Genomic DNA, 72,089 nt, shown 5'->3' with positions numbered 1-72,089 from the left:
TCCCCCTAGCCCTCCATCTCTCCTCGTTCCCCTCGCCCTTTCTCCGGCTCCAGCTCTTTCCGTCTCTCATCTCTCTCCCCGACCTTCCCTCTCGGTCGCTCTTCCTGCCCCTATCTCAATCCTCCGTCGTTCCTTTCTTCTCCTTTCATCCGCTCTCCTGCCACCCGATCAAGTTTCCCCGTTTAGCGTCTCTCTCCAATTTTCTCGTCCTCTCCTCATTCTCTTGCCCTTATCGCGGTCTCAACGGCGGAATCTGAGGTGTGAAATAAAGCTAATTCAAGTGCGACAAGGTACTAAATCCCGGCAAACTACAGATCCATCCCATTTCCTTCCGATGGAACGACCGGAATCTCGGAAACGAATGGAGAGAAGAATGAAAGCACAAAATGAAAAAGCTAAAAAGGAGATGGAGCCATTGAAGTGGAATTTAAGAGAGGCCTACGCTCTTCGACAAGGACGGGACTCGAACCCGCACCCACGTGGGTGGTTGGGAGTCAAACCCAACTAGAATCCCAGTAGGACTATTAATACCTGGACGCTTAGGAAAAAAATTATAAAAAAAAAACTGACAAAAATACATAGATAAAAGGTTGAACAAGGAACAAGGGACAAGGTCGGTGTAACTCCAGTATGTTTTGATTATTTCATTTGTCGTGGAAAAAAATGTAAATGTATATTTCCGCCTTTTCCCCCATGACTGATATCCATTAGTCAGCCTCTGTCGATAGACTGTAAAAAAAAAAAACGATACTGTGTAGTCACCAGAACAGCAACAACTCGCGCTTTCACTCACTGGAACACTAAATATTCAACCTTTTGACCTCCAGTTAAAAAGAAAAATTATTCCCTTAAGTCTTTTAAGGGGGGCATTAATTCTCTTAATAAGAGCGCGCACAGCTCCTCTGAGCATGCCACTCTGTCATCCACTGCCTTGTAATCCTCCTATCTCCACGGACCGGACCGAGGCTCTGGAGAATTAATCACGTCCCCCCCTCCCCCGAGGGAGCAACTACGCCTGGAACCTCTCGGCGAAATGGGCTCTGACAAAGTCTGCACCTCTTATTGTAGAAGCTTTGTCAGCAGCCGCCCTCCAACCCGTCCTCACCCGCCTCACCCCGCCCTCCCTCCCCCCAGGAGCATCAGCGTAAGTGAACCGCCCTCGGGGCCTTGACAGTGCCGCTGAATCTCCGAACCCCGGCCGCAACCCCCCTGGATGGACATCAAATCCACTTAATGGAGAGAGGAAACAGTGCATGTGTAATGGGAACCGGGCAGCTGATCAGCGTATCACCTATCACCGCGCTAACGCAAACAGCCGCACCGCTGTCAGGACCTCATAACTACACCTTTGCGCCTTTGTTTTTGCCTCTTTTTTCTTTTACATGAATTGGAGATCGACAAGCTCCATGGCATTATCAAAATTCCAAAATGATTCAAGTCTCCAAAATAGAACAATGTTTCATGGTTGGAGGGAATGAAACCAAATGCTACATTTTAGGTATTCTTCGGTATTCTTGTCAAAAGTTGATATTTTGAAAATGTCATTAACGAAGATTTAACTGTCCTTGCCCAACGCATTTGCCCATATATGGACATATGTGTGTGAGTCTATTGTATATTCTGTACTCACACACACACACAAACACAAACTAATGTGCATTCCTGCATTTTTATACATGCACACACACACACAAATTAATATGCATTCCTGCATTCTTATACACACAGACACACACACACACACAAACTAATATGCATTCCTGCATTTTTATACATGCACACATACACAAACTAATATGCATTCCTGCATTCTTATACACACACACACACATACACAAACTAATATGCATTCCTGCATTCTTATACACACACACACACACATACACAAACTAATATGCATTCCTGCATTCTTACACACACGCACACACACACACACACACACACACACACACACACACAAACTAATATGCATTCCTGCATTCTTATACACACACAAACTAATACATATTCCTGCATTCTTATACAAATATACACACAAATGAATATGCATTCCTGCATTTTTATACATACACAGACACAGACACACACACACACACACACACACACACACACACACACACACACACACACACACACACACACACACACACACACACACAATAATATGCATTCTTACACACACACACACACACACACACACACACACACACACACACACACACACACACACACACACACACACACACACACTCTCTCTCTCTCTCTCTCTTTCGCTCTCTCTATCCTCCTCTTCCTAGATGGGCGTAGATCCGATGGCAGCCCAAAAGGCACCTTGTGGCAGGATACAAGGTCTATCGTTGAGGGATAAAGTTCTCTCTGACTGAGGACAGAGCTCCTCGGCGAAGCTTGGCTCACCACAGTCCAGCTCCTGTTTCAGGGATAAGGAGCAGACACCACCTCATAGGGTGACGTTCAAGGTCGGAGGTCAAGAGCCAACACCAACAGGAAGCCTGATGGTGCGTCAGAATTACTGAAGCTGTGGCACTTCCACACACCTGACTCACTGCTGCTTTTTCCTGGTGTATACTCTGCATTCTCTCCTTGGCCCATGAACTCATTATCAATGTAGCATCAATTTTTGGAGGCTTCAGCCAATCAAATCTCTCCAATGCCGGTCAGTGTACCAGTGACCACAGGCATATATCCAATAATATTATTTTATAGATTTTGTAAAGATGTTTCTTTTTAACATTTTTTTCTTTGTGTCTTTGAAACTAGAAAATAATATTGACACGGCAGTTCTCTATTCAGCCCGTAGGCTGCCCTGGCTATGAAGCTATGAATCTGATTGGTCCAATGAGAGCACCTAAAACTTCCTGAATAAGTACCTGTGTTTGTAGGTGTTTGAGGTCTAAAATAGGTACAAAAATACTGGAGTATTATTAAAATGTATTCTGATGAGAGACAGAAAAGGGTATTGTCGGCCATAAAGCGTCATAGATGATATTAAATGAAACAAAAAAATTAATTCTATGATATGCCTTAATCTTAACAATGTATATAATATTTATAATACAGATTTTTACAACAAAAACAAGTTTCAAAGGTCAAACATCCTGTCACTTGAAACGCTTATCGTTCGAGCTCCATTCCTCCATTGCTGTGTTACAAGTGTGAAGTTGTCTCGCAGCGTCTCAATCAGCGCAGTGCGAGACCGCGTCGTGTCAATAGCCCTCACGCCTCATCACCGCTGCACATTAATACATTAACAATAAATAATGAGGAAATCCATTAGAGGGGGCTTTGCATATAGATAGCCTGCTTAAGCCGGAAGCGGCGATTAACATAACCTGCGAGGAGTGCCAGATAATTAAAGCCGCTATCCTCATATTACTTTTCCAAGGCCACGTCGGCGGCGGGGAGGCCACGTCGGCGGCGGGGAGGCCGCGGCGCTCGCAACAAGATCCAAATTCGTCTCTCACCTCATGACCAAACAACGTGTTGAAGCCGCTGGAAAAGACGTGCGAAGCAGACAGCCTGCCGTCCCCGCCCGTCTCCGCCCAAAAAGCCTATTAGTTGCACATTAATCAAGATGTCTCCGGTCCAGATTGGACCAGATGACACAGATGCATTCGATGCGTTCCAAAGGGAACCGCCGCCGGTGACAGAAAGCCCGGCATAACAGTTTGACTTTGGTAGCTTTGAGTTTTTTCAGAGCACAGATGTAGCCGCTGATTTAATGTCCTGTTTCATAACAAGGACCATTCATTAAGTAAGATAAGATGCCTGGGTTTATTATGTGATTTTTACATTTTAATTTTGTATCTATCCATCTATCTCTCTCTCTATCTATCTATCTATCTATCTATCTATCTATCTATCTATCTATCTATCTACCTATCTATTGTTAGTTATAGTTCCTCTCCAGGACTTTTCTTCGACAGGGTCTGAGGTTTATTGCCTTGTTTTGTTAAAGTTAGAGTCGGGAAGGGCTTCAGCGATCCGTTGTCGTGCACGTCTAACGTCAATCTGAGGAGTCTGACAAGTGCCCAACCTGCCGGAACCATAAAGGTGGGACACCACGGGTCCACGCGGGTCCACGCGGGTCCAGGCGGGTCCACGCGGGTCTGCATCGTCCACGGATTCTAACGCTGAGCCGTCTTATCTAGAAGACGGATGAGGTGCCGATCTCTGCCCAGATCCCTGCCGGCACTCGAGTAATTACACAAATCACTGAGGACGGGTCATTAAATATGGAAGGAATTAAACATTATTCGGATTTATAAGACATCCGTCAAGACTTCCATCCATCCGTCCCCGAGCTGCCACCACATCGCCAGATCAATCAGTGTGATGTGAGTCCAGGGAGGTGGGGGCCAATGAAACAAAGGGGGGCTGTGGGTGTGGAGGAAGGTTGAATTGAGGTCCATCGTAGTGGTGATGGAGGCTGAGGAATTTCCCGTTGACTAATTAAACTACGGTACCATAACAGTGTCTGTTGAAATATGCATGCATCTGTTTTGTTCCAATTTCTAAGTTGCTTGTTACAGAAACAATGGCTTGTGTCATAGCTTGTGGGCGTGTGTGTGTGTTTTATTAATGTTAAATTTGTGTTTAATTTTACCGCAAAGAAGATTTTTCTGTTTAAAAGGCAACGCATTGCGTAACAGCCAAACTATGATTTCATTGTTGAGAACACAGAAAATAATCTTAGTCAAAATGGAAACAGAGAAAAAATGTGTTAATGACATTAACAGCGGTAAAAAAAAATGACGTTCACTTTGAAAGCCCTAGTTGTAACAGAACAAGACATCAAAAGCACTTGAATTTCCATAAATTTGGAAAAATAAAAGTGTTTTAATCAATCATCTGGAACAAACCCAGAAGTCCAAGTAATGAAAGAATGCAACCAGCTTGATCAGTGAACGGCTGGAGCAAAAACATGGAACCATGGATCTTCTGGATCTGGAATTGTTCACCTCTGCTTAAACAATTGTTTTTTGAGAAGAAAAATAAATGATGAGTAAACTAAAAAAAAGAAAAATTGTTGATTTATGAGATGGTAAATATCACCAGTAAATATGACATGTTGTGATTGCTCAGGTATTAAAAATAGACCTTTTCATTTGTGCCCTTTTTTTCCCATAGAACCTGCCAAAGGTGGGTGCGTCTTCCTCCGGGTTTTCATCCTCCACAGCAGCAGCTAATTTTCCATGTCTGTCATATGAAAGTGCTTCATGTTTGGTGACTGGAAGATTAATTGGTGAACGTGCGCTGCCTCACGTGCACTGGCTGCTGCTGCTGCTGCTGCTGCTGCTGCTGCTGCTGCTGCTGCTGCTGCTGCTGCTGCTGCTGCTGCTGCGTTCAAGGCTGGTGAGAGTGAGATGTCAAAGTGTGGAAGTGACAGAATGAAAAACAGCGAGCTAATCTCCAACTACGCCTCAAAGCAGCGTATCGCCATGAGCCATGACATGACAGCCACGCCAAATTGTTCATATATCACCATGTACGTGCATGTGTGTGTGTGTGTGTGTGTGTGTGTGTGTGTGTGTGTGTGTGTGTGTGTGTGTGTGTGTGTGTGTGTGTGTGTGTGTGTGTGTTTGGCATGTCCTATTATTTATACTGTATGCTATACACTTAGACACATTTATTTCTGTGTATATCTGTCTTTGTGTGGACAGTATGTTCAGTATATGGTTTAGGTCAAACTTAAAAAAAAAAAACAGAAATAGAAAAAATGGCAATATACAATAAATAAAATATAAATGTACAAACAATGAACCTCAGTATCAACAATTCAAATTCTGACAAAATTAGGACATTGTTTGGGTTCATATTTACAGTAAATAAAATAAAGTCGGGTGAAGTAGATGGGGGCTGGAAGGATGGAGACCCTCTCTCCACCCTTTGCTGAGGAGAAGAAAATGGGAAGTGAGAGAAAGAGAGAGAGAGAGAGAGTGGGGGTGGTGGGGGGGAGGACAGATTGCCTGCAGTGTTTATTTCCTCCACCCTCCCTCCATAAAGGATGGCTGTCCTTGCCCCCCCCCCCCCCCCCCCCTCCCCCCTGTCGGCCCTGATAAGCAGCCTTTGTGCGGTGCGGTGCGGGGTGGAGGGCCTCTTAATAGAATCGCTCTGGTCCAGGTAGCGCCGCTCTATCGACTCCTCTCAGCGCTGAGGGAGGACCCCCCTGCGTGAACCCAATGAACTAGGAGATGGATGAGGGCCGGGGGACGATGCAAGGACGGCCCTGGGGTTTGAAAAGGGGGGGTGGGAGGGGTGTCTGTTTAGAGAGAGCATCATTCAAATAGATGTGAGTGGAAATGACTACTGAGGATTTGTTATATTGTTTAGTTTGCATGCTGCATTGACACAGACATGTCTTACTGATATATCCATGACAATACCGCACACTTTCTCTCTTACTCTCCGTCTTTCTCACACACACAATCCCGGCCGATTCACTGCGGCCTTATGTAAAAACACCCGCCATAGGTCGGCGCATCTGCAGAGAATACTCTGCAGATGCAATAAGCAGAAAACAAAATAAGCAGAAAACTGCGATGGATAACAAACTCCGACATTTTACATGTTTGCTAAACTGAAGACGTCACCTTTAATTCACTGAAACCTTAAACCCGAACAGGATGGGCAAACATGATAAAAATTCTTCTAAAGAGCGGTGCTCCGGGCGGTCTCAAGATTTATATGCCTTACCATAATTATGTTTGTCATGCCACCACCGCCGCCGCCACGTGGTAGCAGACGGCCAAATGTTGTAATAATCCATGAATGGTGCTGTCTTGCAAGTTTTTCATCAACACACTATTTACAACAAAAGCTGCTAATAAAGAACGTAAGACAGTGTTTTATTTTTTCTTCCGTCCACCGTGATTGGCTCAGAGACAGAGGGGGCGGAACATCTGGTGACGCCGTCGCCACCGCAACTGCCACTGCAACTGGCAATTCAGACAGCGCAGCTTCCGGTACCGCTGAAGCCAGTTAATATGAATATCTGAAGGAGTTGTATGAACAAATCAGTCGGCCCTACAGATTCCAAACGGACAAAAAAAATCTCACATTTCTATGCAAATTGTGCCAGCCGGGTCTGAAAATACAAGTCCACACATCTGCAATAGATTTGAAACAACGCATCGAGTTGAAGCATCGGACCAGTGTTGGGAAATATCTGTGAGTGAATGATGATCACAAGAAATCATTTTCCTTGCTTTTAAAGGTAATCTCTGTCTGTGATTCTATAGAGTAAATCAGTAATTCATTTAGTTTGGGAAGTGAGCAGTGGAAATGATGGGGGTCAGGGGATGGCTGAGTAGGAGGAGGTTCTACTGGAAAAAATGTATGGTGGAAGAAATGAATGTGAAGTAGTTGATTTTATTCATTTTAATTTTGTGAACTGAACTTTGAGCTAGCTCTTGTGAAGTGTGAACTTGCACAACACTGCCTATAGGAACATTATACATATCAACCACAACATTTAAACCACTGACAGGCAAAGTGAATTGCTCATCTTGTTCCAAGGGCATCTGTCAAGATTTTGACAAGGGCCAGATTGTGATGGCTAGACAACCGGGTCGGAGCACCTTCAAAACGACAGGTCTTGTGGTGTGTTCCTGGTATGCAGTGGTTAGTACCTACCAAAAGCGGTCCAAGGAAGGACAACCAGTGAACCGACAGGGTAATGGGCGTCCAAGGCTCATTGATGCATTTGGGGAGTAAAGTCTAGCCCGTCTGGTCTGATCCCACACAAGAGCCACTGTAGAACAAATTGCTGACAAAGTTAATGCTGCTATGATAGAAAGGTGTCAGAACACTCAGTGCATCACAGCTTGCTGCGTAGGGGGCTGCGTGGCCGCAGATCGGTCAGAGTGTCCATGCTGACCCCTGTCCACCGCCGAAAGCACCTACAATGGGCATGTGAGCATCAGAACTGGATCATGGAGCAATGGAAGAAAGTGGCCTGGTCTGATGAATTACATTTTCTTCTCCCTCACGTGGATGGCCGGGTGCGTGTGTGTTGTTTACCTGGGGAACAGATGGCACCAGGATGCACTGTGGCAAGAAGGGAAGCAGGCAGAGGCGTCCTGGCATTCATGTGGATGTTACATGTACCACCTACCTAAACATTGTTGAGGCATTCAGAGCAGTTTTGATGGCACAAGGGGGACCTACACAAATTAAGCGGGTGGTTTTAATGTTGTGGCTGATCGGTGTACATCCATTACCACAGCATCACAGAACGTTCTGTTTGTGAGAAACACACCTTGAGTTTACTGCCAGTCTTTAAAGATAATGTACAGTATTTTTTTTATTCTCAAGGGTTATGGCACAAAAAAACAAAAAAAAAAAGTCTCCCCATTTTATCTGCGAGTGGCAGTGGTTGTCAGACATTGTGTAGCACAACAGGTTTCCCTGTGGGAGTGCAGAAGGCAAACGACAGCAGAGATAAGATTCTTATCAGCGCTAAGGGTGTAGCGTCTTATCTCCCTCGTGGGGGCTCTTACCTTTTGGCTCCAAAACAGCACGACAACGATCCACTTTCAACTTAAACCAGGGTTTCCCTCTTATCTCACCGATTTTGGCTTGTTATAATTGGGTCATGGGATCTGTGTCACCTTTGCCGCTGATTTTGGTTTTTATTTCATTTTGATGATATGAAATCAGAGAAATCGAATAACATCCAAAGTCCGACAGACCGGAGAAAATCGCAAATCAGGATGTTAACATTATCTCATCCCCTGTGAGAACAATTTATGACTGAAATCCCCAAGACAAACAAAAAAAGTTAACATGGTAAAAATCTTCATTCCCTTGGCTTAATATAATGAATATTGAAACATGAATATTCATAATTCATTTGACTATGCATATGCCCATTTCATAAAATTATTGTTTATACATTATACATGTATAAACAATTATAATTTTTTTTCCCCCCAACTATACAGGAGATGCTCTTTCTTTTGAATGTTGCTTTTACTAGAGGATATTGTGGAATAATGCTGTTTTAAAAATTTGTAATTTATTAATTTCATCACTACTTTCACTTGTAATTAGCTGTAATACTTGGCACATATAATGTTTTTTTTTAAATTTGAGGACAAACGCCCAATACTATTTCCTCCTCTATGAGTAAGTCGAGAACATCTTTGCATAATTTGTTTAATTTTCAGCGGCATTAAAATCTGAGCTCTAATATCTAGTCCAGGAGCTCAAACACCGTATGAAAGAAAAATACAGTAAATGCCGTACAAGCATTCATGAATTTCAGTTAACAACACAGTCTATGCTTGTTTGCATTGGAAAGAGAATAAAAGGTTCGTCCACTTCCAAAGGTGTCCTTGTCCATTCCTTCCTGTGTGTGACTTGAGTCATTAAAAAGATAAAGGCACCACACAAATATTCAATTACAGATGAGCAGTGGAACTTTCATTTGACTATTGGTAAGAAGAGGAAGCCCAATGGTTTCATAAGATCTCACACCTTCAATGTGTTTGGTTAGACACAAAAATAAATAAACAAATAAATAATAGCCGAAATTCTGGCCCAAATTGCCCACAATTCTATTTACAAAATAAAATCTGAGCAAAAGCATGACGGATTAACTGAGGAGGGAGCACAATTTTTGGTTCTATAAAATCTTACACCTCCCATTGCTGGAGGTTAGATGAAAATGTGTTAAAGGCAAGAATAGAAGTTGAAGCCAAAGTAAAAGTTTTCAAGTGAAAAGAGGCCTGGTTGAATTACAATCTTTAATTATCACACAACACACGCACACACGCACATGCTTTTGATGGTGGCCGGTGAAATGAGGCCTCTGCATTTAACCCATCCTTGGCTTGTCCTTCCTCCAGGGGCGCAGCCAGGAGCAGTGGGCAGCATTCGACGACGCACACGGGAACCTGGTGACGAGTGTCCATCGCTGGTCAGACGATGATGTGTGCATGTTTTTGGTGGGGGTCCTTACTGACGTTGGGTGGAGGAAACCCCACGTGAGCACGGGGAGAACATGCAAACTCCACACAGAAAGGGAGAAACCCGCCCAGAGCACGGTGCCAACAGGCGGGAATCTAACCCAGGACCTTCTTGCTGTGAGGCAGCAATGCAATGCACTGCGCCACCAATTACTCAAATAGAGGTGGAATACACAGAAACTACTGAAATACATATTGAATCCCTCAGAGAATTGTTCTCTAACACATTGTCGGCGATAAGTAAAGATATAATGCGTAGCTTGCGGAGCTAGGTCTGTCGGACAACTCGACGGCGCCACACACTTCCACGCCCATATTCGGCCGGCCTATTCAAGCACCCAGTCCCACCTGCCCTACCTGCTTTTCTGCCTGCTTTGCTTGATGCGCTGCTGCCTCCCTCTACCTCTCCTGCATCCACCTGTCGGGCTCTACTCTCCTTTCCATCGAGGGGACTCAAGCTTGTCATGCCTATATTTCCAGCTCACTGAATGTGCCTACACCATGTTTTCTGTACACCTTGCCAGGAGTGATGAGCAGTAGAGGCCGGACACCCAAACTGAAATGATGCAAAATAAATAAAGATGATTTTAAACTAAATCTCAAAGCAAGATGTCTGTCAGAAATACTATAATACTATTATTGGGCAGTGCTCCACACCTCCAGGAACCCAGATTGTCTATGTTCAGGATAAATAACCCGGTTTTTCTGTGAGCATTATTTCAGAAGACGCAACATATTTCAAAGCAATATGCATTAACTCCTGGCAACACGCCCAAAGCCCTGTTAACACAATTGTCCCAGCATGATGGAGGACCCCTTCCCCTTCTCCCCTTTCTTCTTTTCCTTTAACCCTCTTCTCTCTCTTCCATCCAGCGCTGCCACAGGAGGAGCTTTAGCCAATCCTAACCCCCCCCCTCCAAAAAAAAACCCTCCACATGAGCTCTCCATGGAGTCCTATCACCTGAAACGTCTCTTCTGCTGCCTCCCCAAACCTCAAATCTCATCATAGGAGGAGGGTGGAGATAAGGAGGAGGAGGGGGGGGGGCAGTTTAGCTGAGTCGCAAGATGTCTATCGCTCCTCCATCCTTCCTACTAAACTCCTTCTGTCCTCCCTTCCCCAATCGCTCCATTGATCCCCCGCCCACTGCATCACCACCCGATGGGAAGCCATTAGGAACGCCGTCCGTCACGGAAAGTAGACACACACCAACACAATATTTGAGCTTTTCCGAAGAGAGCTCCCCTCCTTCAGCACGTGGCTTAAATTCAATTCACAAGATTCTTTTCCTCTTTTTAACTTTTTTTGACAGAGGGTATTGTACAGTACGTCATCCTGTGATTTGCTGTCATAAGGATGTTAAATAGATCAACGTCTTATTTGTTGCTTTGGTCTACGATCAACAGGTTACACCTTCAGCTATTAAACTTTGTAGTGTTAAATCAGATATTTTCAACCTTTTTCACTCCACGGACCCTTTATTTGGTAGGCAATTAGACCACGGACCCCATTTAATAACTTTTTGTCTCTGGGACCCCAATCTGAGAAGATTTTTATTGTTAGATATAATTTAGTCCAAAATGTCATAGCTGTCTATACTATAATTAGGGATGTAGCAGTGGAACGATGACCAAAACAGTCATAATTGCACACTATTTCTCTAAGATCTAAGGTGGACCCCTGTGTTTAAACAACTCACAAACTCTCTTTGAATGCCCGCTTCGGTCTCCGGACACAGATTATCATAGTAGAAGAAGGGGTTTGATTTATCAGGCGGTTCCAAATCAATGCTGAAACGATAATTCGGTTCCAGCTCTCTGGCCCTGCGGTTCGGCGCATTAGGGATCGGAGAGCGACAGGAAGTCCATTTCACTCGGCTTGGCGTATCGAGCGTGTAAGGTCCAAACGGGGGACAGTGAAAAGTTAGTCAGCAGCAGAGAGTGAAATGATTTTCTAAAACTTTTTTTTTTTCATTTTCAAATTAGCGGTTAACAGCGTACTGGTCTAAAGTCTTATGGTTGTAGCCCCCAAAAAACTGGAAAAAAAACAAAACTGGTCGTAGAAATCGAATAACTCCAAAAATACCCTTCGGGAGATTATTTTTCACCGTGATTATGCGTGCGATGGTAATAGAGACGCGGGGCAGCGTTCTGGGTAATATTTTAATAATAGACCTTACGTTGCATGGATCCCCGTCTGATCAGGAGCGTGCTTGGTTCCCTTGTCCCCCTTTTGGGTTCTTCGTACGGGGAGACGTTCTGCTACAGAGCGCACACAGTATTGAGTAAGCATCTGGAATGAATCATAGCCGCTCTAATGGAAATCCATTTAGCCGGGTCTGAAGCAGAGGCCTGTGCACGGAGGCATGTCTGCTCTGAACCTCTGGCTCCTTACAATTTGTTTTTAGGTTGTTTTTTTTAGTATAGAAAGAAAAGGCATTGCATCTCACAAGGTGAACAAGACCTTACATAGATAAATAAAATGATGTCGACATTTTGTTCAAAAGTAATTACCGCTTTTACACGGTGATGGGGGGGGGATGGTTAAAAATGGAAATATGTTGTGTTGTGTGTAATTGCAAAAATAATATTTACAATATTCTATCTATTCCAAAATTCTATTTTCAAAATGAAACCGTCGTAAAATGACCTAAGAGCGTCGAACTGCCTCCATAGTATGTACCATTCTAATATTGTAATACCGTAAAAGTCAGCATCCGCCTTGGACGTGCGAACCAGACGGACCAAAATATGGACCGAAAGAATCAGAATATGGAACAAAAGACGATGCAGAGGGATAGATGCATCATTAATATTTACACACAGTATGCATATCAAGCCAAAGAGAATTGGATTTCCAGCAGCGGCCATTCCCTCTAATATATTCCTGATTGTGATGCTGGCGTTTACTAAACGCAGAAGAAGAAAAAATGAGCCGCTTGAAGTGATTTCCTTGAAACGCTTCGTCTGAAGGTCAGTCGCTCAACGGTGCAACAAACAACTCAGCATCCCTCCCTCCATCCCTCCCTCCATCCGTCCCTCCATCCGTCCCTCCATCCCTGCATCCTGATGGGTTCAAACGTGATAGAATGAGACGCTTATATTCCAGAGTGGAGGTTGAGCAACGCTCGGAAACAACTGGAGTATCAACAAGCCTTAATATGCTAGCGTAGTGTTCTGGAATTGGGTTTTACGTTTTTATGATGGATTAAAAAATACTGTGTATGCACTCGACACAATACTCTCTCCAGGGATTTATTTCATTTCCATTAAGTCCTTGCGGGATCTTCTCTCAATATATTTATTGAGACATTGCTTTTGCAAAGGAAGGACATTGCTGGCAGCTATAATTTCAGAAAGCACACATTCCATCCCGTCGAGTCTTTGAGGAAAAAAAACGAAATATTGTATGATCGTTTGTAATATTATATGAAATACTGTCAGGTGAATTTTAAAATAAGATACCTGTATCAAATATAAGTTATTTTTGGTATATAACAGAGGTGCTCTCCCAAATTCCTCCAGTGGGAGCTCTCACTGAAATATTAAAAAGATAAACACAGAGTTCACATACAACATATTTTATTCAGTAGCTATTGAGTCCTATGCCTGGAGAGGAAAAAAATATATAATAATATATATATATATATATATATATATATATATATATACACACACACACACACACACACAACATATTCAGTATTACATTGGACCACCAAATAAAAAATGATATACTGTTATTTTATGCATAAGGGATGTTTGAATTGTTTCTGTTACAGAGAAAGCTTTGAATTCAATTTCAATATCTTCCTTATTTACTTATGTATTTATTTACTTATTTATTATTTACTATTTATTTACCTTCTTATGTACTTATTCAATAAATATGATTTACTTCATAATGTACATATTTATTATTTACATGCCCTCTTTAATCTCAATGAAATCCTTCCTGAATTCTTGGAAAAAACCTTTAGGAAATCCTTTACAATAAAAAAGCTTTAAAGATATGAAATCCACTGCAGGTGCTTCCCTGCAGCCACTTGCTGTGTGATTTACTCCTCTTTTTTTTTTTTGTTTTGGAACCAGGCATCATCCCTGCAGCTCCAAAATATATATATAATATTCGGTATTGCATTGTACCACCGACAAAAATAACTTAATAAATATATGCTGTTATTTTATGTACGTGGAATGTGTGAATTGAAAAACCTTTTCGATGTCCACGTCGTCCTTATTTTACCTCCTTATAGATTATATTTATTCACTTCAGTGTCCCATGGCCCCTACAGGCCGGCAGAACACTAGTGCTTGTCTTGTCTTGCTCTTGCTGCTTGTTAAAAGCCATTGGTTCTGCTCCCTGGTTTTTAAAGCAACATTTACGGTGAATTTACAAGTAAGGGAACGGATTATGCAGAATGGGATAATGCTAATCTTAAAAAAAAAAATATATATATATATATATATATATACACATCAAGCTTTTTTTTTTTTTTTTTTTTCTTTTAAATACAAACAATACGTGTCTTGCTTCCATGGCATGCCTGGCTGCATTTAAAATTATGTGCTCAACAAGGGAAGTTATCACAGAATTAAATTTTTGTTGACGGACAGACCCACATGTCTTATGGCGATCTACTGTAGAGCAGTGTTTCCCCAAACCTTCTTCTCTGCCACTGTACTCACACACTCAACTGTCCTGTAAACCACTAAAAATGTCACCAACACGTCAAACTACAGTATGCTTATTATTATCGCCTAATAGTACAACTGATATTATTCACTGTCAAAGCCGGTATCCTGGCTAGAACTGCTCAGTTAAATCCATTAGTGCAGCCTTGCAATTTTGATCTTGCAAACCAACAGCGATTTTCTATTATTACATTTGGAATTTGTGGGAAAGGGGAATTCGATTATTATATATTTTGTTACAGGCTATATGCTGTGCTTCAACATATGAAATCTGGAAATCGTCAAACTCTCCATCGCCGTGGTTTTCAAGCCGCAGCATCGTTGACGGAAAGCAGCGACGGCCGAGACGTGACGGATGCTGCCGCTGTGGTCTTGGGTCTGCGGGGTTTCAATCAGATGAATGGGTTTACATGCAGAGGGGGATGGAGGGAGCACTCTACTCCGGCCCAGGGAGGTTGCAGGAAAGCTCCTCTGTTCTCCTCTGTCCCGCTGTTGACAAGCGTCAAGTCAATAACAGGGACGGATGGTGTCTTTTGGGGATGGCAGCTCAGGCGCTAGAGCTGGTGGTCTAGTGATCTAAAGGTTGCTGGTTCGATCCCAGGCTCCTCCTGCTAGCATGCTGTAGTGTCCTTGAGCAAGACACTTAACCCTTATTGCTCCTGATGGCTGCGTCCGTCGGTGTTTGAACAATTGTAAGTCGCTTTGGATAAAAGCGTCTGCTAAATGTAATGTAATGTCTTTCTCCACACTCTACAAAGTGGATCTCTCCCAGCCCGTGGATCCGTCCAACCTCTGGATCTCCCCCAGCCCCTGGCTTCTCTCCCAGGCCGTGGATCTGTCCAGGCTGTGTATCTCCCCCAGCCTGTGGATCCGTCTAACCTCTGGATCTCCCCCAGCCCCTGGCTTCTCTCCCAGCCTGTGGATCCGTCTAACCTCTGGATCTCCGCCAGCCAAACCCGTGGATCTCCCCCAGCCTGCGGATCTATCCTCACAGACAGATCCACTGGATAATGAGGCCTGTTGCTCTCCAGCCAAGAGTCCTTCAAGCAAAAATGGCATAAATAAAAATTAACCGGGGTAATAGGCAATTACCCTTGGTGTGACTGTGGACTTCCTCTGTCTGCTTCAAATACAGAATTGTCATGAATGTTTTCTTTTTACGATGGCAAAACGTGGTTTCGGCTGCAGACTGTCCAGGGACCCGTTTTGAGATTGCCTCCAGTTAAAGATGTACCCTTTGCTCTTGTTTTTCCAGCATTTAGTGGTTTGTGGGGTCCGTGTGGGGTCCTTCAAAAGGTTCCAGCAGGTCCCCAGCTAAAATGAGTTCTCATCTAACGTCAATATCATTTCATGCACAAGACGTTACAGAATGTACAATAATGACGGTTTCCATCCTAGTTTCACTGATATCTCCCTAAATAGACTGTAGACAGGGAGGGGAAGTTTGGAGTGAATCATATCAAACAAGAAAAATAGTCTCACATTGGGGTCCCAGAGACAAAACCTTATCAAATGGGGTCCGTGGCCTAATGCATATCAAATTCAGGGTCCCCGATATGAAAATGACATCAATATTTTCTTTTTGATACTGTAGCTTGAAAAAGATCCATCCTTCGGTTGAAATGATTGACGGCTGTACATTATATTGCAAACTAAAGACTGTATTTTACCCACCCGCTCATTAGTTTGACCATAACTGCCCAAGATGCAATAAAACAATCCCAGTACACAACAGAATGGAGATTACGCCTGGGGGAGGTCCGACTGATAAGGAGGAAGAAGTTTTGTGTTGCGGCCTTCCTGCCTCTCCCGATAACTGATGGGGATTAATTTGCCTCTTTATCGTGGACCTCAGATATGGGAGAGTGCACCGCCTGCCAGCACAACAATCAGCGGCTCAAATACATCGGGGGGAGCTGTCAATATCAAACTGTATATTCCCATCAGTGATCCCCCTCTCTTCGGGTAAATGGCCTCGTTGACATCTGACCTTGAAGGCATTGAATGACAGTGAGGAAGACCACATATAGATGTATAAACAGAGTGCTGCTGCATGACGTCACAACAATTAAAGATAATGGCTTCTCTCATTGTTGCTGCTGCATTTGAAAACACACACACACGCATGCACAGACAGACACAGACACAAACACACACACACACACGCAATGCTGCAATACCATCTAGTGGCGATCCCTGGTCTCTACATAGACTGGGTCTGCAGGTGTCGGAGTTAAATTTAACACTTTTTAGAGACTTTTAAGACTCCCCCCCCCCCCCCCTCCCTGAATGAATAATCTCTCTCTCATTCAATAATGTATTGCAGGCGGAGGTGGGAAGTTCCAGGTGCAGAAAGTAAAAGTCCTGCCTTGTTTTTTGCTTCAGCCCATGCACTGATCCATTAGTTGGGCCTCGGGGCCGGTGATAATTGGCCGAATCCGAACGAGTCTCACCTTCTAAACCCGGATTTCAGGTAAGTATTGTATATTTGTTACAGAGAGGTAAGTATTAGTAGAAACACATGTTATGAACTAGATTCTTCTAAGAACTGTTACCGTAAGTTTCCTTTCGGTAATATAGCAACGGGACGTTACCTGTATAAATAAAGGAAATCGCTCTGAAATTGGTTAACAGCTTGAGATGAACAGAAATAAGAACCTCTCGAGAAACGTTCAACCACGCTGTTGAATTTGTGACGCACTCTCATCCTCGCACCAAAAGGAACATTCATTATTGCGAAAACCACTTGGATGACGGACAAGTGATTAGACAAACCAAGCAGAGCGTGGCCGAAGCTTTACGACTTTTTAGGGATCTGCAGACGCCCTGATAGAGGGCGTCTGCAGATAAAGAAGTCTGTAGATGTCTTCATCTTGGTTCAGTGCACTTTAATGACTCAGAGGTAAACAAACTTCTAGGCCGCAGGGGCCGAAACAAAGGTTTTGCAGAGAACACCATGAGCTGGACGGGAGAATAAATGACCAGTCTTGAGTTTACACCAAGAAGAACAATACAGATTGAACCCGATATTAGAGCCTAGATTTGACTTTTTAGGCTTGGCATATTTGTCTGGCAGCCAGAGGGGGAAGGGGGAAATTAGTACATGAGAATATGTTGTGATTCTGAGCTTGTGGGGACTGTCTGCTTCACCAGACTCTTATTAAAAAAGGAAAAAAAAAAAAAAAAAAAAGATGATTGTTTTTTTTTTTTTTTTTTTTTTTAATCATTAAAATCTCATTCCATTAGAAAGCAGACAGCTCGTTTCCCTGTGGGATATAGAGCTTAGATGGAAGAATATCAGTCCCCAAAAAGGAAATTAAGACAAATGATAAAAAAAACAAAAAAATAACAACCCTTTATCCAAGCAGACTTTAAGAACCGCCACTTGAGATATTTCATAAAATTCTTTATTCATAAACTTGATGCAAGTTTACAAATTACTGTACATGGTCAGGATCACCCTTGCAACGAAACAGAAAAACATAAAATTTAAATTAAATTAAACCCAAAAGCATGCTGACAGTGCATAAGTGTATGAGCCGGCCACCGCGGAAGGAAGCGCGCAAAGGAGCTCGTTCTCGGATCTCGAAACGAGGCGCTGTTCGCCCCCGACCTGAGGGGTGCGCTCTTAAAGACAACCTGGGGTGGCAAAAAATAAAAATAAAAAAAAATGTAAAACTAAAAAAATAACCTGATATTCAAATGCACCCGATTATCCAGACCCACCAACACAAAAAATCTCCCGATGGCGTCGGGAGATTTTGGGAGTCGGGTTCTGCAATCGAAGGTTTCTTTACTCTTTTTTTGGAACACCTCGGTCAACGTGGATGTATATGTTGTGGTCGAGACGCTGTTTGACCGAACCGACTTGGCAATGACCCAACGTGGAAACAACGAGAACAAAATGGGTGAGGTGGAAAGATTACAAAAAAAAAACAAAAAAAAAACAACAAAAAAACAGACACCTATAGCGGAGTCAGCCTCGTCCAAACCCTCTTTCGCTCGAGACAAACCAGTTATTGTTCGACCAAAAGGGCCGAAAACGGGGACATTGGGTACATATTCACACATAATTTGGATTATCCTAAACACGAGGTGGACACCCTCTGCTTTCCTCGGAGACGACCGGACGTCTACGGAATGGGACCGCTTCGAAGCGAGCCCCTCGCCCAGCCACGCGTCGCCGCGTTTGCCCGCCGGGCTTTGCTTCTCCTTTAGCACAGAGGGGAGGACAAAGACCGAAATGCAGCCAATAATGTAAAGCAAATGGCACCACAACAACAACGTGATAATCGAACAGGTTTTGACACGCACGTGTCAGGGAGAGGGCAAGAGGCTCGTCTCCCGCCCGAGAACGACGGGGGTCTGAAAGGAATGGCTTGTATAGAAACTTCATTATTTGGATTAAGTCGCTGTAAATGTTATTTCCCATTGCTACTGTTCCCCCCCCGTGAGGATACTTGTGCTGTCATTGAGGTTACCGTTAGTGCCAAAAACCAACATTCCCAAGAAAAACGAACGAGGAATGGTGTGAATTTGCTTCTAACTCGGCTTTCTATGCTGGTAGGTTAAAACACACACACACACACACAAAAAAACAACCATGTGAAATGACCCCCTGATAAAAGAACAAAAACACCCACATTAAATGTATGATACGACATTAGCTGGAATGCTTCAGAGAGTGCTCCTGCATAGTCACATTTAAATCTACGACTCAGCATGCTGAGGGGTTATGGCAGCGATGAGTGTGGCTACGGATACGAGAGAGGTAGCGACAGGGGGAAGGGAGACAAATCAACAAGTATTTATTAAAACCCAAAAGATCATCCTTGGTGGTGCCAGGAGGTGTACTGTACTGTGTGTGTGTGTGTGTGTGTGTGTGTGTGTGTGTGTGTGTGTGTGTGTGTGTGTGTGTGTGTGTGTGCGTGCGTATGTATAAAAGCTGGATTTTAGTGGATAAAATGAAGGGTGAAAAACAAAATCCCAAGAATCAAAGATTAACTTTTTAAGTTTCCGCTGATACATCACTAAGTAATTTTTCTTCCATGTTCACCACATTAACGCCGCCGCACGACTCTGTTCAGAGCAAAAAACAAAAAATTCACACCCGTTGGGAGAACTCTAAAACCGGGTGTGAAAAAAGCCCAAATCTGGATGTGGAACGGAACAACGTGCATGGCTTCCCCTCTGCTCTTGTTACAGTCAGCCAGCTGCCATTGAATCAGAGGAAATGTTCTGTCCGGCTGTTTATAATATCAGAGCATAACAAAACAAAAACAAATCGATTGCAAGGCCGTGGCGTCGTACGTGTCTCCGTCGTTCTTTTACGTCCGCAAAAGGATCCATGGAGCTTTGTGGAGTTTTGGTGGCTGTTTTTTGTTGTTTTTTTTTCCTTGTTCTTTTCTTCTTGGCGTTGCAGTTGCAGTGACCCTGCCTGTGAAGGGTCCGGGGTGGATATATATATAGCGGCTGTGAGCCAAAGGACCCCCGGACGAGATCAAAGGTTACATTAAAAACAATTAAATCCATTTGCCAGAAATACAAATTTACATGTTTACACGTGGAGTTAAAATCAACTAACATTACAGTGTTATCACATTCCAACGCGCCGCTGCTCGCTCCGTGGACTCCTGCGAGGAGCGGACGACCCCGCGGCTTTTAACGGGGACTGTTCCGCCGCGGGAGCCCCCAAAGATGACGCTAATCGCCGCTAAAAAGCCCCGCCCTCCTCCTCCCCCGCCACGGAGCGTGGAAACGTACAGTTTGTTGGAGAGGACATGGTCCCCGGGGCCTAATATCCCAGAGGTGGCGGCGTTACACAGATAGTAAATGATCACAGATATTGCAGAAGTCATCCACAGAGAGCGATACAGTGGCATTTTCCCAAAAACTAGTCTTTTATTTTGCTTGGTCCAGCACTCTAACCCCACCCCTCCCCCTCCCACTGCCCCCACCGCCACCCCACTGCACAATAAGAGAGAGAGAAGACCTCCCCCTCCCCGCTCCACTGTCCCTCCAACCCCCTACCTCCCAGCATTCCTCAGTTTTGGGTCTGAAGGTGGAGGTGGTGGGGTCTGCTTCAGCCCTGCCTCACCCCTCGACGTTTGACTCCTTAAAGGCGCCAAATTGGGGAAGAAAAAAAAAAAAAAAAAAAAAAAAAAAAAGTTGGGGAAGCACGGTACGGAATTCACTGTTTTCTTTGCCGAAAAAAAAAAAACAAACAACAAAAAAAACAGGCTGCATGAGAATAAAGACTGAAAAAGACATAAAAAAAACAAAACCCCCCCCCCCCCCCCCAAAAAAACCCGAGTGGCTCCCTTACAGAGCGCCCCCCACCCGCCCCGCCCCGTGAGGTGGCCCACCAGACGGTTTAAAGAGAAACTGATTGATAGGTGGTCCCGTGAAATCCAAATCCCGTGAAAATGACTCCACTTTGAGAGAGGAGGGGGAAGAAGAAAAAAAAAAAAAAAAAAAAAAGAAAGAGGGAAAAAAAAAAGGTTGGTCACTAAAAACGGGCGGTGTGGTCCTGCGTGGTGCGGCCCGACGCTCCGTGTCCTAGCCGTCCTCTTTGGGTGGAGTGTACCAACCTGTCGACAGACCGTTGATTTGAAATTCGTTCACACAAGCAGGTCGAGAAGATAAGATTAGATAGTAGCGTATTGACCGCCGCGAGGGGAAGTTTAGGACTCAATTTAAACCGGAATTAATTCTAGCGCTCTCTGGGAAAAAAACGGCAGTAAATCAAATCTAAAAAGGTTGTTAACGACCGGTTTGGCGGTAAATCGTTGCCCTAACAGTTTTGGATGGCGACGCAAAATGCCCACGGCTCAAGCTCAGGATTTCAACACAGAGGATTCACGATTCAACCCGATATCGATTCCATCCAATTCAGTATTTAATTTGCGGTGGCTCACACCAAGACTCTATATAGATATAGCGACATTTTTTATCCATAAAGACAATTGCTTCAGCGCGTCACAAAAATATTTCATAGGACAAATTGAGTCTGATCAAAGCAGGATAGTTTCAACCCACTCGGCATGGTGACATCAAATTGAAGTGGGAAATGGTTGCATAACTTCCAAACAAAGCATCGATAGTGCAATTTTCAAATGATTCAAAAATGGAAACAATAGAGTTGAATTGTATCGGAGTATCAACTTCTAAGTTATTACTCAGCTCTATGAGCTATAATTCCATAAAAATAAATTATGAAAAAAAAAAAAACCCAAAACAAAACAAAAACTACCTGTTTGGTTTTAATCGACCCTTTTAACGTGTTTGAATCAATCTCTGGTGGCTGCGTTGAGTTTCTCAAGTCACGTGTTCAGACGGCGTCGCCTGACGGACCGTTCCATCTGTTTGCAGCATGGACGACACCGAGTATTATTTAGGTTTCTATGACGTCCTTTCTGCAGATATTTCAGCCGCTTGCGATGGTATTTTCATGTCGACAGAACATCATGCAGCTTGATTCAAAAACGGCATTTAAAAATAAAGGACGAGTTTAAAAAAAAAAAAAGCGGGACTACAGCCTCCATTCTAGATTTCATTGTCGTCATGATCCTTTCCCTGGGGAAAAGTGTCTGTGGTTAATTGTGCATGAAACACTTCAGTGGTAAACATCAGCGTGTTGATGTTTCCAGCCACAGAAGCTACTTTGCACTTTTTCTGTTTACATCCTGCATATCAGTATTTACATTGTGATACCGCTCTCCACAGAGCGCGATGGGAATAAAATGGTTTGAGAGCAGAAGCGGACGGCTGGCGAAAGAAAAATGGCGCCGTTCGACCAATCTGTAGCCAAGGCAACGTATTCATACCAGTGTGATGACTGTCGAATTATGATTGAGCCATTTGCTGTGAATCTGTGATAGCGGTTTGTGGACAACAAAAGAAAACGCATTTAAGGCACACACACACACACACACACACACACACACACACACACACACACACACACACACACACACACACACACACACACACACACACACACACACACACACACACACACACACACACACACACCTACTGTACTACTTTTAAATGACTAATGGCATTAAAATTGGTTTCTTGTATTTTTGGCAATTTCATCAGAAGATATAATGATTAGTGTCAGAGCATTTCCAATAATGATGTCAGTGTGTGTGTTTTTCCCCCCGAGGCGTTGACGCACGGCAGGGAGGGATAAGCTTTCCGCAGCGCTGTGGCTATGAAACCTGAGACGATCCCACTCACCGTTCTTTTCGTGGATCTGAACCAGGGATTTGTAGGACTGCTGTGCTCTTGCAAGATTATACTGGTTCTGAATGAAAGAAAGGAAAGAAAAAATTCAATCGTGGAAAGTGTCTGCTGGTGGCAGCGAAACAGACGAACGAGAAGCTTTATTTTTTATTTTTTTTTTTACAAATTGAAATGTATTTTCTTTCCTGGGGAGAGGGGGATAAAAAAGGAAAGAATTGTTTTGTGGGAAACAGCAGTTATGCACCGTCACCATTGACTGCATGTTGCTTATAAAGCATGGCCAGTTTCTTGTGTTCTCGGGGAGTCGTACGGTTTGCACCTTTTGTTATAAATGTTTTTTTCTCCAGTAGGTGGGTTACTGCACTTAACATGTGAAAATAAGAGCGTGGTTTTCGGGTGCGGACTCTCGAGAAAAGTTTATCTAAATAGGAATCGTTACGCTGTAAGTTCAAGGATTTGAAACGTGGAAAAATACTGTATGCATATTCTTGAAATTGGAAATAGTTAAGATGCAATCATTGGTCAAAAATGAAAGCTTCCAATATCTAAAAATATAAAATATGACCAACTAATGTCAATGTTTGCGTTTCCTCGTGCAAACAAACAGTGAGAGAGCACGCTTTGCTTGGCTGGCAGTGAGAGTATGATTATCTACTGTGAGACTATTTATTAATACTTATAATACTTAGTATGCCCACAGTATGCTCAAATAGTATGTGAAAAGTACCAGGATGACTGACCACATCTTGTGAAAGAGACAACCGTGCAAGACACCGGTAAAAGTTTCTCTGCGGTATTGTCACCGAACTACAAACGTGCCGAGAGGAAGTGGAACGGCTCAGTGACGGTGTGATGAGGCGTCCAGATAATTAAACCTGTTTTCCCCCCCTTTCGGCCCACGCACCTTATTGGCTCCAAATTGCACTCTGGCTTTTCCTTTGACTAAAGTGGCATTGATCTGCATGATAACAGACTCTATGGAATAGGCACTGCTCCAGCCCTGCCATGAAGAAAAACCACAAGGTGAGAAACACTCCAATATATCCTATTACAAAGTATTAGCAGCGGCGGGATTAGTTTAATTCCAGTTTCGAGAGCGGAGCGAGACGTGCCTGCTTTGTGAGAAGTTCCATGCACAGGGCGCCTCCTCCAAGAACGTAACTAGTACGAGAAGAAAACAAACAGAAGTGTTACCAAAACACCAATTTCTTCCCTTTCAAAATGGTAGAATGAACAATTTATTTCCCCTGTTGCTCCCTCCCCGTTGTTAAGTCAGACACGCATGCTGAGCGACCTTACCCTCCAGAAAGCACGGGGGACACCACCCGCACGAAGGGCGGATCAAAAGGGAAATTATCCTGTTGAGAAGACAAGCCGGAAAGAAGGGGTGCATAAAAACAAAAAAAGTTCCCCCACACCCCCCAACATTTTCTGTCAACATTTTTGTGCCGACGGTTTGTTTTCGTTTCTTACTTTATATGAAAAGTTTAAAAGAATGTAATCCATTCCCTCCTTTTCCTTCAGGACCTGCAGGTCGCTGTGCAGCGGACTGTCCGGGTCGACTCTGTCGGGGGTCAAATAACGAACACACGAGGGGGTTGAGAAGTCGTGGGGTTATGCTCACGAGCGCCAGACGACGGGAACGTTACTCAACATCGGGACGTTTAAAAGAAAGCGAGAGCCACGTACGTCCTCAGCTTGACGTGCCACTCGTACAGGCTGTCGTTGACCAGCTCCACAGAGTAGATGCCTGCGCGGGAGAAGGACGCAGGCGTTAAAACCCACGACCACCGCAGACGGGATAGTCCAAAGTTATGACTCCACACAGTATCAGCTCATCATCAGTCGAGTCTTACAATTGATAGTCGGGTCAATGTTGCTCAAGATTGGACTTGATACTAAATTTAGTTTCGGCTCTTCTGCACATTTTGGGGACTTCCCTGAATCTTTGGCATTTGTATTCACTTGGTAACGTGCTTCCGTATACCTCAAAAGGCCTAAATCACAAACCCTTATACCTCAACTTACCCATCGCTACCGTGGCCTAAACCACCTCTATCAAAAAGGCCCAAACTTAACACTTAAAACACCTCAACAAATACCTAAATGACCTAATACCTAAACTTAACCATTTCTAAAATTTCCCTACAAGTGAGAAACTAAGGAAACAAAATAAAATCTCGAGATCGAAAGATTATATTAACATATTGCTATGTTATTATCACAAGATTTGCATATTGAGCGGACGGCATGTGCGGGGGGTCCGAGAAGCTACCCTTTGGACTCCAAGGTTCCGTTCTTATCAGGTGCGCTTGTCTTTTTATTTTAAATTAATGGGTATCAAGGTAGCAGATTGTCTGGGCAAGATATATTCATGAGGAACACCTCATGAACCTCGGCGCACCTGCCATGTGGGCGCAGCGGCTCCACCGTCCCGCTCCGTTTGACCAGAGCGGCAAAATGCCCAGAACCAGAGCTGGGGGTCCATGTGCCTTTTCGAGCACCTGCCCCTCAAAGTCTCTGAACGGGACTGTAGAGGTGAAGTGAGACCCCATCTCCAGTGGTAACTGGACAGCTCTGAGTGGAGACGGGGAGAGAGTCTCTCTCTCTCTCCCTCTCCCTCCCTCCCTCCAGTTTCAGAACATGGTAAACTGCACTTACACCATTTCAATTGTCAGGTTTTTCCCGCCGGATTAAAATAAAAACATTAAAAAATAAAGTCTGTCATCAATGTCAATCAATGATCGAAAGAGTCGAAAGAAAGAAAAGAAAAAAACGAAAAAAACGAAGGAAACAAAATAAATTTCATATGAAAGAAATTCCATTTCTGTGTACAATACACTTCACAATGAGGGTTAGAAGAACACAAAGTCACAACAGCGACAGGGTTAACAATCCCCCCCCCCCCCCCACACACACACACAATAACACTTTTACACAATGAACATTACAAATAATCAGTGATAAATCCAAAACAGCTCCGCCCCCGTTCTGAGGGATCAGTTTCAGAACACCGTACACTGCGCTAATAATGTTTCACTGCTTGGATTTTTCCTGGCAGATAAAAATAAATAAATAAATAAATTAATTAATTAATTAATTAAAAACTCACAAAATCGTCGCGAGCGACTCTATTTTTTGCAAGCCCAGCTCAGCCTAAACCTAACGATATCTTACCTTATACCTAAACATAATGCCTACACAACCTCTAACCAAAGGCCAAAACTTAACCTTTCCTAACCTAATACCTTAACTAAACCATTTGTAACTTCATACAGGAATTTAACAGACTGCCCACATTTCGGGTGATCTGATTAAATTTGACCCAATAAAAACTGTCCTAATAAACCCAATCATTGGGAAAAAACAAACTGATGGGAGTGTCATTTTCAGAGTGTTTACCTGTCTTGTAGCTCTGGGATCTGTAGATCTCTCGGAGCTCCTTCATCAGCCGGTCGGAGGCTTGCACCGAACCAGACACGGCGCCCTGCGATTGCGCACACACACACACACACACACACACACACACACACACACACACACACACACACACACACACACACACACACACACACACACACACACACACACACACACACACACACACACACACACACAAAATAGATAGATCACGCAGCAGACAGCACTGGCGGCGCAACTCAGGACGTCACCTGCACCGAGCGTGGGCATTAGAAGACATCAAAAACAATCTGGAACCCCTGCAAGACTTAGTTATTTCTCAGTGCTTTGGCAATTTCCACACTCATTATAGAGCTTTAACTGATTTTAAGAGAGAAAAACAGTGTCATGGCTGAGACATTAAATTGGGCGTAGCTGGAAAATGTGCCTGAAATAAATAAATAAGTTGGGGGGAAAAATGATAAGCCTTGAACTGCCTTGAAGGACAGTCACCTGGAGGGAATGAGCCGGCAATAAAGACAAATTTCCCTCCGTTGAACAAAACAAAATAAAACTCCCATCGTCTCGGTCTCATAACGGCTCATTTTAAAAATGCATCTCACGAAAGCTCCCCTCGTCTTTTACTTTAAAATAAACAACACAATAAGCAGTCGAATCGAGGGAATGAAAAAGTTAACTTCATTTGAGCACCATGTTTATTTTTAAACACAAATATCTCGAAATGCAAGAAGACCTTTGTCGTTAAGTGCAGGGACTAAATTATTCCAGCAAAAAATATATTAATTATTGATCTTCACAAACTACAGTAGAAACCGCAGGCTCCCACCACACACACTCACACTCACTCCAAAAAAGGATGAAAGGTCACCTTACCGAATGAGCACTTACGTTCAAGTGGTCCTGCCTCTGGTTCTTGCGGATCTTCTCCAGGATGGCCAGGTTCTCCTTCTCGATGCCATCGTCCTCCGACTTCTTCCCGTCCACGGGCTCTTCCTCTTTCATCTCGTAGTGGTCGAGGTCCTCGATGTCCTGGTGGGATCGGGTGACATTTATTTTTATTTATTCCCATACTTGGACACGCCAAGCGATTCCATTGACAAAAGAAAAATAAAAAATACATCATATCTAAAAAATGAGCTTCACTTCGAGGTTTGCCTGCATCACGCCCGATCGATAGCAGGTCACTGGGTTCCTACACATTTTCCACTTCAAATTTCATTTGGAATCCTTTGTTAAGCAAGTCTTTACAAACAACAATTTTAGGTTTATTTTTTTAGATTTTAGAATACAGAACAGAATTTGCCCTACTGTGTTTTAAAATAGGTGGAAGATAAAGAAAAACGCTGTCGTCCCACGACGGCAACACATCAAACGATCCCCATGGAGACATCGTTTTTAGATACAATCGTCTCAGCGGTCTAATCATGAGGAGTGCAGCGAGGTACAAACACTCACCTCTCCCATCTCTTCCTCCTCCTCTTCTTCAGATGTGACCTCATCCGTGTTTCCATGCTAGAGACACAGCAGGACAAATTAGTGAGCCAGAGTAAAGTCGCTAAAAGCAGCCACTTTGCACCGACTGGTCAATACCACCGGCGCAGGGGGAGCAGGGGGAGCGGAGTGCTTCTGAATAATCTTGACCACAGGAAGAGCCCATCGATCTGCGCAGAGAACGCATCAGTCACCCTGCTCCTCTGTGATGAAGAGCGAGCAGCTCGGGGAGGTAGCTGCTGCCTCCATCACGGTCTTAGGAACCCAGTTGGCTATATTCCCGCCACATCCATGACATGCATGGCCTCAAGCATTCAAACCCCAGGCCTTTTTTAAATGTTTTATTTATTTATTTATTTATTTTAAACGCCACAGAATGTATGCATTGGGCGGCCTTGCCTTTCGGTCTTGTCCTACTGGGCCGGCGGGCAGCGGCTGGTCCAGCATCTCCACGTCAGGGTGCTGCGGTAGGTTGTACAACCGGCAAAGATCACAGATAAGCTTCTTTAGCTGCTGTAAAAGCTGGGAGGAGGAAAAAAATAAAAGCAAGAATTTGATCCTCAAGATATCAGGGGCAGTCACACAGCAAGGACACATGGCGGACATGTGAGGCCGTCGCAAACACAAACAAAAACAAAAACGTTTAACCTTATTTAAATGGACTGTGGGGGATCATTTACTGTTATATGTGAGCAGCACTGATGCAACCTTTGTCATCTCCGTCAACTTGTCATCTCCGGGTGCCGGGAAGAAGAAGACGAAGACGACAAAGAGCCCCTAATGTGCCCCAGGCGGGAATCAAACCCAAGAGCTTCTTGCTGTGAGGCAGCAGTGCACGTACTGTGCCACCATGCGAGCCACAGCAAGCTATGAGAGCAAAGAACGAGGTTGATCTTATCTGCACAAAGGAATGGAGCCATCCCGCCGCCTCCCTTCAAGCCAAGACGCTCTCACTTTGTCCCAGCAGAGACGTTCTGAAATTAGTTGCGGTGCAAAAGAAGTGTAGAAACTGTCCCCCAGCACAGACAATAAGTGACGACCTTCTAAGATAAGCGCACAAGCAGGGCTCCAAAATGAACAAGTAGGCTGACTGAACTGAATGATGCCGCCACAGAGTCGCGCGAGAAGCAGCTTTACTGTAAGAGTTGTTTTGACCCCATGAGATGTTTTCATAATGATGGCACGGCCCCCTGCTGCATTGCTGGTGATCTGACGCCAAGCGTGGGCTAAGTGACAAACATTCCAAATATATACCAAACATGGAAGCTGTGGGTTGATGTTCCATGACTGGGTGTGAATGCTGGGAACAGCACTGAAAGGCGGTCGTGTTTTTATTGTGAAATACTCAACTATGCATTCAAAGATGATTCCGCAAAACACCGATTTTCTTCCATTTTGTGTTTTCTACCCCAAAATCCAAAATTGTGCCACTACAATGCACATAAAAACATTTCTTTTGTTTGGGTTTGACGTTTTAAAGCTGGATAGGAGAACACTAATTGTGAGATGCGCAACTGGTGGGAATTACCAGTGTGAAATTCCCACACAAATTTGCCGAAAAAGCAACACATATTGCAGACTGTCCCCGTTATGCACGGGCACCAATTACGCATGGAAGTGACGCATAAGGGGAGACAGGTCCCGATGTAGACCTGATCTAAGGTCTTCCATAGCCTTCTCTCCTCTCCTCTCCTCCCGTGATGAATGAAATCTGACTGTGCTGTGCTGTGCTGCAACGAAACAGCCACTTTCACTTTTGTAGCATCCGACTAGGTATTGATAACACACTTGGTATTTTACAAATCAAGCGGGGTTTTGTTGACTAACGTCAGCACTGATTAACAAAAAAATAATAAATGGATTTTATTTCTATTAAAAAAAAATAAAAATAAAAGCAAAACGGCAGTGGTCAAGTAATGTAACACCAGTAACACCGATAACCGCAGCAACAGTAGCACAGACCATTACCAGTGTGTTTGAAAGCCACTCGTGATTGGGTTGTTTTTACCCATTTGACTTTCACCACAACTCATTTTCTCTCTCATTTTGGTATTTGTAATTGATCAACCATATCGTTTTCCCTAAGGCAGTAATAGTATTACTTCTTGCCAATACAGTATGTACCACCCAGTACAGACATTCAAGTCTCATTGGTGCTTGGTAAGCCCAATTCCAAAAAAGATCAAACGTTCATATCAAACCGTAAAAAAACAATAACATGAAGCAATACGTTTGTAACGTATTAAGAAATCCAGGACCCCGGAGCAGCTTAAAGATAACTCTTTGCATTTACCTTCTTTCGACCTGAATGCACACTTCACACTACGTGCTTATCACACAGTATGTGTGATGAGTATGTCGACTCAAATACCTACCAAGGTGCTGCCTTTTCTCACATCTTCCAGGCGCTCCAAAACCTGCGCCAGGCTCGGGTCATCAGAATCCACAAACCATATTGGCGATGTTGAAGGATATGACTCCTAAAGAAATACAACATACACAAAACATACATTACTCCGGTGAACCTCATCGACGCCTGTTTTGGTCCAGTCACACTGCAGTGTTCATGATCTTGACTGAAAATATTGCCGGTCAAATAAAAAACATGTCTATCATCCAACAATTGACACGATCCACCAGTCGCTGAGGTGGTTTATATGCCAAACTCTCTGAAACAACCCAGAGCCTTATTAGAGACGTGGCTCTCAACATGGGGTCCGGGGACCCCCAGGGTTCCTTCAAGAGGTTCCAAAGGGTCCCCAGAAAAGTGAACAATAGTTACATTTCACCATTATTTCACGTAAGCACCGTTAGATAATATATACCGTAATGACTGTTTGGATCCAAGTTTCTCTGCTATCTCCCGAACTTAAGTTTGGACTAAATCATATCTAATATTGAAAAAAGATTCTCTGTGATCAGGGTCCCAGAGACAAAATCTTGTCAAATTGGGCCCGTGACCCAATGCTTACCAATGTGAAGGACCATGATATGAAAAAAAGCTTGACAACCACTGTGTTAGACAATGCAGTTGGGGCCATAGCTTGATGTATTCAGTGAGATGAACCAGATCAGGGCTTCCAAAACGCATGTTTTATACAAACTACTGTGTAGTCTTGCATTTTGTGAAAATTAGGCTTCACAGATAAAACATTTAACCTTGCAGAAGAAGACTGGAAATCTCACAACAGAAAGGGTAGTTGTAATTTGGGATTATATATTTACAATTCTCCAAATCCACATGTCAATTTCACTTTCAATATTAAGGTCACAATTCGATTTTCAATTTAAGCATATGTTGTTGTTTTTTCAGCACTGACAGCTATGCCATTGTTAAGACCCTTTCACAGATAGTTCTTGGTAAATTACAGTTAACCTTTCTGGCACTGCGAGTGAGTTTCACTATTCACACAGGCAGCTACATTCAGGAAAATTTCCGAAACTCCTGCAACCACACCGCGGGTCCACGTTGGCGGTGCAGGTGCACACGCGCTCCCATTTGGAAAACAGTACAGTTTGGTTTTTTTTTTTTTTTTTTTTTAACATTTTAAATAGGCTATTCTGGAAAACAGCGAAACTTTTAGTTTGTGAATGTTTTACGAATACGCAATTACAAAAAAAAAAAAAAAGGGAGTTATTATTTTTCGACATGGCGCAGTGGACAGGGGCATGCATGGGCACTCTTTCCAGGTCTGCCGCTACACAGCAAGCTGCGATGCACTGTGTTCTGACACATTTCTATCATGGCAGCATTAACATTTTCACTAATTTATCCATCAGTAGCTCTTCTGTGGGATCGGACCAGATGGGCTAGACTTCGCTCCCCACTTGCATCATGACCCTGTCTCCGGTTCACCGGCTGTCCTTCCTTGGACCACTTTTGGTAGGTACTAACCACTGCATCCTGGGAACACTCCACAAGACCTGCGGTTTTGGAGATGCTCTGACCCAGTCGTCTAGCCATCACAATTTGGCCCTCGTCAGTCTCTCAGATCCTTACGCTTTCCCATTTTTCCTGCTTCCATGACATCAACTTCAAGAACTGACTGTTCACTTGCTGCCTAATATATCCCACCCCTTGACAGGTGCCATTGGAAAGAGATGAGCAATGTTATTCACTTCACCTGTCAATAGTTTTAATGTTGTGGCTGACCAGTGTATACATAGACCAAATTGGATGATGACGTCACAAAGTTCACTGCTGCACTACTTCCGGTGAAAAATGTCATGTTTTTTCCCAACTCCTCCTACAGATATGGTCCAACAGCATGTCTGGGCTGCCCTTACACCTTCAGCAGATAATTATAGTAATAATAGAAATAATAATTCATATAGCTGCAGGTAGTAATACACAGGATCCAGTTTAGTCACGTTAGGTAGGTATTACAGGTTTCGGAGGTTCCTGAATCTGCGCTCTGTGATTATATGCGGGGACGTTTGGGGCAGACCAAGGGACTCTCTCCTACTGCAAATCTTTCTTCAATCCCTCTCCTTATGCAGGGACAGGAGCCACGTCGGCTCGGGTTGGGAGGAGTGCGAGTTCAAATTGCTGTCAGCTCCGGGGGGCCTCATCCCTGCTGCACGGCTAGAGAGCGGAGGAAGCACCGGCGCTACTGCTGTAGGACTGGCTGTTTGTGTCACATGTTTGAAGTGACATGTTTACGAAGGTTTACAAAGGTAATCGAGCTTACGTCATTTTAGTGGTCACTTCTTTCCTTGAATCAAATTTGATCGGTTACGTTTGCACGAAATACGAAAAAACGTTGGCGTATTTCAGTGACTTGTAATTTCACAGGTTATATTTTTCCAAAACGTTTGTGGTACATGAATGCATCACAGCCGAGTGGACTCGACATTGTGACAAGTTTCTGTGGATTAACGTTTTTTCGTGTTTTTTCATGAATCCGGCACCAGACAGACAGACCGCCAAACAGATAAAATATCAATCGCACAGATCCATACACATCTACCAGGTAAGAAGGTACAGAAACACAGACATACACACCTAGCTTGTAATCAATAACCGCTACAGAGCGACGGAATCGACACCATGTGCTGAACATGGTGCGAATGAACATTGTGAACCATAACCTGCACATTCATACTACATAGTATGATGACGCCACAAGGCGTGGTACTCTTAAACACATCTCGTTCCATTAGTGTTGGAACGTTGGCGTGACTGTCCGGTTACTTATTGGGTCAGATTTAGTCATTTTTTCACAAATTTCTTCTCCATATGTTGATCGATTTGGAAAAAACTTGAACCATGAGATGTTTGTGAAATCCCGGTTCTAACGAGATGTAAACCCTGTTCATAGCTTCTCCCTTTGTTCCCTACCAGATAGTTTTATCCCGAAAAAATTATGAAAAAATTATTAATAAAGCTCCAGGCAGCAATACACAGGGTCCAGGTTAGTCATGTTAGAAACTAATTACAGTTTTCCGAGTTCCCTCTAACGCACCATCACTTCCTATCGACACCAATTACAAACTTCCGAGTTCCCATGGAACGTAGGATCAATTTGTGCTGTCTTTTTAATGAAATATAACGCTTGTTGTGGACTACCAATACTTTGGAATTTGACTTAATATGGAAGGACTAACACAAATTAATGTAACCAGACTTACAGACTTGCGTTTTACCACGTTATTCTCTCCCCTGCTGAAAATCTTAAATGCTCCTTTTTCCAACAAAGCCGTCTGCGTTTGGCAATAAACCAGGGCTTATCATTGCCATAACTCACCATGGCGCATGTTACTCTCACAGGCTGATATATGACGTCTCTGTGTCGTGACCCAGACTGTGATACAAGTTGTGGACGGTGGTGTAGTGGTGATCCACTGTGTTCTCGGCTCTGCTCAGACAGTTAATAAACTGCTTGTATTTCAGGGGTTTGTGTCTTATAGTCCCTTGTTTGCCGTGTCATGCAATGATGAAGCGAAAGCACTACAGATAGTGCTTTGTCAAAATTTTCCCACCGACAATCATCAGGGCCATGCGCCCAGTCTCCATCTCCCTCTGCCATTCTATATAGGATTATTTTGTTTATAACTTGGACGCAACAGGCAAGCCGAAGGCCGTCAAATAAGTAATTTGTAAAAAAAAAAAAAGAATGTGAAAGAAGTTATTTGCCGTCTTTGCAAACTCGGCCGCGACGGAGCGCCGGAGGTTCGGCTAAAACAATCGCTTAATTAGGTGATATAAAAGGACAGCAAAATAAAAAAATAAAAGGATCAAATTTTGTAATTATCCCGGAGAAAGCTTGTCCCTGTCTGGGTCCCTGCTCCCCGGAGGAGGAGGTGGAGGCTACGGCTCCTGCCCCCCGGTAACAGGTGCGTTTGTCTGAGTGCGCTCTGCACCGCCGCGTTTTTCCTCCAATAGCTGAACCGAACCGAACCAAAGGAAAAAAGGAAAGAGAGAGAGCCTGTTTCAGATTGATGGTTTACAGTGACTTATTTATACTTTTTGAGGATATCTCCAGATGGGGGGAAAAGCACCGGGCGGGGTTAAAGTGGCGATCCGGAATACCAGTTTCGATCCGCGTCACGCTTTGGATTGTGCTTTACAGGTCATTAAATTTTCAAAAGGATAAAAGGTCAAAGATCATCCAAAAAAAAGAAAAATCGCCTTTAATAAACAACTGCAATCGCCGCATGTGGATAAATTAGTCCAATTGCCCAAGCCTAATCTGTGACCCATCGGTACTCTCTGGAGTTTTCACGTGGCCATTTGGTGCCGGGTTGGGCAATGATGACGAAGTGAAGGAAAGACGCGGTTACAACTATGTGGCTAATTCTTTTCAGGGTTCTGTGAAGCGCAGCATCACTAATCACAGAAGTTACAATTTTAAATTTTTCCACTGAAGGCAGCATGGGCTCCTTGCTGTCTGTTGTCTCGAACCAGCCGAAATCCTGCAAGAAGCAACCACTACACACCAATGGAGTCAGCATGGCGCGCCTCGCCCGACGCCAATGTACCCCCCTCCCCAAAACGCCCCGCTCCACAACTTTATCAAGGGTACGCCAACATTCTGCGACTTACGGTAAATTTGCAACGTTTTTTTTTGTTTTTTTTTACTGATTCCCTGCTCCAAATGCAGATTGATGAGGATCCACCACAAGCTATCTGAAAGGCCCCGGTTCCAACGAGACCTCAACCATGTCCGCGGGTTCGGTGGCTGCCGCGTACCGGACATTTTCAGCCCCAAAAATCCCAAGTAAAAGAATAATAATGGACCCCTAATAGTCGGAACAAAAACAACAGGGTTTCTGCACTTCGAGCCCTAATATTAAAGTGTATATCTATTATCAAATCTAAATATATCAACATGGGGCATGCACACACTCGCCCACTGTACATAGAAATATTAAGATAGCAAACATACATTTTTATAGATATTTTAATTGTATTATAATTGTGTTTATATATCTATTAATTATACTATAAATTTGCTTAGATATTTTAATTTGATTTGTAGTGTTGTTTTTCCACTTACATACATATTTTTTTCCTGATTTAGATGAGGTTAGATATTGCTTCTTGTTGTTCCTCTTGATACTTTGTTTGGCACAGCATTTGGCCCTTCCATAACTCTACGGCACCGTTCTTTACGCGTGCGACGCGTGTGACAAATAAGAGAATCACGATCCATGTTTTGCTGCGGACCTTCACGGGCCCGGAGGGGGGCCGCGGACCACAGCCTAGGACCCTCACCCAAAAGGCCCCTCGTATGTGTTGGGTGAAATAACACGGTCGCGTCCTCACCGTTATGTTACAGTGGATGATCAGAAGCTTTTCCCCTGTGACGTTGAACTGGCAGCTCAGCTCGTCCGGTTTCCAGTCGATGATCCTGAATCGCTCGTGGTTCGGGTCGAAGATGGACTCCAGGAACTTGAGCTCGGCCTTCAGCCCCGACACCGACATCTTCCCCGCATCTCCGGCCGCGGCGCTGGGGGGAGGGAGAGGCCGGGACCGAGACGCTTAGCTAGCCGGAGCCAGACGGCACGGATCCGGTCCCGCGAAAGAGGGAGGCTGGGGGGTGGGGGAGAGGGGAGTGGGGTGGGGGGGAGAGGGGACAACCGAGAAACCGGGAACCAGCGGGCGGGATTCGCGACCCCTGCTTAGCGGCGGCGGGTTATCGGGCTTCGCGTCAAACGAAGCTGCCCGGTCGAATTCCGGCGGAGGGTGACAATTCTTTCGGGCGAATCAGTTCGCCGCCGCGGCTGAACAGCCACCGATTAGCATCTGCACTGGAGAGCGGCGCTACATGCTACATGCTAGCCCGCTAGCCGCTCCGCTGCTGTTGTCTCTCGGTCTATTGTTATTAGTGATGCAAGACTCGCGGACGACCTGCTCGTATCGAACGAATCGTTGAAACGACTCGGGAGTCGGGGCTGGGCGGGAGTGAATCGCTCTCACTCACATCGAGAAGAATGACCGAACGTGAGCGAGTTACGCTTGCACATACACCAAAATGAATACTATTGAGATAAGTCAATATTTCTCTCTCTCTGCCAAAACAACTAAGTCCACCCAACTTGACACTGAATCCGAGAAATGGCAACGACGCGCTGGACTTATTACTACTATTATTATTATTATATGATTATTATTTTTACTATTGTTATGACGGTTACTTTGATAATAATTATTATTATTACTATTACTGTTTTTATTATTATATTATTGTTGTTGTTTATATAATATTATTAGCGTTGTTATTATTATTATTAAGTCCTCCCTCGCTCACAGCGCGTTACACCAACCCAGTCAAACCTACGTAGGTTCAGAAAATCGAACGACTCTTTTTTGGGGTTTTTTTTCTTCCCTTTAACCAAGTGACTCGTCGAGAACCGATCCCGAAAAAAGTCGTCCAACCTTCCACCGCCCGTCTCATTGTGGGGTTTAAAGATGGCGCAGTGTGAGCTGCTCCCGCAGGATCCCAGCATGCACCGCGGCTGCAACTCACTCTATTTGGGTGTTGGAAACGACGTTTTATTATGCGGCGTGCGTCATTGTCTTTTTATTACGATCATCATTTTCTTTCTATTATTATTATTATTATTATTAGTAGTAGTAGTAGTAGTTGTAGAAGTAGTATTTTTTTGTGTTATTATTTGTATTATAATAACTGCATGACATGAATTTATCTGCAGCGTGAAAAGGTGCAGACGGTGCATCAGTTTGAGACAAAAGGGGAAATGTACTAGTCTGGGGCCTTTCTGTTGCTGTGGTGAGGTATTAAAATACAATGGGGAAAGATTATTTCCAGAATATTGTGGAAAACCCGGTTAAAAAAATAAATAAAATCATTGTAAATACACTACATAAGATGCACTTGAAATAAAGTATCTTGAAGTATATTTCATAGAACTATATAGCGTATGATCTTTTTTGGCCAAATATTTTGGTCTATGTTACATACTGAATATCGTGACAGAGGAATCCGTTGTTTTATCCTCACGGCTCCCGCTCTTGGGTGAACTAAAAGTGGCTCGGGCCTTCTTCCGAGGCTCGGTTATGGTTGCGGACGGAGAAATGTAATCACGTTTTTTTGGGGGGGGCCAGGTGTCACTTTTGAGAACGAGAACGGATCCGCGGAACGTACGGTCCCTCGGCCCATTTCGGACCGGTATTCATTGCACGCCCCGCCTCACCGTGTCGACAGGGGAGAACCTCCCTTCTCCATGACGCCTCCACGTCCCTGCCCGAGCTTGTATCGGCGACCCGAAGTCCCCGTGTCACGTGATTGTGACGTCGCCGACCCACCGGAACCGGAAAGGGCTCGCGCCGTCCCCTGGACAGGTCCGACCGGTCGTTTTGTTTTTGTTGTTGTTGTTGTTTTTTTATCGAAGCGGATTGTCGTATTTTCCACGGCGCTTTGATAATTTAACGCGGACACCGGGGGGTCGCGGGTGAAGGCGCCAACATTTTTTTTTTTTATTGCGCACGTAACGCGATTGAAACGGTGGCGCCGGGAGCCGCCCGGTCCGCGCTCTCCGGATTGAAGTGGCTGCTGTAACTCCTGCGGGCCGCCAGGTGTCGCTGCGGTCTCGGTTTTCATTGGCAGTCACTATGAGTCATGGCCATTGAAAATAAAGACTAGAACCTTTCAACAATGCACAAACTGGAATGTAAAACAAACAAAAAAAAAAAAAAGTTTGGGATTAAATAAAAATATATATATTTTAAGCTGTGCTGTCAGCAATGCTGGGCATACAACACAAAGAGTATTTTTTTTGCCATCGCATCTAAGGCATTCAGGAGGATTTGAATATATATTTAAAACAGCACAAGCAATTAATTATATCATTATAGAAGCCAGAATCGCGATTGTGGCGCCGCCCCTTGCGGCCGCCCGCACGAGCACCTCATGTCGATTACGCAAATTTTAGTATTTTTTAGTATTTTTACAGCTTATAGAGCTTATTGTGCGTAATCACGGGGTGTCGCGACATTTCACTGCATGTATGCATGACCGTATGTATATGTATGTGACAAATAATCTCTTGAACTTGACTGCAAGTGTTCAAACTTCTCAACCTGCAAAGCAGCTCTTTATTAATTCTTAAATCATCAAGAACTGCTGCATTAACTCTGTCCTGTGGATGACCTGTGGGATGACAAGAGCACAGCTTTTTTTTTTCTTTCATACAATATGTAATTATAATGGCAACATTGCTCAGATGCAATATAGCACCTTAAACAGCTCACACCCTACCTGTGTAGGAAATTGGTGGATCAGTGGGCCTATTTTCAATTAATTTATGAAAACACCTATTCCCTCAATCGGTGCATTTCCCACAAACCAAAAGGAAGACAAAAGACCATTCATAATAACATGGTTATAGGGAAGCCAAGGCATTGCACACCCAGGCCCTCACTGCCTTCTCTTGCAATTTGATTTCCGGAACTCTTCTCTTGAGGACTTTTCTCTAATTTTCCTTTTCCTGTCCATCCTGTCCACTTACTTCAGGAGCTTTAACTGTTGGTTATGTCAGGCCTTTACTACTTTAAAACATATGTAGTTCTCCTATGTGAATAGACCCAACCATTGCATCTCGACATAGACATTAGTAGTTTGTGGCGGTGTATCTCTGGATAGCATCAAAATCTAGTTTCTTGAGAAATTACTCCAAATCAAATGCAAAATCATTTTCAAAACGGATTTAGATGCGCGTATGTGTAGGTAGAGCAGGGGAACACAATTAGGTTTACAGCTATCAAGTTGACTTCCTTAATAAGAGTTTTATATGGGGAATCAGAAATTGAAGAACAGTCCAAGTCACTAAGAAAATCCAGTGCCCATAACCTAGTGTTTATCTAGTAGCATTTTGTGGCCAGCAGGTGTCAGTGTTGACCATTTATTTGCGCAATAAGCAAAGGGCAATTTAAATGCAGTGAAATGCACACACGTACACGCACGCACACACACACACACACACACACACTGTTTATTAATTCCTCTGATTTATTTTTTAAATGTATCTTTTGTTGTCTTTATTTGTTGATAGCAGATAGGCTGAAGTATAGTACGACTTATTCGCCGCCCATGCTGTAGAGATATACGTAAGCCCTTAAATTAAACCGAACAGGCAGGAGAGTATTTTTGGAGCATGTCCAAAAAGCAGAAGTGAACTTTAAAGGCCATGCATGCCACATGCAAGCAGTGGGGGCTTTTTGTGACTTGTCCCCAATAATGTCACGCTGTCACCTCCGATCATCCCGTCATGAATCCTGCTTCTTCACTGGAATAACCTTTTTCTCGGGTGTTTCGCTTTATTTCCAATACTTGAGTCTTTCACTAACCATGATACTCAAGATAGTGTTCCTCCTCCTTTATACTACACTAATTCGGATATAAGATAATTTGTTTTCAATATTACCAAGTAGAATTATGTAATGAATGGCTTGTTTTATTTCACTTGATTCACCTCAAACCTTTTAAACTGAGTTTTCAAAAGTGTTGCACAGACATGGGTTGTATATCATTTTATATATATATATATATAATCTTTTCATAGGAAAAAATCTATAAAGCCTTAAGCCTATAATGAACTGAAACAAATTACTTTATAATTACCATTGCCACTAGATGTCAGTAGAGATTAACTGCTCTCCATAATCTAACATTATCAGTGCTTGCAAGGCTCACAGTAATATTAAAGGGGACCTGTTATGAAAAACTCGATCACATACATTTTGGTCTCTGATGGAACTACTAACACACAAACTATGAAACGAGACAACCTTGTCAGTTTTTTGTGGGCTACCTTATTCCGAAAACTTGATTCAACAAGTCGTTAACATTTGCCTCCCCTTCCTACATCAAGTGGGGACTCACTAGAATTAGAACCGCCCCCAATCTGCGTTACTCCACCCACGGCTTGAGAATTACTGGACCCGCTAGCATTATGTCGAAGCTTAGAGTTAAGTATGGGGACTGCTCTGTTGGCTGCATAGACCAGCACAAATCTTTTAAAAGAAAGAGGAATCAAAACCAACTGTCCGTGACAAAACTGCAGACGAGGATAACGTAAGTATTTAAAAATTTGTTTTGCGCAATCCGCTGTACGTTTCTCCAAACAAAACCAATATTAAATGTATTTTATTGTAGATGTATTTATGTTATTTTATTTTATTTTATTTTCCGACATTTCCTAATTTAATCAAACAAAAAAGCCCTGTGCTCTTTGCCCCACAAGCTTGAAGCATGGAGAAGAAAGCAGCGGCAACCAGCACTGGAGCGGTGCCCTCACCTTACGAAAGTCGGAACAAACTTTTAAATGAGGCCTTGTAGATCTAATATGAGTGAAGATTCAGCAACTGGATTGTTTATCTTTTCCTTAAGTGTGTTCAGTGTTTGGCTCACAGAACTAGAGTCTCAGGAGGGAAACAGGAGGCATTTTGAGGCATGTTAGAATGGCTGGAATGCATAATCTGAGTAGTGTTTTCAGCAAAAAAAAACAACTCCCAAGACATGATTTGGCGACCTCAGAGACAATGAGACAATTCAGTAACATTCATTTCTCTACTTAAACACAGATTGAGATGTTGAAAGACTTGAGAGAATTGAGAGGACCATGTGTACTTCTTAGTGTTTAAACAATTGTGCTACATATCCCACCACTTTTATCTGCAAAATTGTCAGTGTTTTTTCTTGTTGTTGCAAAATCTCCAGTGTCAACTTGTCTGTTTATTCACTTTACCCTTGTTGATTAATATGAGATCATGTTCCCCTCTGTGACACCATTATCCTCAGAAATTCATGTTTTGTGATGTGATTTGCCGCTCAAATGGCCTCAATGCAATTAATTTATTTAGATCCACTGTACTGTGGCGTGTAACCAGTTCTGACCTCTTAATTATTAATATTCCAACGCTCGCCTGTTGTTTCCAAAACCGATCTCTATATCATACAGCAGAGTTAATTAGATTTTACTCTGAAAATAAATGCTACCACATTGGCATGATTTATGTAAAAGTCGGTAACCTTTCACCCTTTCTGACGTAAAACTGCTCTATTGTTCTGCTGGTGCAAAAAAGCAGCTATTTCTAAATTGATATTCAGCCTTTTGTGTTGATAGACTTTCACTTAGAAAACTGGTAGAAACTGGGAGGTATAAAAGTAAAGGGTGGTCAAAATTGACGTCTTGAGTCTAATTCATGAGAAAAGAGGTAACACAAAACTCACAATCACAATTTCACTAATTAATATTCACTCATAACACCAGGCATTTTATTCTATTGACTCGTCCGCTGCCTAGCAAAATCATTCTGTAATTAAAATGCCAGAATAGAAATAGTGTTTCCATCTGAGTCACAAGCAGACTCGCTCAACCCGACCAGACAAGAACAAATTGGCCAGCTCACACTGCCCCCTTTCCCCCTTTTTTCAAAATACGGCATAAATGTCTCAAATACAATGCACTTTCATAAATCTCACTGGTCTGCGTGTATATGGCATTCGTTTGCTATAAATTGTGTAAAATTCCACCTGAAGTTATTGAGGGTGCCGTCGGGTCGGGAGCTGGGCTCGTGTATCAGCCATTCTGGAAAGGTTAAGGTTCCGGTCCGCTACACAAGGGAATTCGGTTTTTGTGGCTTTGGGGAGCGAGCTTGAAAATGCCATCTTTCTTTATCATATATTACATTTAATAAACATGTGAATGCATAATGTAATGTCCATCTACCTCAATGTAAAGCAACCTTTTTTGTCTCCAAAGTTCTTTTTTTCTTCTTTTTTTTTCCTATTCTTTTCCTTATTTATGTTTGTGTGTATGAGGGGCATCATGATATCAGAAATATAAATGTAGTATGTAGTGTTTTTGTATCTGTTCATGTCAGTGTATTTGTGTATATGTGGGGTAACTCACATTCCTTTGAAGCGTCACTGGGCGCGTCGACGCATGTTCAAAATTGGCAGAAAATGGCCGCATTATCGGCCATATCAGCAACAATATAATAACAAAAGTGTATTTTAAAGCGGCTCTATGGAATGGTTTGTAAATGCCACAAAAAAAGTGTTTCACAGTCGTCAATTTGTCATATTTTTTATATTTAAACAAAAATAGAGCAAAACACATCTAGCTTTTATCATTGGCTCCTATTCAAATAAGAATAAGGACAAAACAAACTAACTTAGTTCCTGATAAAATTTGTATTGATCCTTCAGTCCAATAAATATCATTGCAATTGACTTGTTATGACAACAAGTGTTATTACTTATAGTGTCGGATCCTCTTTTACTTGGCTAACTTGTATTTGTGTGCCCGCTCAGTCACTACCTTACCTATTTTTACTTTACTTTGATTGGAAGTTAGTTTTGACCTTTTTTGACAATGACACATGCATATTCTTACCTGAAGCACAAGGAGAACAGGTTGACTTCCTGCCAGCGAGTTGGAGCAATACCTTGTAGCTGCTATTGCTGTAACGAGTCCATATCGATTTAAGATTACGGGTCTGCATTATTCAACAGCTCTCTGCTTGTTATTTCCGCTCAGATTGTGTTTTTACAAAGAGGGCGTCAGTTTGTTAGGTCGCACTAAATGCATTTTGATCTTGGTGCATGTTTAAACAGCACATCGAAGCAGCCGTTTGTTATTGCAATGCCCCTAGGCGCGGATATTACGTCAAATTCAACATAGTGACATAAAATATTTCAGCCTGTAAATTTCAGCATGTAAGTTTTTGGTATGTAAGTTACAGCCAGTCTGTAAGTTTCACTCTGTAAGTTTTAGTCTGAAAGTTTCAGTCTGTAAGGTTCAGTCGAAGTGTCAGCTTGTAAGTTTCGGTACCTAAGTTTCAGCCTGTAAGTTTTGGTATGTAAGTTTCAGCCTGTAAGTTTTCGTCTAAGTTTCGGTATGTACGTTTCAGCCTGTAAGTTTCAGCCTGTAAGTTTCAGCCTGTAAGTTTCGGTAGGTAAGATTCAGTCTGTAAGTTTCAGTCTGGAAGTTTCAGTTTGTAAGTTTCACCCTGTATGTTTCAGTATGTAAGTTTTACCTTTCGGTAAGTGTCAGTCTCTAAGTTTCAATCTGGAAGATTCAGCCTATAAATTTCGGTCTGTAGGTTTCAGCCTGTACACCGAATTGGAGTCTTTGGATCAACTTTAAAAAAGCTTTGATTGCCAAACCCATATATATATATATATATTTAGTTTTTCTCAACTTAAAATGTGCATCTTAATTTCTTAATTTCAAACTGAGAACACAAAGACATCTTTAATTTATTTCAGTTTAAGCTTCATCCATTAAGTTTCAGGATGCCCTGGAAGGTTCCCAGGGGCCGAGTTGAGGTTTGGGAGCTCAGCAATGTAAGATTGGGCCAATTCAACATTTTGAATGGTATAAATTTTGGGGGGATGTCGGAGAGGCCTTTGTAAAGAACGTCAAAGGTTTTCGGAGAAAAACGAAAGAAGCAAATGCCTCGGCCCGAGCTGTGATTGTCTTCTCAGCCTGGTTTTATGATGGAGGGGCTGACGTGTCGTCCATCTCAGCTGGCGCGTGCGCGCCCTAATAAAGAGGCAGATCGCCGTTTGTCCTCCGTGATTTACACTTTCCCTCCGTCCTCCATCTGCGGCGGTGGAGGAGTTAATTAAAGCCCTGGCCTCGTCTCCTCATTCCATCCCAGACAGGACGAGCAAATCATCTGGCTGCGTTTACGGCCTTTATTATTTCTTTATGACAGAGATCCCGGTCGGAATCTCAGCCTCCTCCTGCCTTCAAACACGTAAACATCCAAGCATATGTGTGACTCGTCTTTGGAAAATGGAATTGACTTTTCTGATATCATTGTAATATTTCATAGGATGTTAATGGTGTAGTTGAGGGAAAAACTCCCCCTTCCCCCCTCTTTGTTTAACAGCTTTGCAGAGTGATGCATTGAAAAACAAGAAGAGTGTATCGACGACCTCTTCAGCTCAATAATATACCAGAACGGATTTCTTCAACAGTGTTGCCTCATCTAAATGTCATTATTTTTTTAATTTTTAATTTTTTTCTCAATGGACAGCGATCAATCTCAATAATATTCTATTGAACAGTGTTGCGCAGAAGAGATTTCATGAAGATAATTCTTATCACAGTCCCAGTCCTGAGGTCAGGTCCGGTCGACTATGTTCCTCGGCGTCTCTAGAAATTGCCAAATTGATCAGAGTGACGTGCAGGAGGAAGGGTAAGTCAAAGATAAAGATTAGATATCGGGTGCACTGCCAATATCAAACAGGTCGACCACTGCACTTTCCATATTATGCAGCCCGAGAAACAATTGAGGACTTTGCCCTTTGTGTCTATTTAAAGGGTTTTTAAAGCTTTCACTTTGGTCTCTCTGAGCCCTCGCTCTAAATTTCGGCGTCCTCCTCTGCCGACTCACCGCATCTACCAGCTAGATAAGATAAGATAACACTTTATTAATCCCCAGACGGAAATTCAGGCGCTGTACAGCGGCAATAAATTAGCGCAAGTCAAGAAAGACATACAAATTAAAAACGAGATAAGAAATAACAGATGTGTTTTATAATATATGGCAAAAAGTAAAACAAAGCTTTCAGTCCCAGTGAGCGTCAACGGGCACGATCGGCTGCATCCGTGTTGCTCTCCTCACACACCGTGCAGGTCATAAACAGAGCATGTTCAGAACCTCCGGTGTGCACGGAAGGACCGCTGGCTGTCACGCGCACTATTTAGGACCTTCACCAGCGCGAGCCGTGGTGCATGACAATTGACGAGCGATTGAGATAAGAGTGGAACGGCCCCTGACCGCCTCAACGAGAGCGCCGACCTTCAGAACAACAATTAAGCAAAGCATATCGGCTCCATAACGCCTTTAGGCTTTAGTCTTTACCCTTTAGCGTTCAGCGTTCAGCCGCCGGGAAGGGTAATCCATGTCGGGTCGTTCCATCCTATAGCTGCAATTGAAGCAATATTCTTACTGTTCTGCTCCACGACCCACATCGACACACATTTTTCAAAAATTGGAACAGATTTTCCATTAGTGCATTTTTTTGGTCTCCCTTTACACTGTTTATTTAATGACAGAAATTAAATAGAAATGCATTTATGTTATTCTAAATATTTGCAAAAGCATACATTTTTTCCTCAAATACAATTGCATGAAATGTGAAATCGTCATCAATTACAAATGATTTACTGCGCAGTACAAATTGCGTATTGTCTACTTATTCGTAATTAACTAAGAGTATGTTATGAATCATTAGTAAACATATTGTTAAAATATCACGCTGTAAATCGTCAACGAAAGACAGACTTTTTCCAATTAGAAGATGACCACAAGGCCACAAGAAGTCATATATCAGTATTATTTTGAATTTATTCTTTTATTTTTTTCCACTTTTTCCGACTAACACAATTACATTAAAACGGCACTTAGTGATTCCAGAAGTCTCACTCTCTCTAAGTGTTTCTCCAACAGCCCCATGGAGAGCCGTTACTCCCGAACACAGAGAGAGAGAAAGTCACCTTGAACTGGAATTATTTTACTACGTATCCTTCCTTCCTTTCATAATTTTACTTCCATATTCCATCCACAACATCAAAGTTACAAAGTTAAATGTTATATAAAAGTCTGGAATGAGGTAAGCGACATTGTAAAGAGTCAATATGACGATAGACGGACGTATTGATCTCCGACGGAAGTACGTTCTGTTTATTTATGTGGCCAGATGTGGACATAGGACAGTGCCCCGAAAATCCATAATCAATAATCACTTCAGCTATTACTCGACTAATGTCACAATAGAACAAATATTTAAAAGTGTGTTTGTATGCATATTTATTCATCCTGTACTGAATGTCCACCTACAGTATATTTATATTTTATACAGACAGTCATACAATTGCTTTTACCTTATATAATATATCATGTCCGTTTAATTGGAATTTGTATGTTCTATATATTTTTGTATATTTGTTCCCTTTTTGTTTTTCTTTTCCAGACTGGCAATGCACCAATCCTCGCCACAATGAATTCCTTGTATATGGAAATGTACTTGGCCGAATAAAACGGATAATTCATATTCTGATGATATTTTTCAAAGAAGTGATTTTTTTTCTGTGTAATGGATCTATGGACCCTCTCCCCCCGCCCCTCTCTCTTTCTCACTCTCTCTCTTACTCTCTCTCTCTCTCTCTCCCTTTCTCTCTCTCTCACTCTCTCTCTCGCTCACCCTCTCTTTCTCTTTCTCTCTCTCTCTCTCTCTCTCGCTCACCCTCTCTTTCTCTCTCTCTCTCTCTCTCTCTCTCTCTCTCTCTCGCTCCCCTCCTCTCTCTCTCTCTCCCCATCCCTCTCTCTCTCTCCCTCTCTCTCTCTCTCTCTCTCTCTCTCTCTCTCTCTCTCTGTCTCCCCATCCCTCTCTCTCTCTCTCTCTCTCTCGCTCCCCTCCTCTCTCTCTCTCCCCATCCCTCTCTCTCTCTCTCCCTCTCTCTCTCTCTCTCTCTCTCTCTCTCTCTCTGTCTCCCCATCCCTCTCTCTCTTTCTCTCTCTCTCCCTCACTGTTGCTCTAATTGGATAAGGCTTATCTGTGGACCATCACTGTTCACCAGGATCTGCTGCTCCTCAGGCCTAACCAAGTAAAAACAGACGCCTAATCACATTCCAGCCCAAAGTCCATTTACTGCTGCTCTGGCAAAGGGACGAAAAAAAAGAAAATGAATTAAAAAAAAGAGTGCACCATTGCCGGTTTATGAGTTATAATGCAAACAGAGTTTGCAAGGCCGGGAATGAAGCCTGACAGACTTACAATGGAGGAAGGAGACCTTGCCTAAATCAATTAGCTAAGAGGATAAATATCGTCTAAATCAACGTTTGAAAATGGGAAACAGAAACGAGGACACAGGCAACGAGTGTAGAGCTTACTCAGGATCTGCACCGAGAGTTATGACTGTAGCACAATCAAAACACACACCCGCCCAGACACACACATACACACACACACACACACACACACACACACACACACACACACACACACACACACACACACACACACACACACACACACACACACTGCATCCACCAGCTCAGGGCAGAGCAATCGCCACAATCAAAGCAAGAGTCCCTTTAGAAACATTTTAAAGTCCTTAATTCTTTATTCTTTCAGTATTATTTCATTACTAGCGCAGAATTTGAGACTTTCTAAGACATTTGAATGGCAGTTTAACAAAATGTCAATGATTGGGGAAAGACACTCTTTGTGACTGGCTCACTGTTCGCTTTTTATTCAAAGTTTATTAATATGACGTGTGGAACGTTTCCAAATTGCACCAAATTCGACAGTGCACGGCCTTGGGTCCCCAGCAACACACCCATCAAGTGTGAAGTAGATCGGATTAACGGTTGTCGAGATAATCGAAGGACACGATAATTAAAGGACAGGCAGACAGACAGACAGACAGACAGAGATTCCTGTCTTTAAAGTTAGATACTGTTCATTTCCTTTGCCTCAACCTGAATAGTCCGGCCAATTTCAGAAAAAAAGTCACATTGGAGACCACCATCACCATTAATTGTTCTTTATTATGTGAAATCACAAAATCTGATATTATTATAGATTCATTAAATTGTAATATTATATTCAAAAACAAGTATATTCAATTGTTCATGATAAAAAAAAATGTGTTGCTTGTTGCTGTGGAAGCAAGCATCCTGCACCTTAAAATATATAAATAAATTCAAAATGTGGAGCCTATACTGTACGTCACCAAGACTCTCCACAGAGGTGAGGGATCAGGACCAAGGACAGCGTCCCTTCAGTAACCGGCTGAATTCGGGCTTGTACCGAGTAATCAGTACTACTACTACTGAGGCAACACACCAATGCCTCACACAGAGAGAGAGTCTGCAATAAATATTTACATAAATAAAAATGTATGTATTTAAAATTAAATATAATACAGTACAAAAATGTACAAAATAAAACTGAAGGACTTTTGGCTGGAAATGTCATCATCTCAGTCAAGTGCTGACACTTCAGGCTCTTTCAGACATTCAGGTTAGTTCTATTCAGGCTCTAATTGGACCCTTTTTGGGTTTGTGCTTGATTTTTAACTCCAAATGTAAATTAAAGTTAGAGCCATAGTTTTGGTGTGAAATATTATACTGTATATAATATTGTGATTTGGTCCTCACTCCCCAAGAGGTCACTTTGGTTCTGCCAGTTCCCCCAGGCCTTTGATATATGACCTGTTCCTGGGCCATTACGTTTACCTCGGAAACAATGAATATGATTTGATCGCCTGGATAAATATGGATTGTTATCATCGCAGACAAATCTCTCACCTGTGTGGATATTTCGGTGACAATATAAACAGAGGTGATGCTGTGTTTTCTCCCCAGATGCAATGAACTGTGGCGACATGGACTGTCGGTATGATGGTGCTGTCCTTGATTTGGGGTTATTTGATACACAGCCTATGAGCTGTATGACATTTCTTTATGAAATTGACACCACAGGAGTTGAACAGAGAAAGTGGTATCAGCTCCAGCAACCAGGGGCTTAATGTCAACACGATTGGAAAATCGACATCACACCTGATACAGATGCACATTTTGACTCATCCTATCTCCAGTGACCACGGTGGAAGTTTGGATTGATTGTATGAAATGTGAGCTTGCTTTCAAACTGAGCTCTACTCCCGGAGGGTCCAGATGTGTCGGAGGAGGAGGAGGAGGAGGAGGAGGAGGAGGAGGAGGATGACATGTCAACATTTCTGATTTATTTAAGAGAATTGGATGCAAGGGGAAGAAGTGGATCCAGAGAAGAGAATTGGCCACAGACTGCTACTATCAGCAAGGGAAGTGATCATGGTCAGAGTGTGACCTTGTCTGAAGAAATATCTCTGCGTTTTTGTGATTGACTGACACACACACACACAGACACACACACACACACACACACACACACACACACACACACACACACATACATATATATATATTCAAGTGGTTTATTCAAGATTCAAGAGGTTTATTTGTCACATACATATACATAATTACATACATATATGCAGTGAAATGTCAATGCAACGCACCCGGAGATTAGGCACAATAGTTACTAAACCAAACATTATAGCTAACCTAATGCATAAATATATATATCTATATGTTCTTTCAGAGCCAGCATTAACTTTTTCAGTAATGCGTGCTACAGTAGCTCTCCTGTGGGATCAAACCAGACGGGCCAGACTTCGCTCCCCACGCACATCAATGAACTCCATGACCCTGTCGCCAGTTCAGCAGTTGTCCTTCCTTGGATCACTTTTGGTAGGTACTAACCACTGCATACCGGGAACACCCCACAAGAGCCGTCATTTTGGAGATGCTCTGACCCAGTCGTCTAGCCATCACAATTTGTCCCTTGTCAAAGTCTCTCAGATCCTTACGCTTGCCCATTTTTCCTGCTTCCAACAAATCAACTTCAAGAACTGACTGTTCACTTGCTGCCTAATTTATCCCACCCCTTCACAGGTGCCATTGGAACGAGATGAACAATGTTATTCACTTCACCTGTCAGTGGTTTTTATGTCGTGGCTGATCAGTGTGTATATATATTTACATACATATATATATATATATAAACATATATATATAGTATATATATTATTTTTTTATTTTTTTATTTTTCTTTTTGTAACCTTATTACATTACTTTTGGGGTATACTACTGATAAAGTTTACCAAAATTGTAAGTCACAGATAAAAATGTATAAATGGCATAGTGCAATGTAATATAATGCAGTTGTTATGGTGATGGGGGCATGTGTAGAGGAGGATAATCTCTTCTGTTGTGGAAAGACAGATTCTGCCTGCTCTGTGTGGTACTGATGACTATATGTGTTTTTGAAAGATATATTTCTTGCATTCATTTTTGACTTTCTGACTTTCAACATCGAACAATTAACTTTTTTTCCGTACATAGTAGCAGTGGAACTCATCCTTGTCCTGCTTGACTCTGACTCCTAGACACTAGCCTTAGAATTGAAGTGACACTAGATTTGGAGTGGAAGTGAAATTCCAGCAAAGAACACAAAGGGCCGGCACACTTGTTTTCCCGTCCCCTACATTTTGAATGAAGATAATATTATAATTATATTTTTTCTTTTTAACCCAATTTTTCAATTTTTCAAATTTTTTTGTTTTGTCAATATGAAAAAAAAAATACAAACGTGGGAAATATCTTTACAATTTCCATCCCTACTTGTTTGCACTTGTAGTTTATTTGTTTTCAGAATTTAATTGATCTGTTTGTCATCTGATTGTCCTTCCTCGGCCAAGCACGCTGGAAAGCGGTTTTGGGATTTAAAATTTGGGTGATGATCAAAGATGCGTTTATTGTTTAATTACCTTTATTTAGGTGCAGTGAGGAGGCTGCACTGGAAGCTTCTTATTGGAATATAATATCAGACACATAAGATAAATTCCTTAATGGTGACATAAGTGACGTTAAACTGTAACTTTATTTCCTCGACTTAGTTTTAAACTGCCTATATTTGTATAATCATTGACATCTCTTTTATTAACTCCAAGACCACAGACCTCAGTGCTTTATCTCCATTTCACAGAAAAGTGAAAATGACTGCTTCAACACAAAAATATAGGCATTTGACAGGTTGTTTCAACACACCTGCTCCTCTGTATTCTCTGCTGGTTGTGTGGTGTTCCACACAAATAAAAAATAAATAAATCGATCAAAATATCTCTCCACTGTGTGAATCATTTAAGTGTCAAGAAAAAAAGCAACATACTGTAACGTGATCGTCCACTCATCCAATTATATTCCAGAGTTAGTGGCTTGCATGTTTGGTTGATATACTTTTAATTACTTCGATATCAGCAATGTTCGGTGGGATCAAATATATTTCAAGCCTCTAATAAATTCTGTCAAAAGAAGCTAATAAAGGGCCATTTTGTCTCCTAGTGAGTAAGGAACACCACAGCCAAGACATCAGGCTCACCTTTGGGGGATGAGGCGGAAAATCCTAAAATTAGGAAACACAGGGGACATATGGTGGCTGTCCTGAAAAGCGCTGTGTGGTATGATCTCAGTGAGGGCCATGAGGTGGGAACGAGTGTCTTACCATCTGGATCCCAGAGAGACGTGACATACAACGCCACCAGGCCCCCCATAGGGCCACAAACAAGAGAGGCAAACTCCACCTCCTCCTACCGCCTATGGCCTAAGCGTCTCCACTCAGAAGATATTGTTTCTGGTCAGAAAAGGCTTTGTGGGGAAACGGGGGCTTCAAATCTGATCCGTTGCACTAATTTTCGAGTAACTAATTTGGATAATGAATGGCTTTTTTGCGTCCAGAAACCCTGTTGCCCAACATGCCTGCGCCTCATTCTCCACTCAGGTCTGCGGCATAGGATCTTCTCCCCTTACATCACCTTCTTTCTGGTTCTTTAAGGTGTTGGTTCTGGATTCCTCAGCTTCAAATATAATCCATTGAACTCATTTTGGAGGAACTGCCGGGCGGCCGTCCTGCCTGTGGTTAATTACCCTCGTCCTGCGTCATTATCCTCCTGAGCAGACAGACGCACAGCCATCAGTCATTACTGCACTCCAGCTCCTGGGAGATTGGGAGCAGATCCCTGATAAGATAAGTGGCTGTGGTCTGCTGGTTGCCATGGGGGACGTGGAGCCGTTCCTTCCCTCTGGAGGATTTGTTTGACTGGTAATATGGATACAAAATCGAATCACAGAGACAAAATCTCAGACGAACGTACGGGCATCATTAACTCTGGATTACCTCTAAAATGGAAAGATGGGACTGTTGCACCATGGGCGCACCAACCAAAAACGCAGATGCCTACCAAAAGATATCTTTATAATGAAGGTTCCAGAGACTTTGTTTTACATTGGTTACATATTTTATTGTACAAGAATACCTATGTATACTGGATATGTAGACTGTATATTGTAATTAAATCCCTGGGATCTAAGGAATTCATTCAAAAAAGAAAAACTGTGTAATAAGTTATACTCTAAATACTGTATGTGCTTAACAAGGGCAAAATTGGGCGTTTTCTCATTTTGTAAAAGAAGTAATGATAAGCTATTGTTTCATTAATTGCTAGTCAGAGGGAAATTGTTTCACATATTTATGTGTTAGCCGTAGTAGAAAAATCTAGCCAAATACAACAAACAACAAACAACTTGTCTTTCTCTTTCTCCTTTATTAGGATCAGAAACAGGTATTCCAGGCCGTCTGATATTTCTAATGATTAAGTGGAACTCCCTGAACTTTCCTCCTCCAGCTGTGGCTATGATGCTGTCAAACAGACTGATCCTGGTTTTGGTGTGTTGCTTGTCAGGTCATTTTCACGTCCAGCATTGATTCAATCAGCCCAGGTCTGACCCTCTATGCGTCCCAGGAGACGGGGCTGCTGCCAGGGTTCAATTATAGCAGTGCAGTGCCAATCCATCTTCAGGTCGCATGGCAAATCACTATCTGTTTTTATGCATGTTTTGATTGATTGATTGATCAATTGATTGATTGATCAATTGATTGATCATTGATGTTTCTTTTTTTTGAGGCCAACTACGCCATTTCTGTTCCTCTACTGACGGTTTAAAAGATTTAGTAATGAACAAATCCTATCTCCCCCAGTATCAGGTCCCATCTCCTCCAGTATCAGGTCCTATCTCCACCAGTATCCAATCCCATCTCCACCAGCATCCAATTCTATCTCCACCAGCATCATGTCGCATTTCCATCTCCACCAGATAAAATCTCCACCAGTATCAGGTCCTATCTCCACCAGTATCAGGTCCCAACTCCACCAGTTCTACAGAGAGGTCGGCTAGAAGCTCCAGTTCAGACATATTGTCATGATTCTCTCCTTCCTTGAATCCCTGTCTGTCTCTAGGTCCCTCTGTCCCTCTCTGGCTCCCTCTGTCTCTAGGTCCCACTGTCTGTCTCTAGGTCGCTCTGTCTGTCTCTAGGTCCCTCTGTCTGTCTCTAGGTCCCTCTGTCCCTCTCTGGCTCCCTCTGTCTGTGTCTGGTGTCCCATCACATCGCTGTCACTGCACACCTGTCCCCAGTCAGTAATCTCACAACCTGTCTCCACCTTCCTCGTCACTCCTTTTGTATTTAACCTGGTCCCATTCACTCTATTGTACTTGGCTCCCTGCATGTGTCCTTGCATGTGATTAACGTCTCCGTTCCTGCAAGTGTCCGGAGGTGTGTGCCCCGAACTCTCGATCCCTCATCCTCCACCAGCTCCTCTGGTCCCTGGTCCCTGGTCCCTGGTCCCTGGTCCCTGGTCCCTAAGTCCCTGCCTTCCTGGTCACGAGTCCCTGCCGGTCCTGATCCCCCTTCTGTCACCTGTTCCTGATTCCCTGCCTGTCTACCCTCTGTGTCCTGGGTTTGGGTTCATCTTGACCATCATCTTAACACATGTTTTTTTTATTTTTGCTTTCATTCCATCTAACCTTTCCTGATTTAATTATTCTTTCTAAGCTGAATATTGCCAGAACCCAACCTTTGAAGTGGAATGGTGTATTAACTGAATGGGGGTTTTCCAGACACTTCACAATGCCTCAGGGCAGGGCAGAGTATCAAATCATCAGGTTTTTTTGTGAGTTGCTTGGAGCTGCTCTTTAAATAACCGGCAGGTGTTTGACCTGAAACAGCTGAGGACGCGTGGTGAAGAGCTGCAGTAAATTATATTTGCGTCTGTCAATGGTGAATGATAAAAGAAGGCTTTTTGAATTGGAGGAAAAAGAAGAAAAAATGTTTACCTCACCCGCGAACGTCACTGTTGGCGAGTGAGTTACTGCTACCACTGAACTGAAACACTATATATATATATATATATATATATATATATATATATATATATATATACACACACACAATATCAACTATAATATATTACAAAACTATTATTAACACTATAATTATGATCAAGGCGCCTTTTCTCTTTGTATCTTTTTCAGTTTTTGCTCTGAATCAAATGTTTTATGTAAATATTTATGTTTCACCTGTCCATCACTGGCGAGCAGGACACCACTGGTGCTTCATCCTGAGAAATCTATGGAAAAAACAAAATAATACCGCCTCTTGCCAGTCAACATCATAGATATTGGCATGTGTTTCTCACTCCTTTTTCCTAGGGACCCATTAAAAGAAGGAGAAATGTGGCAGTTTGAATGTGGAAAGACATGAGATATCAGAGTATTGTTGCAGTGTGCACACAGATATGGATGGGAGGACTAGCGAGTTTGCATTGCAGGCAGATATCCTTCTAATTGGAGACAGAGTCAGCCAGCCCATGTTGCATTTTTGAACCATGCAGTTGAAGTGGTTTGGCTGTACTAGGTTTCTGTGTAGCCCCCTAATTATCTATTGATCTATTTACTCTAATGATCTATTAAACATCAGATCCTGTGTGATGTGCATTTAACTGAAGGAAGACTGAAGAAAAATAAGCACATGTCAGCACTTAATTTGTCTGGAAAAATGTAAATGTGTTAATGAGCTTTAAGGATCCATAATTGATTTATGTTGACCTCTCCAACACACACACACACTCGCATATACACACACACTTAAATGAAATGCACACGCACATCAAGCTTGTATCTAGGATGTAAGCCATCCTGCATGAACCAATGAGACATGGGGTCTTCTCCTGCGGGCGGTGCACTCTGGGAAATCGATGCCTCCACATGAGACGGAGGGTGTGTGGCTTGGGAGCTGAGCACTCCGGGTAATGAACTGCCTCTGTGATATATGCCCTGCATGGGCTGGAAGTGCAGCGGTGCAACACGGTACTGCAGCAGCAGCAGTTCTCTGATGAGACGTTTCTCTTTCCGTCAGACTCCAGACTCCCTCGTCCCACGCTGAGACTCCCGTCCCACGCTGAGGAATCACCTGTCTCGGTCCCCTCTCGGACGCTTTCCGGGTGAAGCATCGTCCTCCTCCTTCAACACCCCACGTGTGGCTCGTTGCAGGACACTCATCAATCATCTGCTTCCTGCACTTCTGCTGAGATGGAAAGTAGTTCAACTTCATCTACTATGTACTATACTATACACTGATCAGCCGCAAGATTAAAACCACTGACGGGTGAAGTGAAAGACATTGATCATCTCGTTCCAATGGCACCTGTCAAGGGGTGAGATATATTAGGCAGCAAGTGAACAGTCAGTTCTTGAAGTTGATGTGTTGGAAGCAGGAAAAATGGGCAAAAGTAAGGATCTGAGAGGCTTTGACAAGTGCCAGATTTTGAAGCCAGACGACCGGGTCAGAACACGTCCAAAGCGACAGGTCTTGTGCGGTGTTCCCGGTATGCAGTGGTTAGTACCTACCAAAAGTGGTCCGAGGAAGGACAACCGGTGAACCAGTGTCAGTCATGGGCGCCCAAGGGCTCATTGAACCACGTGGGGAGGGAAGTCTAGCCCTTCTGCTCTGATCCCACTCCTCCTGTAGCAGAAATTCTGGAAAAGTTAATGCTGCTATGATAGAAAGGTGTCAGAACACACAGTGCATCACAGCTTGCTGTGTATGGGGCTGCGTAGCTGCAGACCGGTCAGAGTGTCCATGCTGACCCCTGTCCACCCCCTATCCAGCACCTACAATGGGCCTGTGAGCGTCAGAACTGCACCATGGAACAATGGAAGAAGGTGCCCTCATCTGAATCACGTTTTCTTCTACATCATGTGGATGTGTGGGGTTAGGGTCCGATCCCATCGAGCATCTGTGGGATGTGCTGGAACAACAAGCTCGATCCATGGGGGCCCCACCTTGCAACTTACAGGATTTAAAGGATCTGCTGCTAACATCTTGGTGCCAGAAACCACCGGACACCTTCAGAGGTCTTGTGGAGTCCATGCCTCCATGGGTCAGAGCTGTTTTGAGGGGGAGGGGTAAAAGGGGCACAAGGGGGAGCTACACAATATTAGTGGTGGTTTAAATGTTGTGGCTGATTGGTGTATATCCTATTTCATGTCCCTCTTGTTTGAGTTTTGCTGTAGTCTCATGTTGCAGTGGTGTTTTTGGCATTTTATGTTGTCCAATTAAGTTCAAATGCCATACTGCTATTACTATTATACTATTTATACAAGCTTTCCTTTTAGTTTATCATCATAAATACTTTGCAAAATGAATTACCGTAATCAAAATACCTTCCTTTTCTTAAGTGCAAAGGGTGCACAAAACAAATGTGCTGACACAAATCTGACAAGTGTGATGACTTCACACTTCATCAGTTGATCCAACACGGAGAGCTGTGTGAAATGAACTGGTTATCAGTTGTTATCAGAGGCACATGAAAATAAAAGGATTCATAAAACCTTTTTTTGCGTATTGGCACTGTCACAGAAGATTTTTTGCTTTAATGGTACTGTTTTTGATTATCATTCAAATAACATTCAACAAAAATCCAACAAAGATGTCGCCTGCACCTTCATTCAGCACAAGCTTTAAATTTTCAGTTTTATATTTTTAGTATAAGTATTATTATTATTCGTAGTAGTAGTAGAATTGACTTATACTGTAAATGGTATCAGACCAAAACATTACATATTTTATTCCTGGTATTTAAGTAGAAGAAGAAGAGTATCCTGATGACAATGAAGACAACGAGGACTTACTAAGAGAAAATTGCGACCACAACTCCATTAAGAAAAAGTGAAAATGCAGCGTTATCGAACTGATTCTGCCCTTTATCACTTCCTGTGATAACAAGTGATTTCTATGATTATCATGCTATTTTGGACAGGGTTTCCCTCATTGCTTCACTTTATGAAGGGGACTTTAACCTTAAAGCTCAGTATAGTGTATGAAATGTCCTTCTTTTTGCTCGATAAGCTTGCTTTGCCGTTATTGTTCTTATTTGATGGCCTTCTTTTAATTTAAGCCCTTATAAAGGTTAGTGAGCGGGCCGACGCTTCTTCTCCCAGAGTTTTCGAGCTACTGGGACACGAAATGCAGTACATCAAACCAAGCGGCTCGGTCCCGATTGGGAAAGATTTGAGCGATGGTTTTTTTGCGTAAATCAAGTTTTCGTGCCAAAGTTTTGGCCAAAGCTTTGTGGATGTGAAACTAAACAACCTGACAAACATTTCTATCCCGCTGCAGCTTCCACCGTTTTGCACGCACATACATATATTATACACCAAAACGTAGGGATTTTTGGCCTCGCACTCATATAGAACGATTTTGCTGCTAGCATTTCTAGTTTTTGAGTTATGAGCATTTGTTTGAAGGTAGGTGTCTCCAATGCACACTCATTGAAAAGGCTTAATAGTACACTCGAGCTGATGCAAACCCCCTCCCCCCCAAAAATATATCTTTTCGCTGTAACTCTCTCAAATCTTACCAAAACTGGACCAATCCTACTCCAAACTGATCGTGAGAGGGAGAAAAATCAAGTAGTAGTAGTGATAGTTTTATAGTGATGAGCATTGGCTTGCGCTACTACTATACTGTACTATTCCACTACTATTTTATCACAAGCATTTTGGACTAATAAATCTATTTTTTTAGAGAATAAATTACGGCATAAAGTATTTTCATGTTAACCACAGCATTTCATACATTTCAAAAGCACCAGCAAAACAATATAAATGTGAGCTGTAAATTATTATTGGTCCCATTTCTGGCGTGCAGTCCAGAATGATTTAGGTTTTACTGCGAAAATGCTTTTTGGGATATTGGCAATAAAATCCTCATTTGTGGATTTCTCAAGGTCAAAACTGAATCAGATGAGTAAAGCTTTGGAAGCGTGAAGCTTTTTAGTGGATTAGCTCTTTCGGGTGTAAAACAGACACCTCGACTTGAGCAGAATGTTCATATTGTTTATGATTTTCCTGTGGTCTGAGCAAGTGCAGTTTGTGAACCGTGATCAAAATGTATTTAACTTTTACTCATATGTTATTTATTTGATTCTATTTTATTTTACGTGATAACAGTGGACCCTTATAGTGATTCCCTACTCTGAAGGAAACTGTGCCTTTTACACATTTAAAATCTGGAACATGATTTAATACCAGATCTTAAGCATCTTTTTCTCTCTAGTCACGGTGAGATAGTACCCTTTACATGCCACTGTAAGTGGTTTTCCCAGTGTAATATTGCAAAGCGATCCATTTCTAAAATGAACAGGCCAATGGTAGTGAAAAATAAATGATAAATTATAGTGAAGGATGGATAATCGATTTCAAGTGAAAAGTGCTCTTTAATTAAAAAAACTAAAAAAACAGCATAACCAGGCAAAATATCTAGAACATAGGCTCTTTCATTGAAAGACTCTAATCCCTGTTGGTCACTTAAAAAAAACAAAAAAAAAACATCAGATGAAAGGCAAATAATATATGAAACAAATTATTTGGAATTTACTTTGGTAACTAATTTTGCCTTTTCCCTATATTAATTGAATGTAATTTCTTTCTTTTTTTTCACTGATCAGTCAGCAAGCAGGTTAATACAATATACTGTATGGTATTTACTGTATTGCATATAAATTCCTAATTTTGAATACTTATAATAGAATAGTTATATTGAATAGTTATAGTCCATATATTCATATCACATTCACATGAAATCGTGAAATTATGAAATCTAATTGTCACAAAACATAATTAGTTCTGGTGAGAAAGAGATGAATACAGATGATGAAAATTATCTGTATTTATTTATTTATTTTCAAATTAACTGTAAATACAATGTTGGTCACATTGAATCTGCAGGCTCTTCGAAGACATGTGACCGCAGCATGTTACTAAACCACTGATCAATTATTGGGATTGATCTGAGGGTTCGGACCGGGGGAGTCCGTTGATTACGAAATGTGGGTTTGTGAAGTCCTTTGAGACTGTATTGTGATTAAGGGCTACATAAATAAACTTGACTTGACTTGACTTGAATATTGAATATTTTATATATTGTTGAATATTGCGGAAACATAGTCTTCTGGAGTTGGAGGGATGGATACCTCCACGTTAGATTGAGGATCTCTTCAAGCCTGATACAGTTCCTTCAGTTGGCATAATGATGAGCCTTAAAGCGATACGGCGAGTATAAATCTTTTGTGCTCGGATTGCTCTGCCACAGGCCTGACTGGGCTTCACTCCCTAAATCTCCCCGAAGCCAAGACCCCAACAGTGTGTTTATTCACTCTCTCCAAATCCAAAAGACATCACCACTTAATGAATAGTCAACAGGATTGTCAACCAATAGTGTGATTGAAACTCAATTATGGTTGACTGGGTCCAGACCTTTGACTCCGCCCCCTCCACCGCCCTGACTGACTCTCTGGTTCGGCATCATGGCATGAAACAGCGGTTTCTCGGTTGATAAAACAATCTGTCCAATGAGCGACGCGGTGGGACTGACGGTTAGCCAATCGGCGCCGCGGGCGGAACTAACGCCGTTAGTCAAGCTGTGCGCCGCCCACAAGCACGGAGGAGTAATGACACAAATGGCGACCGGCAAGATGGACGCTGCTATCGAGGCTGTTCTAAATCGATTAAAAGTACAAATGACATTGAAATCCGAATGGCATTCACCTTTACTTTTTTCTTTTACTTTGCTCCGCTCTGCTTTTAAAACCAGCACTGTATGTTGGCATGGCCCCGCATCAGTCTCGACTTAAAATGATGGTCTCTAGCAATTGGTTAGGGAACATCGAATCCCGGGTTAGTGCGGAGGCAATGTCAGACTGAAGATGGAAACGGAGTAAAGCGACTTGGCAATTCTGTCTGATATCAGGCGACAATCATGGTCTAATTGCTATAAAGTCAAATGAGCAACTTAACTCCGTCAAAAAAAACAAACATTTGACGAACGATCTCATAAAATAATACTTTCAGAAACACAGGAGGAGGTGGGGGGCACAAATACAAACCGGGGTCATGCTGTGACGACCCCTGCGCCTGTCACCTGCTGGAGCATCTGCACAGGGTTCTACAAAGCTCCCCCGGCTTCTCTCTCCGGCTCTCTCCCTCTCCCTGCAGAAACCTCGGCTTGGTTTCTTTAAACAACACAACACTCTACGCCCTCCCACGATGTGTCTTTGCTTTAATCACTGTTATTTTCAATTCTTTAATAAATCATTTGACCTATTCCCTTAAGTCTTGGTCTGTCTCCCTTCTTCTTCTCCTCGCTTCTTCTTCACGACCATATGAGCACTGTGTGAGCGTTGACATCATGCTGTGCAGAAGGAAACACCCAAACCATCTGCCATGCATGCGCCATTTTTTGTTTTCGTTTTCAATTAAAGGGCATGCGCCATGTGGATAACTGCACGTTTGCTAAATAGATAAACAAATAAATAAATGTGTAAGAAATACAAAAAATAAATGAGTAATAAAAATAAAAAACAAAATAATAAATAGTATAAATAAATGAATTAGTAAGATTATATATATCAAAAACAAAATAACAGAAAAACTACCAGGACTCAATTTTCAGAGTTTTGGGTTTTTGTTTTTTTTTACTCATCCAACCATTATAGTCGTGCCAATCTTTAACATATAATTAATAAATTAATGTACATATAAACGAATAACAAATGCGCAGATAAAAAAGCACATTAATAAAAGCTCAAATAAAAATAAAATAAACATATAGACATTTTGCACTTACTTTTACAGTAAATTACATTGACAAATGCAGTTTATTTGCTGTTGCAAGTTGACTTTTACACTAAGTCATTCATGGCCCCACAGTTTAAAACCTTAACCAAACTAAAAAGCCATCACACATGACACACTCTCCATCCATCCAGGACCCGCAGGACGCAGGGCTGGGTGTCCTTGGAGGAGTGTCGCTTCTTGGGGGGGTGATTCACTCCCTTCTGGTTCCTCGGAGCTGATCCGGCGGAGACACCGAGTCCCGGGGCGGAGTTTGACAGGGAGCCGGAGAAGGAGCGCACCATGTCCCGGTGAAGGTGGAAGGATTACCCCGGCGCGCCAGCGGATGCTGGAGAGATGAGTCCCTGCAGGCTCCCCGCGATCCTCGCTTTCTGGTTCCTCTCCCTGCTTCGCTGTAAGTACACTTCTCTCCTTCCCTGCTTCACATCTCGTCCTCTCTGCTTGCTTTGAAACTTTCAAGAATTTTGGAAAACGTCCCCGGTCACCAAGTGATCACAATGGTCATTTTCATTCGAATCACACAGATTCCCAATATGAGAGGGTTAACGGTCAGTGTTGATCACAATGTGCTCGAAGATTGAAATAGAATCAAAAAAATAATAATTTCAATGAATGTATGCAACTGAAGTAATTGTAATGTTTAGAGCCATTTCAATTATTATATAGCCTATAAATTAAGTTTAATTTAATAATTTAATAAGGATTCAGCATAGACTGAAAAACATATATCTTAGCTGAAATGGAATCCTGAAAAATATACACTGTGGAGATACAGATATACTGTATACTGAGGATATACCCTATGTTAAATACAAATGTTAATAGATAGTGATGTGATCTGATGAGTCAGACATAGTGTCGACACTCTCAGATATACCAAATCGGGGCCCGCAGAGGGGTCCAATCCAGTCTGCAGGATGATTTGGGGAAAGCAGTAAAAGGTTTCACATAAAAATGAATGAATAAATACATATCTTCATTACAATATTCACATTGAGTTGTCATCTATGATGTGTGCAATTAGTATAGATATGGCTCAATTCGTTGTAATTTAGTTTGTCTCCAAGTTATCAGAGTCAACCTAGTCAGTGTTGTTCCAAAAAAAAAAGCAGAATTTGTAAAATGAAACACAATTTTTAATTTTTTAATTTTATTTGCTTAGTTCCAACTTTATGAGCCTGAAAGAGTGTGCACGCACACAAAAAGTAATCCGTCCCGCATGAGGTCACATTTTGACCAGTAAGCCTGTATTTAACCAGACCTGCGTTCACTTAGGGCAAATCCACCTCATGTGTTGAGTTTTGTTGAAGAATCGGAGCGTAGGGAGAACAAAAACCAACAAATAAAACCTGAGAAACGCCGTGAGGTCGCAGCCCCGTTTGACAATAGTCTGTAGGTGTTGAAGGTCACTGTGGAAGTGGAACTCCCACCTCCCCGTTAGTCCAATACGATAGTCGGTAGTAGTCGAAGGTGAAAAAGAATCAGAGAAGGAGGAAGAGGAAATGGACACAGAGGCTTGGCCGCTATCCCTGGTCACAGGGTGAGAATCGTCTTCCTGTTTCAACACACGATTATACATCGGCCATCGACCCAATTTGATAAGATTTTGTTTCTGGGACCCCATTCTAAGAAGATTTGTGTCCCTCTGTATAAAGAGATAACAGGGAAACTATGAACAAAACAATCACTTTTCAGCGCTGTCTAATAGTGTTAACGTCTTGTTATTGAAATAATGGTGTTAAAGTTGAACTTTTTATCATTTTGCTGGGGACCCCCTGAAAGTTGTTGAAGGACCTCTGCGGGGGTCCCCGAACCTCACGTTGAGTACCCCTGGTCTAAATCGCCCAATGTGAATTCTTTGCGCATTTGTTTGCTGATGAGGAAAAAGGGAAAGGGTAAAGTAGGGAAAGGGTAAGAGTATGAATACATGAATCTGTCAAAGTAAAAATAATAAATGAATAAAAGTACAAACAGAGAAGGAGAGAACAACCTAACCAGTGGCATTTACGCTCTCAAACATTCCCACATTTGGACCCCCTCGCTTACCTCTCGGCAAAGCGGTGCATTTTTTTGGTTTGATTTTCGGGGGCGTTGAGCGGCGTGACCTTATCAACTCGGCTACGGCACGCCCTGCCACTGCATCAGCGCGGCCGCCTCGCGCTCCCAATCAACATCACGTCAGCGGCTGTAAAAAGGCAGTGACATACAGGCCGCTCACGTTCCCCGTCCGCCTTCCATGCAGATGGAGACGTAGTCACGCAATAACGTAACCTCTTTATACTCGTCATATACAGCCGTTCGCGGAGCCCGGTCGTCCCGGAGGATTCAAGATTCAAGAGGTTTATTTGTCACATACATATACATTCGTTCATACATATATGCAGTGAAATGTCTTTGCATCTTTGCAACGCACCCGGACATTATGCACAATAGTTACTAAACCGAATGTAATAGATAACCTAATTCCTATCTAGCCTGAAACAAATTGATTCCTGAAATGTATTTCAGCGAGCGAATAGAATAATATGAATAAAATAAAATAAAAATAAAATACGACTCAAAAAGATAATAGAAAATGGGGGTACAAAATTGAGTTATGTATGTGGGATAGGCAAGTGGAAGTGGCGATTCCTCCTTCTGTGACCCCCTTCTCAACGTTTTCTTCCATCGTTTTACCCGCCAAGCGGGTTATTTGGGAGTTTTCCCTTCTTTCCTCAAGAAGAGGGGATGCTGTCCATTTCTATGTGAGGTGTGAAGCCTGTGAAGCCCTTTGAGCAACGTATTGTCATTAAGGGCTGGAGAAAGATACACGCGCACACATGTGCACATGGACAAAACAATTGCAGTCATTCACAGCGGTCGGTGTGGGGGGGGTGTAGACCTACCCCTGCCTCACCCCTGGTGGGAGATGGGGCATGTTTGGCCGTGGTCTCACCTGGTGCTGACAATACGCCATCTGTTAACCAGCGCTCCAAAACTGCTACTGTGTGGGAGCGGGAGCGGAGCCAAGTGGCTGATGAGGTGACCTGTGTGTGTGTGTGTGTGTGTGTGTGTGTGTGTGTGTGTGTGTGTGTGTGTGTGTGTGTGTGGTGTGCTCATAAATCTTAAGGATTCTGTGTCCAAATCATGATGCAAACCGTTTAATATAACAGCAGAGAGGAAATTAAGGGGCTTGGTTGGAAATCAATATCACACAGATGATAGATTGTTCATTTTGGGTCGGTGACACAACGTGGGGTGAATCTGTGGAATTGGGGTGAGTCTGTGGAATAGTTTGAATGTGAAATGTATGACATTGTATGACAACATGCGATGATAGAATCTCTGTTTCACTCAGAGTCAAAACGATGTTCACTTGGGGATTAGATGATTATTGACTCATGTATATACAGTATATCTGTCAATATATGTGTAAACCGTATAAGTTTATAGTTCAATTTAATTGTGGTAGGAGAAAATAATTGTCTTCTTCTTCCTGCTCCTTTTCAGACATTTCTTCTGTTATTTTTATGTTTACTTTTATTTATTTTTTTTTTTTTTTGTATTTCTTGTGCTTGTTGTTATTGTTTGCGACCTCGCAAGTTCTTCCTCGTCCTCTTCTTCTCGGCCATAAATACAAATCCCCACCGAACTCTCCTCCCGAAACGGGCTGATCAATACCAGTCTCCCTCCGTCGGATGGTTTTCCATGAGCAGGTCGAGGCCACTCAGCAGCCGAGGATGGAGAGCGGAGATCCCTCCATCCATCCTACTTTGGATGGATGGATGGAAGTGTCCACCATCGGTTTAAATGAGGTTTCTCTTCGCTCCCGACTCTGTGTCCATTCATCAGGAAGCGGGGGCTGCTGTTGGTGTTCATGGATCGCTCTTCTTGAATAGACAAAACTTGCTAATGTGGTCTTAGGTAATAATGCCGCAGTGCGAAAAATACCCCGTGGACTGAAAGTAATTCAACCCCATTTTGGCTCAAAAGTCATGGTTGGGGTTCAAGATTCGAGCTTCGCACCTGATTCCAGAAACCACCGTCAGCTTGAAAGGCAAAAAAAAGATGAAAACATTCATAATAAAACAAACATAAAAAAAAATAATTGTCATCACAGTAACCACAATCACCAATTAAAAGTTAAGCAGCTAAGCTTGTGACGTTAAAGAAGGCTTAACACTGCATCTGAAAAATGACAAGAACAAATTGGAAGTCCATTCATTCCTACGGCGAGTTTGATTCCACACGTGAAAAGCTTCGACCGAGGCTCCTGGATCGAGGCTTGGAACTGGGCTTAAAACTGCTGGAAGTAAATAAGTCACCTATATAAAATAATGGTAAATGGTAAATGTCCAGCTGAGAAAACTTATTGTTATTGTTCTGGAAAAACAAGCTCTCCCATTTCCCTGACGTCATTTTGTGATGCGAAACCGAGACGCAGTTCATTCGACGACCACTAGGGCAAGGATCCAAGCGTCGCAAGCGATTACGGATTTGGTGTGAAGCAAGCTTAACAGTTCAAATGTTTAGAATAAATAATCAATAAATAAAAAAGTGGTAGAGGGAGTAGTTGCTGTTAGCCACTAGTTTCGTCGATGTAATAAATATATGTCATACAAACTCAATTACATCGCAGTAAAACTAACTAAAAGTCCTTTTTCCCCGCTAGGTTGCCATGGTGCTGTCTCGGAGGAGCGCCTGATGAACTGTCTGCTGGGGGAGGACCACTACAACAAGCTGATCCGTCCGGCCGTCAACAGGTCGGAGAGGGTCACCGTCAAACTGCAGGTGTCTCTGGCTCAGCTCATCAGCGTGGTAAGTGGCCATGAACAGGGTACAATGTGACACATATACAATTCAAAGATCATTGAATCGAACATTGAGTCTTCAATGGGGAGGGAAGGGATATTTTCACGTGTCCATGGAATACCAGAGTAGCCATTAGTTTGTTTAGTAACAGGGAGTTGACTACAGCTTTCAGGAAATTGCCACATTATTAAAATAAATCCTGAATTAAGTCAAATTTAAATAAGCAAAATGATAAAAAGTGGATATTCCTGGCAAATAAGATAATTCATTTTAACGATAATGTGTTTTTTTGTGTTGTATGCAAATGTATTTGGTGTGTATTTATTTGCATGTGTAACGCATGCCGTATATATATAAAAAATCATTTCAGCAAGAAGCTATTGAACCTGTAGATCAATTAAATTCAATTGTTTAAATTAAATAAAATTATTTAAATAAAACGTCATTCAATTGATTTGAGGCTTCATTGGCACGGCCGTAAATAAATACAGTGTTGCCAAAGCACATGATACTAGAAGAAAGAAAGATACGATTATCACAGTCACAACTAGTTTTTCGTCCATGGATGTCTCCGGCAAAACATGCAACTTCATATGCAACATCGCCTGCTGTTCTTGATGCGTGCATCGTTAAATCAAATAATTTGAATTCTACGTCCAGGAGCCTCGGTTATTTTTGGACAGATAACGTCGAGGAGCGTTTCGTCTGTTGCTCATTAAAGCAAAGAGCCATTTCCTCCTGGGATCCAGGGACATCCCATAATAATCCGCCGAGGCTTCAGACTTACTCAGCAAGGAGGCGAGCATCCAAGTCGTGATTGACGAGCTCGCGTTCGACTCTTTAAAGTACTTGGCGTTGGGTGGCACTCATTGAAAGTGTACACAACGACGACGACGGCGTCATCAGCGAGCGGAGGCATCGCGGGAGGGAACCCGAGAGCTGTTTGGGCGTCAGGTGCAGTGTTTTTAGCGGCTCGTGAAAAATAATAACGAATGTGAGGCAGTAAAAGGGAGAACAGCTGGATTGTAATTGCGTTACTCGGTGCCGCGCAAGTAAAAATAACAAGCCTGAGGAATAAACAGAACAGAAAACAAACAGGACTCAAATTGCAGTGTTTATCCCCTGACTTACAAAAAGAAAGCCTGCAACGCCGTCATTGCTCAAAGCAGTGAGCAAGCGTTGAAGTTCCTAAATCCCAATTTAGAAACACTGTAACTCATTGATATGCATTGCATCTGCTCTGGCACACGCCAGTGAGATCAATGAGCCGGGGTTTCTCACCTGGAAGTCTCTAAACCTTTTAACATCTTCAGCAAATGTAGCGCACACACATTCACACACTACACTATATTTTAGATTTAAATCGCTTTGTGTATATGATTGTAAATGTAGTCAAATGGATTGTGGCAAGAATTTGAGGTGCTGTATGTATTGCTTTTTGCCACTTCACACACTTATTTTATTTTATTTTATTTTATTTTATTTCATTTTACTTACACACAAACCTTGATTTAGACCGAGGCTAATATTTGTCCATTCTTTCCCCTTTTTCCTTGCAAGAACGAACGGGAGCAGATCATGACCACTAACGTCTGGCTCACTCAGGTAGGTTTTCAAGCCTCAAAATTTTAAAGCTCAATATCAGTCCATCTCATTCCCACTGACCAGGCAACGTCCTTCACCCTGAACTTGAATTAAACCGTCTCTGTTCTTCCTTTTCTCCAAGTGGAACAAACCGGCTCTGTAATTGTGCTGCGGGCATACTTCGTTCCACTGATGATGAAGCATGTCATTTTGGTTGAGCTGGTCCTGGGAGGATATGCAAAGGGCAATAACAGAGGTCTCTCTCTCTCTCTCTCTCTCTCTCTCTCTCTCTCTCTTTCTTTCTCTCTCTCTCTCTCTCTCTTTCTTTCCCTCTCTGTCCCTCTCTCCATCTCTCTCTCTCTCTCTCTCTCTCTCTCTCCCTCTTTTTCTACCTCTCTCTCTCTCCAGCATTGGGTGGATTACAGGTTGTCATGGGACCCCGCAAAGTACGAAGGGATTGACAAGCTGCGCATTCCCTCCAGACACATCTGGCTCCCTGATATTGTTCTGTATAACAAGTAAGCGTCATATGAAAGAAATATGTACGTATGAGGTAATAATAAGTACGTATGTATGAAAGCACTTTACATAATTTTTTGTATAAAAAATGGCTTACAAACATTGACAAAATCACAAAGGCTGTTACTATATTTTTATTGGAGAATAAAAGAAAATAAAAGTATGAAAAATAAGGTTGTTATCGATCCGTCCCTCTTCATTACGCATTTAGGTACGTGTAGGGGGGCACGAGATGTGCCATGGCCCCCCCTTTGCACTCCAATGGCCCCAAATGCGTGAGGGAGAGGGAGCGATCGTAGCGGAGCGATCCCTATCAGGCATTTGGGCTTTTCCAGTTCCCTGTTTTCTAAACAAAACAAACAAAAAAAAACAAACTGTGTTTTTATTTGAGATTTATTTTTTTTAACTACGTTTCCTAATTTAACAAAACAGAAAAATCCCTGTGCGTCCCGTGCCACCTCCGCAGAGCCATTGACACCTATTTTTCTCCATCCCTCTGCCATTGTCCTGCCTGCTGTGTTCTTGGAGCAAAGCCATCATTTATACTTTGCCACATGGATAATTGCGATCAGATAGAAAACAAGGGCGACTTGCGCTCAGCAGCAAAACTTTATGGGCATGTTTGCGGTGGCATATCATTTGTGAAATATTTTCTCTAAATTGCACACTAAAACATCAGAAATAACGGGCACAATTCATACACGATTCATCCCAAACCCTCCAGCCACTCCAGTGCTCTTACTAGTCTCCTTCCACGACCAATTACAAGGCGTATGTACATCCATGTAGAAGTTTCTTATGGCACAGGCTTTAAAGGCGTTGCTTCTTCTTCTTCTTTTCTTCTGCTCGCAGTGCTGATGGCACCTACGAGGTGACAGTCTTCACCAACGTCATCGTTCTCTACAACGGCAGCATTTTCTGGCTCCCGCCTGCCATCTACAAGAGTGCCTGCAAAATCGAAGTCAAGCATTTCCCCTTTGACCAACAGAACTGCACCCTCAAGTTCCGCTCCTGGACCTATGACCACACCGAGCTGGACTTAGTTCTGAAGTCCGACGTGGCCAGCATGGACGACTTCACGCCCAGTGGAGAGTGGGACATCTTGGCTCTGCCCGGGAGGCGGACCGTCAACCCTCTGGACCCCACCTACGTGGACCTGACGTACGACTTCATCATAAAAAGAAAGCCCCTCTTCTACACCATCAACCTCATCATCCCGTGTGTGCTGATCACCTCCTTGGCCATCCTGGTCTTCTACCTGCCGTCCGACTGCGGGGAGAAGATGACGCTGTGCATCTCCGTCCTCCTGGCGCTCACCGTGTTCCTTCTCCTGATCTCCAAGATCGTTCCTCCAACGTCCCTTGATGTGCCATTGATCGGCAAGTACCTGATGTTCACCATGGTGCTGGTGACCTTCTCCATCATCACCAGTGTGTGTGTGCTCAATGTGCACCATCGCTCTCCCAGCACACACACCATGCCCTCTTGGGTCAAGCTGGTGTTCCTGGTCAAATTGCCGGCCTTGCTCTTCATGAGGCGTCCTAAAAACAGCTCTGCACGCCAGAGGCTCCGTCAGCAGCAGTGCCTGAGTGCCAGGAGGTCCATTCTGGGCCTGGGCCCCATCCCATGTAAAACAGGCCCCACCATGTCTTCCTCCTCGGCACTCCTTTGCACTGATTCCGCCTTCTCCACCCCAGGACACTTTTACAACAGGAATGCTGTTCCTTCACTGGCTTATGGCCATGCCAACCGAAAAGTGGACGTGCACTCCACAGAGTATCTGCCCAATGGCTGCTCTTCCACCCAGGATCTCCAGCAGAGGAGTGGCTCAGACTGGGCTGCTGATGTCCAGGAGGCAGTGGACGGGGTTCGCTTCGTGGCAGACCACATGATGGGAGATGACGATGATCAGAGTGTATGTATAAACAGTAAAACAAGATGTTTTGGTGAGCTATAACATTTTATGTAGCAAGGATATAGTATGTAAGAGTCCAGGGTCCTTTACACAGTAACCCCCATGTCTGCTGCAGGTTTTTAGTCCTTCTAGTGGCCAAGTGCCTCACAAGTGATTGTACTTCTGGATGATTGACTACTTAATCCCTCTTGCCACGGCGCCATAATATCACCATAGATCTTTGCTAGAGCTCTGGTGTGACCTCTGTCAATTTCAATCTTAATATAATATATAATAATAACTGTATACAGAATTTCACGTGGGGGGTTGGGAAAACGTTTAACACACCCAATGACCCCAATGTAGCAGGTGGGATAACACTAACCCTGAGTAGTGCCTGTGATCCGGTAAATTGAAGCCAAACTTCTGGTAATCAATTGCTGTCTTGTGCAAATCAATAAAACAGGGAGGTCACCACACTTGAGAAATGACTGCTTTCAAAAAACTGCCAAGGTCAGCATGGAGGATGGGGTGAAGAGGTCAATAGCCTTAAAAGTGGGACCCTGCAATCCGGAGGATAAGTCCCCGTTTACGCAGCTATTATTTACAAATGGTCACCTCAAAGGGTAGCTTGGATTTAAACTTGGACAATTGCTTTTGATGCAGTCAGGTACTTTTTGAGACAATGTGAGTTGTCTTACAGTAGCTTGAAACAAATGATAATGTTTGTATGGTGCAAAGCTCTATAGAATACTTCCTACAAAGGCCCTACAAACACACACTGTCATTCTGGCTGTGTTAAATAGACTGTGACCCTTAATGAAAAGGCTTTGGAGTGATTTTCCCTTGATTTCTTTGTGTAATTGCAGGTGATTGAGGACTGGAAGTATGTGGCCATGGTGGTGGACCGCATGTTCCTGTGGATCTTTGTGATCGTGTGTGTGGTCGGCACGCTGGGCTTGTTCCTCCAGCCGCTGTTCCAGAAGCAGATCGTCCCCACTCAGCAGTCCAGCTCAGAGACCCCACGCATCTGATCCCAAAACAGCTAAACCATCATAAATTACATTCAACATTCTCCTGAGGGGATTGAAAATAAAACAAAACTAAAGTACTTGAACATGATCATCTGCAAACCACCTAGGAAGATTAAAACAAGCTCTTAGATTTAAGTGTCAAATTAATTTGTAAACACAACACGGCCCAGGTCTCATGGCACATCAGTGGAAGTGAGGGGAATCCAACGGGGCGGGGCTTTTTGGAAATGGAACTTGGGTGAATGACACCTCTTGTTTAAATAAACAGCAAAATAAACCTCCGTGGCTCCCAGTGCTGGAGCGGCTTCTGCAAAGGTTCTTAATAATGGCAACAGCCTTCATTTCACTCCAAGGCTGCCAAGCACTGGGCTTCGGTTTTCCAAAGTTGGAGTCAAATATAGAAAAATATTCAATTGGGGGGAGGAATTTATAAACCACAAGCTGTAGATCTGAGGGACCTTGGCCTGCTATCACATACACATTAACTCATGTTCATGTTTTGTTTTTATGACCATGTTGTTAAAATGTGACATGCGATTAAAAAAATGTACAAATATGCCACAAAATCGACCCGTGTCGTCTTTCTCCATTCAATCAACTAAAAACCCCAATAAAGTCTTAAAATGCTGGTTTACAACTCTGCACACCAAGTTGCATTTGCATTTGCTGTTTGAAACATTGCAGAATGTTGTGTATAATGTCTCACGCCTTTAGTTGAAATGGCAGATGCATGGTAATGAAAATACAATACCAGGCAATTAAATACGTCATGAAATAAAAATATGAAATTCTTACAGGACATTTTAATAGCGCCACCTACTGCTTCATCCATGACTATTTCATGTACTGAAGACCATGCAATAGTTTCTGTTTTGCAAGTCACAGTATTACATGCACACACACACACGCAAATTTACATGTGTACTTTAGATATTTAAGAATATACAACTAATATACTACTCTCTACTGCTCAATCAGAAAATTATGCAAACTGAGATTTATACATGAAACAATGTTTATCCTTAAGGTCAGAGCAGCATCTGATTTATTCATTATCATTATCTTTCCTTTCCCCAATGACTTATTATCATGCTCTAATATAGGATCAGAGTTTAAATAGTAAACAGCCATCAATAGTAATCATATAATTAATCACACCCCAGAGGTGAGAAAACCCGTCTGATCAAACCTATTGATCGGCAGAGTTTCCAAATGATTTGTGTCCAGGGAGGCTTGTGCCTGCGACCACACATGCTCTGTATCTTTGTTCCGCATTCAAATATGTTGTCCCGAAATAATACTTT

The 72,089-nt window shown here is 42.7% G+C and overlaps 2 protein-coding genes across 5 annotated transcripts; one reads left to right on the top strand and one right to left on the bottom strand.

Moving 5' to 3' along the window:
* Positions 1-21,168: 21,168 nt before the first annotated feature.
* Positions 21,169-35,805, bottom strand: LOC307228406 (ubiquitin-conjugating enzyme E2 Q2). Of its 4 annotated transcripts, none has more exons than XM_079998049.1 (13): positions 35,611-35,805; positions 30,218-30,322; positions 28,242-28,364; positions 27,807-27,863; positions 27,225-27,380; positions 26,334-26,418; positions 24,621-24,681; positions 24,405-24,495; positions 24,231-24,289; positions 24,044-24,092; positions 23,836-23,931; positions 22,926-22,992; positions 21,169-21,271 (listed from the first exon to the last, which is right to left on the bottom strand). In XM_079998049.1, exons 1-13 carry the CDS (start codon positions 35,767-35,769, stop codon positions 21,240-21,242), a joined length of 1,140 nt encoding a protein of 379 aa, XP_079854175.1. In that variant the 5' UTR covers positions 35,770-35,805; the 3' UTR covers positions 21,169-21,239. The 4 variants fall into 4 exon arrangements, with proteins under 4 accessions (XP_079854175.1, XP_079854176.1, XP_079854177.1 ...); XM_079998050.1 differs by having other exon boundaries at positions 27,240-27,380; XM_079998051.1 differs by having other exon boundaries at positions 27,240-27,380; positions 28,260-28,364.
* A 29,814-nt stretch (positions 35,806-65,619) lies between these two features.
* On the top strand, positions 65,620-70,785 carry chrnb4 (cholinergic receptor, nicotinic, beta 4 (neuronal); the record flags this gene model as incomplete). The annotated part of the gene is made up of 5 exons (XM_079997699.1): positions 65,620-65,760; positions 67,315-67,359; positions 67,747-67,856; positions 68,710-69,772; positions 70,621-70,785. Exons 1-5 carry the CDS (start codon positions 65,647-65,649, stop codon positions 70,783-70,785), a joined length of 1,497 nt encoding a protein of 498 aa, XP_079853825.1. The 5' UTR covers positions 65,620-65,646.
* Between the last annotated feature and the right edge of the window lie 1,304 nt (positions 70,786-72,089).

This window comes from Zeus faber (genome assembly GCF_960531495.2).
Source record: "Zeus faber genome assembly, chromosome: 3".
Lineage (NCBI taxonomy): Eukaryota > Metazoa > Chordata > Actinopteri > Zeiformes > Zeidae > Zeus > Zeus faber.
Note: the sequence above shows the minus strand (reverse complement) of the source record. Positions and strands in the feature narration are given on the sequence as shown.

Excerpts from the sequence above, each read along its gene's own strand:
- LOC307228406 (XM_079998049.1), bottom strand. The coding sequence starts at position 35,769 with ATGTCGGTGTCGGGGCTGAAGGCCGAGCTCAAGTTCCTGGAGTCCATC. Across the intron at positions 24,093-24,230 it reads TCCCCCGTGCTTTCTGGAGG|TTACGTTCTTGGAGGAGGCG; the intron begins GTAAGGTCGCTC and ends TTCTCGTACTAG. Across the intron at positions 23,932-24,043 it reads TGGAACTTCTCACAAAGCAG|GGCTGGAGCAGTGCCTATTC; the intron begins GCACGTCTCGCT and ends TCTTCATGGCAG.